This window comes from Bufo bufo, chromosome 10, assembly GCF_905171765.1.
Source record: "Bufo bufo chromosome 10, aBufBuf1.1, whole genome shotgun sequence".
Lineage (NCBI taxonomy): Eukaryota > Metazoa > Chordata > Amphibia > Anura > Bufonidae > Bufo > Bufo bufo.
The window spans coordinates 915,467-987,555 of NC_053398.1; the positions used below are offsets into that span (position 1 = coordinate 915,467).

Sequence of the window (72,089 nt, forward strand, 5' to 3'; positions counted from 1 at the left end):
AGGTTCTGCAGCGGCTGAGGTGTATTAGGAGGTTCTGCAGCAGCTGAGGTGTGTGTTATGAGGTTCTGCAGCAGCTCAGGTGTGTATTATGAGGTTCTGCAGCAGCTGAGGTGTGTATTATGAGGTTCTGCAGCAGCTGAGGTGTGTATTATGAGGTTCTGCAGCAGCTGAGGTGTGTATGAGGAGGTTCCGCAGCGGCTGAGGTGTATTAGGAGGTTCTGCAGCAGCTGAGGTGTGTATGAGGAGGTTCCGCAGCGGCTGAGGTGTATTAGGAGGTTCTGCAGCGGCTCAGGTGTGTATTATGAGGTTCTGCAGCAGCTGAGGTGTGTATTATGAGGTTCTGCAGCGGCTCAGGTGTGTATTATGAGGTTCTGCAGCGGCTCAGGTGTGTATTATGAGGTTCTGCAGCGGCTCAGGTGTGTATTATGAGGTTCTGCAGCGGCTCAGGTGTGTATTATGAGGTTCTGCAGCAGCTGATGTATGTATTATGAGGTTCTGCAGCAGCTGAGGTGTGTATGAGGAGGTTCCGCAGCGGCTGAGGTGTATTAGGAGGTTATGCAGCGGCTCAGGTGTGTATTATGAGGTTCTGCAGCGGCTCAGGTGTGTGTTATGAGGTTCTGCAGCGGCTCAGGTGTGTATTATGAGGTTCTGCAGCGGCTCAGTTGTGTATTATGAGGTTCTGCAGCAGCTGAGGTGTGTATGAGGAGGTTCCGCAGCGGCTGAGGTGTGTATTAGGAGGTTCTGCAGCGGCTCAGGTGTGTATTATGAGGTTCTGCAGCGGCTCAGGTGTGTGTTATGAGGTTCTGCAGCGGCTGAGGTGTGTATTATGAGGTTCTGCAGCGGCTGAGGTGTGTATTATGAGGTTCTGCAGCAGCTGAGGTGTGTATGAGGAGGTTCCGCAGCGGCTGAGGTGTATATTATGAGGTTCTGCAGCAGCTCAGGTGTGTGTTATGAGGTTCTGCAGCGGCTCAGGTGTGTATTATGAGGTTCTGCAGCGGCTCAGTTGTGTATTATGAGGTTCTGCAGCAGCTGAGGTGTGTATGAGGAGGTTCCGCAGCGGCTGAGGTGTATTAGGAGGTTCTGCAGCGGCTCAGGTGTGTGTTATGAGGTTCTGCAGCGGCTCAGGTGTGTATTATGAGGTTCTGCAGCAGCTGATGTATGTATTATGAGGTTCTGCAGCAGCTGAGGTGTGTATTATGAGGTTCTGCAGCGGCTCAGTTGTGTATTATGAGGTTCTGCAGCAGCTGAGGTGTGTATGAGGAGGTTCCGCAGCGGCTGAGGTGTGTATTATGAGGTTCCGCAGCGGCTCAGGTGTGTATTATGAGGTTCCGCAGCGGCTCAGGTGTGTATTATGAGGTTCTGCAGCGGCTCAGGTGTGTATTATGAGGTTCTGCAGCGGCTGAGGTGTGTGTTATGAGGTTCTGCAGCAGCTGAGGTGTGTATGAGGAGGTTCCGCAGCGGCTGAGGTGTGTATTAGGAGGTTATGCAGCGGCTCAGGTGTGTATTATGAGGTTCTGCAGCGGCTCAGGTGTGTGTTATGAGGTTCTGCAGCGGCTGAGTTGTGTATTATGAGGTTCTGCAGCGGCTGAGGTGTGTGTTATGAGGTTCTGCAGCGGCTCAGGTGTGTGTTATGAGGTTCTGCAGCGGCTCAGGTGTGTATTATGAGGTTCTGCAGCAACTGAGGTGTGTATGAGGAGGTTCCGCAGCGGCTGAGGTGTATTAGGAGGTTCTGCAGCGGCTCAGGTGTGTGTTATGAGGTTCCGCAGCGGCTCAGGTGTGTATTATGAGGTTCTGCAGCGGCTCAGGTGTGTATTATGAGGTTCTGCAGCGGCTGAGGTGTGTGTTATGAGGTTCTGCAGCAGCTGAGGTGTGTATGAGGAGGTTCCGCAGCGGCTGAGGTGTATTAGGAGGTTCTGCAGCGGCTCAGGTGTGTATTATGAGGTTCTGCAGCGGCTCAGGTGTGTGTTATGAGGTTCTGCAGCGGCTGAGTTGTGTATTATGAGGTTCTGCAGCGGCTGAGGTGTATTATGAGGTTCTGCAGCGGCTCAGGTGTGTGTTATGAGGTTCTGCAGCGGCTCAGGTGTGTATTATGAGGTTCTGCAGCAGCTGAGGTGTGTATGAGGAGGTTCCGCAGCGGCTGAGGTGTATTATGAGGTTCTGCAGCGGCTCAGGTGTGTGTTATGAGGTTCTGCAGCAGCTGATGTATGTATTATGAGGTTCTGCAGCAGCTGAGGTGTGTATGAGGAGGTTCCGCAGCGGCTGAGGTGTGTATTATGAGGTTCTGCAGCGGCTCAGGTGTGTATGAGGAGGTTCCGCAGCGGCTCAGGTGTGTATTATGAGGTTCTGCAGCGGCTGAGGTGTGTATTATGAGGTTCTGCAGCAGCTGAGGTGTGTATGAGGAGGTTCCGCAGCGGCTGAGGTGTATTAGGAGGTTCTGCAGCGGCTCAGGTGTGTATTATGAGGTTCTGCAGCGGCTCAGGTGTGTGTTATGAGGTTCTGCAGCGGCTGAGTTGTGTATTATGAGGTTCTGCAGCGGCTGAGGTGTATTATGAGGTTCTGCAGCGGTTCAGGTGTGTGTTATGAGGTTCTGCAGCGGCTCAGGTGTGTATTATGAGGTTCTGCAGCAGCTGAGGTGTGTATGAGGAGGTTCCGCAGCGGCTGAGGTGTATTATGAGGTTCTGCAGCGGCTCAGGTGTGTGTTATGAGGTTCTGCAGCAGCTGATGTATGTATTATGAGGTTCTGCAGCAGCTGAGGTGTGTATGAGGAGGTTCCGCAGCGGCTGAGGTGTGTATTATGAGGTTCTGCAGCGGCTCAGGTGTGTATGAGGAGGTTCCGCAGCGGCTCAGGTGTGTATTATGAGGTTCTGCAGCGGCTGAGGTGTGTATTATGAGGTTCTGCAGCAGCTGAGGTGTGTATGAGGAGGTTCCGCAGCGGCTGAGGTGTATTAGGAGGTTCTGCAGCGGCTCAGGTGTGTATTATGAGGTTCTGCAGCGGCTCAGGTGTGTATTATGAGGTTCTGCAGCGGCTCAGGTGTGTATTATGAGGTTCTGCAGCGGCTCAGGTGTGTATTAGGAGGTTCTGCAGCGGCTCAGGTGTGTATTATGAGGTTCCGCAGCGGCTCAGGTGTGTATGAGGAGGTTCCGCAGCGGCTGAGGTGTATTATGAGGTTCTGCAGTGGCTCAGGTGTGTATTATGAGGTTCTGCAGCGGCTCAGGTGTGTATTATGAGGTTCTGCAGCGGCTCAGGTGTGTATTAGGAGGTTCTGCAGCGGCTCAGGTGTGTATTATGAGGTTCCGCAGCGGCTCAGGTGTGTATGAGGAGGTTCCGCAGCGGCTGAGGTGTATTATGAGGTTCTGCAGTGGCTCAGGTGTGTATTATGAGGTTCTGCAGCGGCTCAGGTGTGTATTATGAGGTTCTGCAGCGGCTCAGGTGTGTATTATGAGGTTCTGCAGCGGCTGAGGTGTGTATTATGAGGTTCTGCAGCGGCTCAGGTGTGTATTATGAGGTTCTGCAGCGGCTCAGGTGTGTATTATGAGGTTCTGCAGCGGCTGAGGTGTGTATTATGAGGTTCTGCAGCGGCTCAGGTGTGTGTTATGAGGTTCTGCAGGGGCTGAGGCTGACGGATCACGTACGGAGGCAGCAGCGAGGCTCTCGGCCCCAGAGCTCACAATCCGAGTGCTGCAGCCTCAGGCGGTGGTGAGGAAGCGGCTGTGATTGGCTGCGGGGAGGTCACATGACTGGGAGGAGAGGACCCAGCAGTCGCTCGCTGGCAGCAGAGTTGAAGCAGAGACTTTCCTCTCCTCAGGAGACGCGATGGCCGCCAAGGAGGACCTGCTGAGGCCCATCTGGTTCGCCTTCACCGCCCTGGACGTGGACAAGTGCGGCAAAGTCTCCAAGTCTCAGCTGAAGGTAAGGAGGGCACTGAGGGGTTAATGGGCTGCGCGCTGTTCTACCACAACCCCCAACATCCTGATCCTGTCAACTACAACTCCTATCATTCTCTCTAATCGGCATCATTGTGCTTTCTCATCATAACCCTCATCATCCTTTGCTGCACACCCAGTATCCACCTTCAGCCTGTTGCAGAACCACAACTCCCAGCAGATGACATTAATGTTACTTTACCCTCCATCCAGAGTAAGGACTGTTACACTGTGACGCCTCTGCAGCTGTGCCCAGTGTATTCAGAGAATCTGGGGGCCACAACCCCCATCAGATGTAGGTCAGAGGATTACTACTCGCTGATATAATCCCATAACTTTCCCTGCTGGACTACAACCCCCATTGTCCTTTCTCTCCTTATACACGGGGTGCAGGGGGTCTTCCATATGGTTGGAGCTGCACCCACATAGTACGGCGCCCCCTGCAGGGACGTGGGGTGTACTGTCACTTTAAGGATGGTTGCTATGACCCCTGACATCAGGGTCCACGTGTATTGGGGGTCAGCCTGCGGCGCAAAGCCATGTTTCCCGTATCCCAGCGTTAACCCTTAATTTCCAGATTAACCCTTGAAACTTCCAAGCGGGTGACCCCCTAATATATGACTAGGTGTCGGGGGTCCCGTCTCGGGTCTGCTGTCACTCAGCCTTGTGTGGTTGAACTAGAGGTCCCAGCATGCCTGGCGAGCGCTGGGAGTTGTAGTCCATGGGATGATCTTTGATCCCTGCGCTCCAGGAAGTAAAAGCTGCAATCCTGACAGATGCGGAGGCCCTCTGCTGGGAATGCTGGGAGTTGTAGTGTCACCGGGGCTTGTCCTTCTGTCTCGTTACATTCAGATGTAGTGTGCGCCCCAGAACTGTGACCCCACTGGGGGGCGGTGTTATTGTGCAGCAGCTGGGGGGTTTCAGGTCGCGCCCCCTGCAGTCTTGCACCGGATGCAGTCACAGGATGTATATGGCGGTGCGGTGTCGCAAGATGACGAGGAATCTTCCAGGCATCTCGGTCCATGTGCAGAGGAAGTGGTGAAACCTCAAAGTGCAGGAGGCGCGCTCGTCTGTGTGCTCGCTGATCGCTATCTGTAGGTGGGAAAGCTGGGTGACGCGGCTTCTCAGGGGTAGTCACCCAGCTTTCCCAGTGTCCTGAATGTCAGGCTGATTCACCCTCCATGAGACTGGCAAAGCTGGGTGACCGCCATGGTGTGAACTGGACGGCTCTGGTGGTGTTCTCTACTGCAGGGAGGTAATGGCGCGGCGGTGTGAGGATAGCCTGAACCCAATGTACTGACAGTGGCCGCAGCTCTCGCCCCTCCCTGCACTGGACCCGCCCTCCAGTAGAGGACCCGCCCTTCCACTATCGGCCCCTCTCTCCAGTAGAGGACCCGCCCTTCCGCTATCTGCCCCTCTCTCCGCTATGGGCCCCTCTCTCCAGTATAGGACCTGCCCTTCCGCTATGGGCCCCTCTCTCCGCTATGGGCCCCTCTCTCCAGTATAGGACCTGCCCTTCCGCTATGGGCCCCTCTCTCCAGTATAGGACCTGCCCTTCCACTATGGGCCCCTCTCTCCAGTAGAGGACCCGCCCTTCCGCTATCTGCCCCTCTCTCCGCTATGGGCCCCTCTCTCCAGTATAGGACCTGCCCTTCCGCTATGGGCCCCTCTCTCCGCTATGGGCCCCTCTCTCCAGTATAGGACCTGCCCTTCCGCTATGGGCCCCTCTCTCCGCTATGGGCCCCTCTCTCCAGTATAGGACCTGCCCTTCCGCTATGGGCCCCTCTCTCCAGTATAGGACCTGTCCTTCTGCTATGGGCCCCTCTCTCCAGTATAGGACCTGCCCTTCCGCTATGGGCCCCTCTCTCCAGTATAGGACCTGCCCTTCCGCTATGGGCCCCTCTCTCCGCTATGGGCCCCTCTCTCCAGTATAGGACCTGCCCTTCTGCTATGGGCCCCTCTCTCCGCTATGGGCCCCTCTCTCCAGTATAGGACCTGCCCTTCTGCTATGGGCCCCTCTCTCCGCTATGGGCCCCTCTCTCCAGTATAGGACCTGCCCTTCCGCTATGGGCCCCTCTCTCCGCTATGGGCCCCTCTCTCCGCTATGGGCCCCTCTCTCCGCTATGGGCCCCTCTCTCCAGTATAGGACCTGCCCTTCTGCTATGGGCCCCTCTCTCCAGTATAGGACCTGCCCTTCCGCTATGGGCCCCTCTCTCCAGTATAGGACCTGCCCTTCCGCTATGGGCCCCTCTCTCCAGTATAGGACCTGCCCTTCCGCTATGGGCCCCTCTCTCCAGTATAGGACCCGCCCTTCCGCTATGGTCCCCTCTCTCCGCTATCGGCCCCTCTCTCCAGTATAGGACCTGCCCTTCCGCTATGGGCCCCTCTCTCCGCTATGGGCCCCTCTCTCCAGTATAGGACCTGCCCTTCCGCTATGGGCCCCTCTCTCCGCTATGGGCCCCTCTCTCCGCTATGGGCCCCTCTCTCCGCTATGGGCCCCTCTCTCCGCTATGGGCCCCTCTCTCCGCTATGGGCCCCTCTCTCCGCTATGGGCCCCTCTCTCCGCTATGGGCCCCTCTCTCCGCTATGGGCCCCTCTCTCCGCTATGGGCCCCTCTCTCCGCTATGGGCCCCTCTCTCCGCTATGGGCCCCTCTCTCCGCTATGGGCCCCTCTCTCCGCTATGGGCCCCTCTCTCCGCTATGGGCCCCTCTCTCCGCTATGGGCCCCTCTCTCCGCTATGGGCCCCTCTCCCCAGTATAGGAACCGCCCTTCCGCTATGGGCCCCTCTCTCCAGTATAGGAACCGCCCTTCCGCTATGGGCCCCTCTCTCCAGTATAGGAACCGCCCTTCCGCTATGGGCCCCTCTCTCCAGTATAGGAACCGCCCTTCCGCTATGGGCCCCTCTCTCCAGTATAGGAACCGCCCTTCCGCTATGGGCCCCTCTCTCCAGTATAGGAACCGCCCTTCCGCTATGGGCCCCTCTCTCCAGTATAGGAACCGCCCTTCCGCTATGGGCCCCTCTCTCCGCTATGGGCCCCTCTCTCCAGTATAGGACCTGCCCTTCCGCTATGGGCCCCTCTCTCCGCTATGGGCCCCTCTCTCCAGTATAGGACCTGCCCTTCCGCTATGGGCCCCTCTCTCCAGTATAGGACCTGCCCTTCCGCTATGGGCCCCTCTCTCCAGTATAGGACCTGCCCTTCCGCTATGGGCCCCTCTCTCCAGTATAGGAACTGCCCTTCCGCTATGGGCCCCTCTCTCCAGTATAGGACCTGCCCTTCCGCTATGGGCCCCTCTCTCCAGTATAGGAACCGCCCTTCTGCTATGGGCCCCTCTCTCCGCTATGGGCCCCTCTCTCCAGTATAGGACCTGCCCTTCCGCTATGGGCCCCTCTCTCCGCTATGGGCCCCTCTCTCCAGTATAGGAACCGCCCTTCCGCTATGGGCCCCTCTCTCCAGTATAGGAACCGCCCTTCCGCTATGGGCCCCTCTCTCCAGTATAGGAACCGCCCTTCCGCTATGGGCCCCTCTCTCCAGTATAGGAACCGCCCTTCCGCTATGGGCCCCTCTCTCCAGTATAGGAACCGCCCTTCCGCTATGGGCCCCTCTCTCCAGTATAGGAACCGCCCTTCCGCTATGGGCCCCTCTCTCCAGTATAGGAACCGCCCTTCCGCTATGGGCCCCTCTCTCCGCTATGGGCCCCTCTCTCCAGTATAGGACCTGCCCTTCCGCTATGGGCCCCTCTCTCCGCTATGGGCCCCTCTCTCCGCTATGGGCCCCTCTCTCCAGTATAGGACCTGCCCTTCCGCTATGGGCCCCTCTCTCCAGTATAGGACGTGCCCTTCCGCTATGGGCCCCTCTCTCAAGTAGAGGACCCGCCCTTCCGCTATCGGCCCCTCTCTCCAGTATAGGACCTGCCCTTCCGCTATGGGCCCCTCTCTCCGCTATGGGCCCCTCTCTCCAGTATAGGACCTGCCCTTCCGCTATGGGCCCCTCTCTCCAGTATAGGACCTGCCCTTCCGCTATGGGCCCCTCTCTCCGCTATGGGCCCCTCTCTCCAGTATAGGACCTGCCCTTCCGCTATGGGCCCCTCTCTCCAATATAGGACCTGCCCTTCCGCTATGGGCCCCTCTCTCCACTACGGGCCCCTCCCTCTATAAAAGCTCTCCTCCTGTTTGATGAGAGGTTCGGGGTGAGGACAATGCATTGCAGGGTTAGTTTCCTAGGCCCCCTGCGGGGCCCCAGGGTGTAATGGTGCCTCTTCTGTGATGATATCCTCCTTCTGTCAGTGACAATGGGGCGGTATTATTGTGACTCCCTGGGGCGCTCAGGAGGAAGCCTGCATTATGTATCCTCCTCCGTCAGTACTGGGCGCCGTTCACACAGGCAGGAGGAGAGCATAGCATTCCGGTGCAGTTACCATGACCCCTTGTCCTCTTACACCCATCCCTTCTGATGATTGCCCCAAGATGGGCCAGGAGGCCGTGCTGTGTACCCACTATATGGCGGTATTACTAACTTTTAGGGTTATGTCTCTTTTAAGATCCTCCAAATAGCTGCTCTACTGTACGGAGGCAGTGGCGGTCTTACGCTGCTGCATGGCAATCGTATTTGGCCACTGGGAAGTACTATTACAGAAGCACTGTATGGCGGTGTAATGTGGATGCCGATAGTTGAGTCCTGTCAAACACTATTTTGAAACTACCATATTGCAGTAGTATATCAGCACTGTAGACGCTGTATGGTGCTATTATGTGGGTGCTAAGAAGCACTGTATGGCAGTATTACATGGCCTCGGTATGGCAGTATTACATGGCCTCTGTATGGCAGCATTACATGGCCTCTGTATGGCAGTATTACATGGCCTCTGTATGGCAGCATTACATGGCCTCTGTATGGCAGCATTACATGGCCTCTGTATGGCAGCATTACATGGCCTCTGTATGGCAGCATTACATGGCCTCTGTATGGCAGCATTACATGGCCTCTGTATGGCAGTATTACATGGACAATGTACAATAATATTAGGCAATATACGGAATACTTAGATGCTGTATGGTGCTATTATCTGGGCGCTGAATGACTGTATTATACAGGCCTTGTGTGGCTATATTATGTACCCTCTGTATGGCAGTATTACATGGCCTCGGTATGGCAGTATTACATGGCCTCTGTATGGCAGTATTACATGGGCACTGTATGGCAGTATTACATGGCCACTGTATGGCAGTATTACATGGCCTCGGTATGGCAGTATTACATGGCCTCGGTATGGCAGTATTACATGGCCTCGGTATGGCAGTATTACATGGCCTCGGTATGGCAGTATTACATGGCCTCGGTATGGCAGTATTACATGGCCTCGGTATGGCAGTATTACATGGCCTCGGTATGGCAGTATTACATGGCCTCGGTATGGCAGTATTACATGGCCTCGGTATGGCAGTATTACATGGCCACTGTATGGCAGTATTACATGGCCTCTGTATGGCAGTATTACATGGCCTCTGTATGGCAGTATTACATGGCCTCTGTATGGCAGTATTACATGGCCTCTGTATGGCAGTATTACATGGCCTCTGTATGGCAGTATTACATGGCCTCTGTATGGCAGTATTACATGGCCTCGGTATGGCAGTATTACATGGCCTCGGTATGGCAGTATTACATGGCCTCTGTATGGCAGTATTACATGGCCTCTGTATGGCAGTATTACATGGCCACTGTATGGCAGTATTACATGGCCTCGGTATGGCAGTATTACATGGCCTCGGTATGGGATTACTATGTAGGCAGCCTCAATTTCTTCCGAACATTGGAGGTGCAGCAGGTCTGTCCCGAGGCTCCACTTGGGGTGGCTGTCTTGTCCCTGCCGCGGTGTCACATGTCCCTGCCGCGGTGTCACATGTCCCTGCCGCGGTGTCACATGTCCCTGCCGCGGTGTCACATGTCCCTGCCGCGGTGTCACATGTCCCTGCCGCGGTGTCACATGTCCCTGCCGCGGTGTCACATGTCCCTGCCGCGGTGTCACATGTCCCCGCCGCGGTGTCACATGTCCCAGGCCGAGTTCTCACTGTTTGCAGAGCGATTACTTCATGAGCATAAAACAAAGATAACAGCAGCCATGGCGCAATCACCGACAACGGAGCCACCCTGACAACACTGCAGCAGTGTTCACTGCAAGCCAAGAGTCTGTGCTGTCAGCAGAGTCCAAGGGGTTGTCAGACTGGGGAAGGCGGGAAATAAAAAGTCCAAGGGGTTGTCAGACTGAGGAAGGCGGGAAATAAAAAGTCCAAGGGGTTGTCAGACTGGGGAAGGCGGGAAATAAAAAGTCCAAGGGGTTGTCAGACTGAGGAAGGCGGGAAATAAAAAGTCCAAGGGGTTGTCAGACTGGGGAAAGCGGGAAATAAAAAGTCCAAGGGGTTGTCAGACTCTAGAAAGTGGGAAATAAAAAACAACGATCAAACCATTGGCGGTCCAGTGCGTGAGCGCCGATCTCTGGTGCCCGTTGATCAGATCTTTCATCAGTTGCCGCCTCCACATCCCCTCATCTGATCAGAAATCTGTCAGTTGAGGGGCGAACGAGCAAACGGTAACATGTTTAGCGATTTATTGTCTCCTCTAATTGCACATCTTTGAAACGCCAACAACTCGTTACTGCGTCGCGTGCTGCTCGTCTGTAAGAGATGTCGGTGCAGTCGGGAGATGAGACGCCGCCCTCACTGTGCTCAGTTCTGGGACGTTGTGCGATTTGTAATGGTCGATGATGGCGACATTGCGGATCTAGTGAACGGTCTGGAGCTCGTGTTCACTGCAGGACATGGCCGACTGGGCCGCTGGATCATTACTGGTGACTGGTCCTGTGATAAACCACAGAGGACAGGGTGGGGGCAGGGTCCCAGCAGCACAGAGGATTTTAGGAGAGGAGTGTGCTGATCTTGTGGAGGTGACAGGCTGAGAGTTACATAGTGGAAGGAGCAGGGTCCTCCCAGCAGCACAGATGATTTCAGGAGAGCAGTGTGCTGATCTTGTGGAGGTGACAGGCTGAGAGTTACATAGTGGAAGGAGCAGGGTCCTCCCAGCAGCACAGATGATTTCAGGAGAGCAGTGTGCTGATCCTGTGGAGGTGACAGGCTGAGAGTTACATAGTGGAAGGAGCAGGGTCCTCCCAGCAGCACAGAGGATTTCAGGAGAGCAGTGCGCTGATCTTGTGGAGGTGACAGGCTGAGAGTTACATAGTGGAAGGAGCAGGGTCCTCCCAGCAGCACAGATGATTTCAGGAGAGCAGTGCGCTGATCTTGTGGAGGTGACAGGCTGAGAGTTACATAGTGGAAGCAGCAGGGTCCTCCCAGCAGCACAGATGATTTCAGGAGAGCAGTGCGCTGATCTTGTGGAGGTCACAGGCTGAGAGTTACATAGTGGAAGGAGCAGGGTCCTCCCAGCAGCACAGATGATTTCAGGAGAGGAGTGTGCTGATCTTGTGGAGGTGACAGGCTGAGAGTTACATAGTGGAAGCAGCAGGGTCCTCCCAGCAGCACAGAGGATTTCAGGAGAGCAGTGTGCTGATCTTGTGGAGGTGACAGGCTGAGAGTTACATAGTGGAAGGAGCAGGGTCCTCCCAGCAGCACAGATGATTTCAGGAGAGCAGTGTGCTGATCCTGTGGAGGTGACAGGCTGAGAGTTACATAGTGGAAGGAGCAGGGTCCTCCCAGCAGCACAGATGATTTCAGGAGAGCAGTGTGCTGATCCTGTGGAGGTGACAGGCTGAGAGTTACATAGTGGAAGGAGCAGGGTCCTCCCAGCAGCACAGATGATTTCAGGAAAGCAGTGTGCTGATCCTGTGGAGGTCACAGGCTGAGAGTTACATAGTGGAAGCAGCAGGGTCCTCCCAGCAGCACAGAGGATTTTAGGGGGGAGCTCAAGCAGTAGGCTGAGGGTTGTTTCCTCAGTTCCCCGCCCTCTTGCTGGGGACAGGTGCTTATTGTCTCTGCGGTACTTGTGTCTCTGGAAGGCGCCCCACCGCCGTAGAGCGGCTCCTGCCTGGTGGTCTGCACCGGCCCCCGCTCCTCGGTATCTGCCCCTTCTCTGTGATATTTTTACTTTTTGTCGTCACGCCATTATTCTTTGTCCTTTGGCTCAGACAAGGTGGGACCCATTTCCTCCTCAGAAAATGAATGGTCGCCATCGCCCGGCCCTGTGACCCCCAGTTACTGTAAGTGAAGATTAACATCTCCAGGTGTCCAGCCTTGTCTGTGTGTCCTGGAGATTGACGGTTGTGAGGACCCCCCAATATACAGATGTGATGTAGTCATTGTTTAAACTTTCTAATAGACTTTGTGTTTCATTTTCAAGATCTCTGCTTGTGGTCAGTGAATGAGGATGCTCTAGGATCCATTCAGTGGCAGGAAACCTGTACTCAGCTGAGAAGTGGATACATTGTATCCAGTGCAGACAATAGTAAACACCCAGGACTCTACTGATACATTGTAACAATCTAGCAGACAGGTTTGTGGTATATAGCTTATAGAGCGTTGGGCTAGACTGGATTCAATTGCAACAAACCCTCAGCTGAGAGCAGCACAGCTGTGTACAGCTTTACCGCCTCTGAATGGCAGCAGCAATTCTGAAAACACAAAGGTTAAGATTTTCTAAGCTAAATGCAACAGGATTTTGGCTTCTGTCTGCCACTCATCTGATCTACGTGCTTTGCATCAAGAGTTATAGGGCACGGCCTGATAGTGCGGCCAAGCCGTGCCCATCCGCGCCAATGGTGGCATCTTTCTGCTGTAAAATTGGAGGGCAGCTATAGTGGAAGCAGGGGCCCTCCCAGGAGGAGGACTGAACGATTGGATTGTCAGGGGCCCCTCAGCAGTATTGGATCACAGAGGTGTTCTGTCCTCAGTGTGCTGTCCGTGTCCTCAGTGTGCTGTCCGTGTCCTCAGTGTGCTGTCCGTGTCCTCAGTGTGCTGTCCGTGTCCTCAGTGTGCTGTCCGTGTCCTCAGTGTGCTGTCCGTGTCCTCAGTGTGCTGTCCGTGTCCTCACAGTGTGCTGTCCGTGTCCTCTCAGTGTGCTGTCCGTGTCCTCTCAGTGTGCTGTCCGTGTCCTCTCAGTGTGCTGTCCGTGTCCTCAGTGTGCTGTCCGTGTCCTCAGTGTGCTGTCCGTGTCCTCTCAGTGTGCTGTCCGTGTCCTCTCAGTGTGCTGTCCGTGTCCTCTCAGTGTGCTGTCCGTGTCCTCTCAGTGTGCTGTCCGTGTCCTCTCAGTGTGCTGTCCGTGTCCTCTCAGTGTGCTGTCCGTGTCCTCTCAGTGTGCTGTCCGTGTCCTCTCAGTGTGCTGTCCGTGTCCTCTCAGTGTGCTGTCCGTGTCCTCTCAGTGTGCTGTCCGTGTCCTCTCAGTGTGCTGTCCGTGTCCTCTCAGTGTCCTCCGTGTGCTGCACACGTACCCGTTCATTTTCACGTCTGTATTCACACATCCGCGTCTTGACATCAGACCCATTACAGCGTTAGAAGAGCTTCCTCTAATGTAAAAGAAGATGTCGAGGATCAAGCAATTCACCGGCCGGGGGACTGAACACAGACTGGGGGTACAGTAGAGTTTGGGGCTCCCCTTTATTAGTGTTTATACATAAAGACGCAAACACTGACCAATCAGAGGTGTACGGTACAGAGCACTGACCAATCAGAGGTGTACGGTACAGAGCACTGACCAATCAGATTGTATAGAGCGCTGACCAATCGGATTGTATAGAGCGCTGACCAATCGGATTGTATAGAGCGCTGACCAATCGGATTGTATAGAGCGCTGACCAATCGGATTGTATAGAGCGCTGACCAATCGGATTGTATAGAGCGCTGACCAATCGGATTGTATAGAGCGCTGACCAATCAGATTGTATAGAGCACTGACCAATCAGATTGTACAGAGCACTGACCAATCAGATTGTACAGAGCACTGATCCATGGTAGCCTCATATCAGGACCGAGCAGGTTATGGTGGAATGTATGGACAGGAGCTGCCTGGCCTTAGCCCCTGACCACCTGCCAGGCCTTGTAGCCCACCGCCCCATCCCCCATAGCTGTGTTGGAGTCTGTTACTTTGGGCGTGTGAACAAGGCCTTATAAGATACCTAATATACAGTGACCTGACCGTATATGACAGACATGAAGGGAAGGGCCGAGCGGCCGGCTGGTCTGAGACCGCCATCTTGAGTAGCCACAGGAGTGAAGGGTGCAAGGAAAGGGGGGGTTCAAACAAAAATTCTGGGCAAGTCAGTCCTACTGACACCACTGGTCACTGCGGGTCGGATGACTTGGCTGCAGCCCCCCCCCCCCCACAACAAGGGGTGTGGCATAGTCAGAAGGGGCGTGGTTTAAGATGCACCAAAATTTACATAAAACCGGAGAACCCCTTTACATTTAACAGCACAGAGGACGGAGGAGATTTTCTGTAACAGAATTGTCTGGATGTTGAGCGGGGGGCACCTGTAGATCCGCACTTCAGGGGCAGTGAGATTGTTAGTCCCTTCCATCAGATGTCCACTGATAATGAGAACAATCTGAGCCCGAACTCAGGGAATCTCCCCGGTGGGATGATAAGGGGGTCCTAGCCTGTGACGTATTCCTAGTTATTGCCCCCTGTTATCAGCCATTTAAGACCGGGGAGAGGATGACTGTAGGACAGGAGAATACAGTCTATTGCCTCCTGTTATCAGCCATTTAAGACCGGGGAGAGGATGACTGTAGGACAGGAGAATACAGTCTATTGCCCCCTGTTATCAGCCATTTAAGACCGGGGAGAGGATAACTGTAGGACAGGAGAATACAGTCTATTGCTCCCTGTTATCAGCCATTTCAGGGGAGAGGATGACTGTAGGACAGGAGAATACAGTCTATTGCCTCCTGTTATCAGCCATTTAAGGGGAGAGGATGACTGTAGGACAGTAGAATACAGTCTATTGCCCCCTGTTATCAGCCATTTCAGGAGAGAGGATGACTGTAGGACAGGAGAATACAGTCTATTGCCCCCTGTTATCAGCCATTTCAGGGGAGAGGATGACTGTAGGACAGGAGAATACAGTCTATTGCCCCCTGTTATCAGCCATTTCAGGGGAGAGGATGACTGTAGGACAGGAGAATACAGTCTATTGCCCCCTGTTATCAGCCATTTCAGGGGAGAGGATGACTGTAGGACAGGAGAATACAGTCTATTGCCCCTGTTATCAGCCATTTCAGGGGAGAGGATGACTGTAGGACAGGAGAATACAGTCTATTGCCCCCTGTTATCAGCCATTTCAGGGGAGAGGATGACTGTAGGACAGGAGAATACAGTCTATTGCCCCTGTTATCAGCCATTTCAGGGGAGAGGATGACTGTAGGACAGGAGAATACAGTCTATTGCCCCTGTTATCAGCCATTTCAGGGGATAGGATGACTGTAGGACAGGAGAATACAGTCTATTGCCCCCTGTTATCAGCCATTTCAGGGGAGAGGATGACTGTAGGACAGGAGAATACAGTCTATTGCCGCCTGTTATCAGCCATTTCAGGGAGAGGATGACTGTAGGACAGGAGAATACAGTCTATTGCCTCCTGTTATCAGCCATTTCAGGGGAGAGGATGACTGTAGGACAGGAGAATACAGTCTATTGCTCCCTGTTATCAGCCATTTCAGGGGAGAGGATGACTGTAGGACAGGAGAATACAGTCTATTGCCCCCTGTTATCAGCCATTTCAGGGGAGAGGATGACTGTAGGACAGGAGAATACAGTCTATTGCCCCCTGTTATCAGCCATTTCAGGGGAGAGGATGACTGTAGGACAGGAGAATATAGTCTATTGCCGCCTGTTGTCAGCCATTTCAGGGGAGAGGATGACTGTGGGACAGGAGAATACAATCTATTGCCCCCTGTTATCAGCCATTTCAGGGGAGAGGATGACTGTAGGACAGGAGAATACAGTCTATTGCTCCTGTTATCAGCCATTTCAGGGGAGAGGATGACTGTAGGACAGGAGAATACAATCTATTGCCCCCTGTTATCAGCCATTTCAGGGGAGAGGATGACTGTAGGACAGGAGAATACAGTCTATTGCCCCCTGTTATCAGCCATTTCAGGGGAGAGGATGACTGTAGGACAGGAGAATACAGTCTATTTCCCCCTGTTATCAGCCATTTCAGGGGAGAGGATGACTGTAGGACAGGAGAATACAATCTATTGTCCCCTGTTATCAGCCATTTCAGGGGAGAGGATGACTGTAGGACAGGAGAATACAATCTATTGTCCCCTGTTATCAGCCATTTCAGAGGAGAGGATGACTGTAGGACAGGAGAATACAGTCTATTGCCTCCTGTTATCAGCCATTTCAGGGGAGAGGATGACTGTAGGACAGGAGAATACAATCTATTGTCCCCTGTTATCAGCCATTTCAGAGGAGAGGATGACTGTAGGACAGGAGAATACAGTCTATTGCCCCCTGTTATCAGACATTTCAGGGGAGAGGATGACTGTAGGACAGGAGAATACAGTCTATTGCCGCCTGTTATCAGCCATTACAGGGGAGGATGACTGTAGGACAGGAGAATACAGTCTATTACCCCCTGTTATCAGCCATTTCAGAGGAGAGGATGACTGTAGGACAGGAGAATACAGTCTATTGCCGCCTGTTATCAGCCATTACAGGGGAGGATGACTGTAGGACAGGAGAATACAGTCTATTGCCCCTGTCATCAGCCATTTCAGGGGAGAGGACGACTGTAGGACAGGAGAATACAATTTATTGCTCCCTGTTATCAGCCATTTCAGGGGAGAGGATGACTGTAGGACAGGAGAATACAGTCTATTGCCCCCTGTTATCAGCCATTTCAGGGGAGAGGATGACTGTAGGACAGGAGAATACAGTCTATTGCCCCCTGTTATCAGCCATTTCAGGGGAGAGGATGACTGTAGGACAGGAGAATACAGTCTATTGCCCCTGTTATCAGCCATTTCAGGGGAGAGGATGACTGTAGGACAGGAGAATACAGTGTATTGCCCCCTGTTATCAGCCATTTCAGGGGAGAGGATGACTGTAGGACAGGAGAATACAGTCTATTGCTCCCTGTTATCAGCCATTTCAGAGGAGAGGATGACTGTAGGACAGGAGAATACAGTCTATTGCTCCCTGTTATCAGCCATTTCAGGGGAGAGGATGACTGTAGGACAGGAGAATACAGTCTATTGCCCCCTGTTATCAGCCATTTCAGAGGAGAGGATGACTGTAGGACAGGAGAATACAGTCTATTGCCCCCTGTTATCAGCCATTTCAGAGGAGAGGATGACTGTAGGACAGGAGAATACAGTCTATTGCCCCCTGGTATCAGCCATTTCAGGGGAGAGGATGACTGTAGGACAGGAGAATACAGTCTATTGCTCCCTGTTATCAGCCATTTCAGGGGAGAGGATGACTGTAGGACAGGAGAATACAGTCTATTGCCTCCTGTTATCAGCCATTTCAGAGGAGAGGATGACTGTAGGACAGGAGAATACAGTCTATTGCCCCCTGTTATCAGCCATTTCAGGGGAGAGGATGACTGTAGGACAGGAGAATACAGTCTATTGCCCCCTGTTATCAGCCATTTCAGAGGAGAGGATGACTGTAGGACAGGAGAATACAGTCTATTGCTCCTGTTATCAGCCATTTCAGGGGACAGGATGACTGTAGGACAGGAGGATACAGTCTATTGCCCCCTGTTATCAGCCATTTCAGGGGAGAGGATGACTGTAGGACAGGAGAATACAGTCTATTGCTCCTGTTATCAGCCATTTCAGAAGACAGGATGACTGTAGGACAGGAGGATACAGTCTATTGCCCCCTGTTATCAGACATTTCAGGGAGAAGATGACTGTAGGACAGGAGAATACAGTTTATTGCTCCTGTTATCAGCCATTTCAGGGGAGAGGATGACTGTAGGACAGGAGAATACAATCTATTGCCCCCTGTTATCAGCCATTTCAGGGGAGAGGATGACTGTAGGACAGGAGAATACAGTCTATTGCCCCCTGTTATCAGCCATTTCAGGGGAGAGGATGACTGCAGTGGGATGAATGATGGCCGCAGTTATCTTACCTCTGGGGGGGACTGTACACCTTGCATTATTGGGGCATCTCTTGATTATATAGTTTCCATGTTGCTTTGTTCTCGGCTTCTTCTATGTTGTATTTACATGTAATATAATGGGAAACAGTAAACCTTTATTCCATGTGGGGGGTGTTATGGGGCAGCAGGATGGCTCCGTGGGTAGCACTGGGGTCCTGGGCTTCAGGATTAGCCTCTCCATGCAGTTTGTACATTTCTTCTGTGTTTCTTCCAAACACGAAGATTCACGCTGAGAGGTGACAGTGAGCAGTGACACTACGGTATATGTCGGCTCTATATAAGGAGGAGCACTGACTATGTTATTCCAGGTTTTATCATCCTCCACCTTCCTCTCTCTTGTACTTTGCTCCCTGGTGCGGCCATCACCGCCCACATACGTTGAGAGGCGTCTCGCAGGTCCGTTTCGTCTGCCCTGTCAGTCACCATGTGGCTCCAGTCTTTGTATCCATTTTTGTTGCTGTGTTTTCACCTTCTTGTGTGAAATATAAAACTTCAAGCCGCATTGATTTTCGTTAGGACTTTATAATTGTACAACAGGAGAAACTGTGTGAAACCCAAGTCATAGTGAGAACAGGAACAGGCGAAAAATCAGCGGAATCCGCACAATCCTGATTACACAACGTTAATGTCTGAACGAAACCCCAGTGACACAAGTGTAGAATAATATATGTAATCAATGTAATGATACCGGATGCAGCCGAAGCCTTCTACAGCCGGCCAGACGTCTGAGGTAATGATCGGCCACCCATGGGATCGTTCGTGGCAGTGATCGCACCGGCTAAACTGACTCCGTGGTGCTTGAGCACAATGTCAAGTGGTCGACCCTGACACCAACATGCAGATCAGGCCAATGAGCAGCTGAAGCTCTCCAGTAATGTATGTACACAGTGACTGCACCAGCAGAATAGTGAGTGCAGCTCTGGAGGATAATACAGGATGTAACTCAGGATCAGTACAGGATAAGTAATGTATGTACACAGTGACTGCACCAGCAGAATAGTGAGTGCAGCTCTGGAGTATAATACAGGATGTAACTCAGGATCAGTACAGGATAAGTCATGTATGTACACAGTGACTGCACCAGCAGAATAGTGAGTGCAGCTCTGGAGTACAATACAGGATGTAACTCAGGATCAGTACAGGATAAGTAATGTATGTACACAGTGATTGCACCAGCAGAATAGTGAGTGCAGCTCTGGAGTACAATACAGGATGTAACTCAGGATCAGTACAGGATAAGTAATGTATGTACACAGTGATTGCACCAGCAGAATAGTGAGTGCAGCTCTGGAGTATAATACAGGATGTAACTCAGGATCAGTACAGGATAAGTAATGTATGTACACAGTGACTGCACCAGCAGAATAGTGAGTGCAGCTCTGGAGTATAATACAGAATGTAACTCAGGATCAGTACAGGATAAGTAATGTATGTACACAGTGACTGCACCAGCAGAATAGTGAGTGCAGCTCTGGAGTACAATACAGGATGTAACTCAGGATCAGTACAGGATAAGTAATGTATGTACACAGTGACTGCACCAGCAGAATAGTGAGTGCAGCTCTGGAGTACAATACAGGATGTAACTCAGGATCAGTACAGGATAAGTAATGTATGTACACAGTGACTGCACCAGCAGAATAGGGAGTGCAGCTCTGGAGTATAATACAGGATGTAACTCAGGATCAGTACAGGATAAGTAATGTATGTACACAGTGACTGCACCAGCAGAATAGTGAGTGCAGCTCTGGAGTATAATACAGGATGTAACTCAGGATCAGTACAGGATAAGTAATGTATGTACACAGTGACTGCACCAGCAGAATAGTGAGTGCAGCTCTGGAGTATAATACAGGATGTAACTCAGGATCAGTACAGGATAAGTAATGTATGTACACAGTGACTGCACCAGCAGAATAGTGAGTGCAGCTCTGGAGTATAATACAGGATGTAACTCAGGATCAGTACAGGATAAGTAATGTATGTACACAGTGACTGCACCAGCAGAATAGTGAGTGCAGCTCTGGAGTATAATACAGGATGTAACTCAGGATCAGTACAGGATAAGTAATGTATGTACACAGTGACTGCACCAGCAGAATAGTGAGTGCAGCTCTGGAGTATAATACAGGATGTGACTCTGGATACGTAGATGTGAATGTATGATTAATGGTGTCTGTATTGTGGATGTTTCTTCAGCCTCTGAGCTCTCCCCTGTGTCTTCCTCAGGTCCTCTCTCACAACCTCTGCACTTTGCTGCACGTTCCACATGATCCCGTGGCTCTGGAGGAACATTTCAGAGACGATGATGAAGGTCCTGTGTCTAACCAGGGATACATGCCATACCTGAATAAATTTATCCTGGATAAGGTGAGCTGACGTCTCCTCAGCATTGTCCACTCCTATCACTTGCAGTCGCACGAAATCTAGAGAATCCCGCACTTTGGCCGGTATCTAAGGCTCTCTTCATATTGGGCCTTGTGTTGCTTTTCTGTATGCGCTGTCCTATGCCGGGTGTCCAGACTGAGCGGTCTGTGGCTAAGAAGTGACGCTCCTGCTGGACCATCCCTCGGTGTAACGGGGCCTATGGGTCCATTTGACAGAAGGACATGGACACTAAAGACACAATGTGAAGAGGCAGTCGTGGGATCAGTAGGACTACCCCCAGTGTTCCAGCAGACTTTGTTTCAGTCGCCCTCCTTTTGCAAAATCTCTGTTTGCTGTCATTCTATAAAACCTCCCTCTCAGTTTATGTGCTCCTCTTCTGGTGGGGCCCTTGCTGTGCCTCATGCCCTGTATCTTATAGGGGGAGGGGCCCCCAAGGGTGTACGGGAAGTTACTGTCCATATTGCCCCTTTAAACAAGCCTTTGTTGGAGATGGATATTCAGGATGATCTTGTTCCTCTGTCACATGTAATCTGAGCTTTATCCTGAACTCCGTCCGTGGGCGCGGAAGACCAAACAATGGAGGGAGAGGAGTGTAAAGGGAGGCCCCAATGTCTGCCGCCAGCTTTACTGTACAGACAGAGACAGAGTAACAAACAGTAACATTGTATCAGAGCACATAACGAGCGTAGTAGCCTCCATGTTGTTCCTCCTCTCGCCGTCTTATTCAGCTTTCCAAGTGAATGGGTTTTAGTAAAACAAAAAATGAGAGACTCCCGCTATCATATCAGGGAAGGAGGCTGCGCAGGGGCGGAAGGAAGGAGGCTGCGCAGGGGCGGAAGGAAGGAGGCTGCGCAGGGGGGGAAGGGAGGAGGCTGCGCAGGGGCGGAAGGAAGGAGGCTGCGCAGGGGGGGAAGGGAGGAGGCTGCGCAGGGGGGGAAGGGAGGAGGCTGCGCAGGGGGAGGGAAGGGAGGAGGCTGCGCAGGGGGAGGGAAGGGAGGAGGCTGAGCAGGGGCGGAAGGGAGGAGGCTGAGCAGGGGCGGAAGGGAGGAGGCTGCGCAGGGGGGGGAAGGGAGGAGGCTGCGCAGGGGCGGAAGGGAGGAGGCTGCGCAGGGGCGGAAGGGAGGAGGCTGCGCAGGGGCGGAAGGGAGGAGGCTGCGCAGGGGCGGAAGGGAGGAGGCTGCGCAGGGGCGGAAGGGAGGAGGCTGCGCAGGGGGGGAAGGGAGGAGACTGCGCAGGGGCGGAAGGGAGGAGGCTGCGCAGGGGCGGAAGGGAGGAGGCTGCGCAGGGGCGGAAGGGAGGAGGCTGCGCAGGGGGGGAAGGGAGGAGACTGCGCAGGGGGGGGGAGGGAGGAGGCTGCGCAGGGGGGGGGAGGGAGGAGGCTGCGCAGGGGGGGGAAGGGAGGAGGCTGCGCGGGGGGGGGAAGGGAGGAGGCTGCGCGGGGGGGGGAAGGGAGGAGGCTGCGCGGGTGGGGGAAGGGAGGAGGCTGCGCGGGGGGGGAAGGGAGGAGGCTGCGCGGGGGGGGAAGGGAGGAGGCTGCGCAGGGGGGGGGGAAGGAAGGAGGCTGCGCAGGGGGGGGGGAGGAGGCTGCGCAGGGGGGACCCACTTGCATTCAGAGGACCAGTAAGGATTCTTTATAGTTTTGATGCTTTATCAGCAGAGTCTGACGTCATGTGACTTCCCTGCACTGGTCATTGTTAATCCCGGTCTGGGGGCCGCTCACCCCGGTCATGCACTGATCATTAATCCCTGTCTGGGGGCCGCTTAAGACCCCCATCAGTCTGTCTCTGGAGTGTGGGCGGAAACGCGCACACAGGGAGAACATCCAAACTCCATGCAGATGTTGTCCTTGGTCGGATTCGAACCTTGGACCTCATCGCTGCAAGCCACCAGTGCTAACCACTGAGCCCCCACTGACCACTGAGCCCCCACTGACCACTGAGCCCCCACTGACCACTGAGCCCCCACTGACCACTGAGCCCCCACTGACCACTGAACCCCCACTAGGGTTGCCACCTGTACGGGATTGACCCGGACAGTCCAGGTTTGTAATCCTGTGCCCGGGTACAAGCCTTTCTCAGACCCGGTCTGACTTGCTCGCTCACGGTCCTGACAGCTGGCGGTGAGCGGCGGTGAGCTGTGAGCGGCTGGGGGCTGCGGGTGGGCAGGAGCAGGAAGACTCTGCAGAAGGAGAGCAGCAAACCCTCGCCCCACAGCATGGCGGCCGCGCCGAGACTGAGCCACTCTTACTGCCAGATAACAATGAAACGAGCCGCGGGCCTGGGGGCATTATTCATTCTGGGGCACACTAATGGGGGCATTATTCTCACTGGGGGTCACTAATGGGGGCATTATTCTCACTGGGGGTCACTAATGGGGGCATTATTCATTCTGGGGCACACTAATGGGGGCATTATTCTCACTGGGGGTCACTAATGGGGGCATTATTCTCACTGGGGGTCACTAATGGGGGCATTATTCTCACTGGGGGTCACTAATGGGGGCATTATTCTCACTGGGGGTCACTAATGGGGGCATTATTCATTCTGGGGCACACTAATGGGGGCATTATTCATTCTGGGGCACACTAATGGGGGCATTATTCTCACTGGGGGTCACTAATGGGGGCATTATTCATTCTGGGGCACACTAATGGGGGCATTATTCTCACTGGGGCACACTAATGGGGGCATTATTCTCACTGGGGGTCACTAATGGGGGCATTATTCATTCTGGGGCACACTAATGGGGGCATTATTCTCACTGGGGGTCACTAATGGGGGCATTATTCATTCTGGGGCACACTAATGGGGGCATTATTCTCACTGGGGCACACTAATGGGGGCATTATTCTCACTGGGGGTCACTAATGGGGGCATTATTCATTCTGGGGCACACTAATGGGGGCATTATTCTCACTGGGGCACACTAATGGGGGCATTATTCTCACTGGGGGTCACTAATGGGGGCATTATTCATTCTGGGGCACACTAATGGGGGCATTATTCTCACTGGGGGTCACTAATGGGGGCATTATTCTCACTGGGGGTCACTAATGGGGGCATTATTCTCACTGGGGGTCACTAATGGGGGCATTATTCATTCTGGGGCACACTAATGGGGGTATTATTCTCACTGGGGGTCACTAATGGGGGCATTATTCTCACTGGGGGTCACTAATGGGGGCATTATTCTCACTGGGGGGCATTAATGGGGGCATTATTCTCACTGGGTGGCATTAATGGGGGCATTATTCATTCTGGGGCACACTAATGGGGGCATTATTCATTCTGGGGCACACTAATGGGGGCATTATTCTCACTGGGGGTCACTAATGGGGGCATTATTCTCACTGGGGGTCACTAATGGGGGCATTATTCTCACTGGGGGTCACTAATGGGGGCATTATTCTCACTGGGGGGCATTAATGGGGGCATTATTCATTCTGGGGCACACTAATGGGGGCATTATTCATTCTGGGGCACACTAATGGGGGATTTCTGCTTGCTGTCAGTGAATGTAAATGTAACGGACCGTTCAGCACCCAGCTCCGTTCAGACGATATTCTCCTTTCCATGCACAGGCAGCTACTGCAAGCACCAGTCTGCCGAACTGCAAACTACACGAATCCTGGAAACCGCGGAACAGGAAAAGCATACAATCTGCTTACACTCCTGGCAATCAGCACACAATCCAATTCCCCCAAGAACGAGACGACACTTCATTTAGAGGTTAAGCAGAGCTCTTTAATGGGTTATTTTTCAGCCTTTTATGCAGGTCTCCTAGCAAGGGACACTCACCCTGGGGCCCTTGTAGAAGACTGTGACAGTTTATATTTTAGCCAATCACATGTATTTACAGTATTGAAACCTTCCCAGCAATTGTACACAAAACCCCCTTCCCTCTTCTGTAACGCAATCAACAAAATACAATGAGCATTGTCTGAGACGCAATTAACTAACACACTGGCATTGTCAGAGACGCAATCCACAAAATACAATTACCAAACGTAATGGGCTAACTTAATCACTCACAGGCAGAAAACACACATTTTTCCCAACACACAGAAAACACCTCAAAACCCCACATATCCCCATAATGTATACATCCATGGATAGCTCGGATCTGGGTGAACAACATATCCAAAAATCACCCAGATCCGAGCAGGGGTTTCCGAATTCCATGGAAGTCACATTTGGCCGGCCGCAAGCATGGCTTTCCTGCCCACAACAGTTCCACAGATTTAAGCTGTGCGGCCGGTCTGTCTTCTCCTTCAAAGTTAGTATGGGCCATAATCCTGGGGCAGGAGGCTGGTAGACAGCCCCCTCCAAGACACCTCCAAAACATACTTGTAGTTAGAGATTGAAAATGTGAAAATCCTGTTTGGCTGTCAGAGGATTGTCTGCACTGATACATTGCACAAAACCCTCAGCTTAGTGAGCAGCGGTCGGTCAGGGCGGGTTCTCAGCCCCATCATGTACTGGGTGCAGAGACAACACGCTAGTCGTTACAGGCGCCATATTGCGTTATCTGCGCGCCGTCGGTTGGCTCTTGTGTAAATCGCTGGTGATTATGTGGAACCGTTCTGCCATAAAAGCCTCAGTTGCTACAGAATGGACAGGAAATTGCACGTCCTGACGGTGATCTGACGGCTGTGTGCGGGGCAACTGCATGAATAGCAGTTACTGAAAAACTGGTGACCAGATGAGAGTGGAGCAAAGCCGCAGAGACGTCAGTCTCTTCTCCTCACCATGTTTTCTGATCGTTAGGGTTACCATAGACTGATTGCAGGCTGCGGACTGACGGGCATCAGATGACCCGATTTTCTCCTTGCTCTAACATCCGAATCCTTGGAACATGATAAAAGATTTCTATTAGGAGATTGCAGTTCCTTAAAGGGGTTGTCCACTTTGCACATTCCCTTTTTGTTTAAAAGGTTGGTCAGCAGAAATCCTGCACCAAGATCTGAATCTCCCTGCAGCGCCCCCACAGGGGAAATGAAGCATTGCACACTGCTCATTGCAGTCCTGTTTCCGTGCACTGGCTTCTTGTGAATTAGGGCTATTGTGTTTGTATCTTTCCGTGGGTCAGTACTGCTAGGGTTAACCTTCCCTGGCTCCATGTGTGCAGCTGTTTGACAGATGTTCATTTTCTGGGTTGTGCGTCCTGTCCCTGCCTGTACAACAGATTCAGTTTTGTCTGCTGTATCTGGTTCTGCAGATCGTCTGAAGTCTCTATAGATCTGCCTGTCCCTCTGTCTGCTGGTGGCTGTTCGAGCTCTAAGCCTTTTGTCTGTCTTTCTACCCAGTCTGTCTGTCTGTCGTCTGAATGGAACTGTGTCTGTGACCCTGAGCCTGTTCCTTGGTTTCACATTTACTCTGCCAGCCTGTCCTCTGCCTGGTTCTGTCTGTGTGCTTTGCCTGTTCCCTCAGTGTCCCACACCCATGTCTCTGAATCCTGTGTGTCAGCTGCCAACCATACCAGGACTATTCCAGGAGGTAGCGGCCTGGTGGTTGCCCTGGTGGTAGCGGCCTGGTGGTTGCCCTGGTGGTAGCTGCCTGGTGGTTGCCCTGGTGGTAGCGGCCTGGTGGTTGCCCTGGTGGTAGCGGCCTGGTGGTTGCCCTGGTAGTTCCCCTGGTGGTAGCGGCCTGGTGGTTGCCCTGGTAGTTCCCCTGGTGGTAGCGGCCTGGTGGTTGCCCTGGTAGTTCGCCTGGTGGTTGCCTTGGTAGTTCCCCTGGTGGTAGTGGCCTGGTGGTTGCCCTGGTAGTTCCCCTGGTGGTAGTGGCCTGGTGGTTGCCCTGGTAGTTCCCCTTGTGGTAGCGGCCTGGTGGTTCCCCTGCAGTGAAGACCAGATCCCTTTTTATAGGGGTTAAGGGTGAAAACCAGGGTAATGCCCTCAGGACTTGCCCACAGTCACGCCGGTTACTTGGCACAGTTGATTTACAACCATTGTCCGCAATGGGGTAGTCCGGCCGTCGACATGTCAAGTTGGTGCTCACCTCACCTTACCGATCCACCGCCGCTCAGCCAATCAGTGGCTGGGGTTCCCCTGGTAAACATAAGGGGGCCCAGACGGCCACAGGCCTTGGTGTTAGTGAGAGCTCTGCCGGCGTATGGCGGTGACGGCTCAGATTTCCTGCATCGTAAAGTAGTCTTCGCTGACCCAGAAATAACTAAAGGAAGTGAACGGTAAATGAGTCAGAATCACAGATCGGAAAGTCTCGTCGGAGCAGAAAAGCAGTGAGCGCTGCAGCGGAGTAATGTGTGCAGGAAGGGGGTCCACATATGTGATGGGGGGGGGGGGGGGGGGGTGGGCGGCCCGAGAAAGGACCTAAATCTTACTCTGATGAATGGGAAGTCTCATCGTTACACCAATTCTGTATAGTCGTCTGACATAACTGCCCCCAGCATTACAGGAACTGAGCTAGGCTGTAAGGGGATGTCTGTGCACAGGATTGCTGATGGTTTCCAATACCAGCCAGCAGAATAGTGAGTGCAGCTCCGGAGTATAATACAGGATGTAACTCAGGATCAGTATAGGATAGGTATTGTATGTACACAGTGACTGCACCAGCAGAATAGTGAGTGCAGCTCTGGAGTATAATACAGGATGTAACTCAGGATCAGTACAGGATAAGTAATGTATGTACACAGTGACTGCACCAGCAGAATAGTGAGTGCAGCTCTGGAGTATAATACAGGATGTAACTGAGGATCAGTACAGGATAAGTAATGTATGTACACAGTGACTGCACCAGCAGAATAGTGAGTGCAGCTCTGGGGTATAATACAGGATGTAACTCAGGATCAGTACAGGATAAGTAATGTATGTGCACAGTGACTGCACCAGCAGAATAGTGAGTGCAGCTCTGGAGTATAATACAGGATGTAACTCAGGATCAGTACAGGATAAGTAATGTATGTACACAGTGACTGCACCAGCAGAATAGTGAGTGCAGCTCTGGAGTATAATACAGGATGTAACTCAGGATCAGTACAGTATAAGTAATGTATGTACACAGTGACTGCACCAGCAGAATAGTGAGTGCAGCTCTGGAGTATAATACAGGATGGAACTGAGGATCAGTACAGGATAAGTAATGTATGTACACAGTGACTGCACCAGCAGAATAGTGAGTGCAGCTCTGGAGTATAATACAGGATGTAACTCAGGATCAGTACAGGATAAGTAATGTATGTACACAGTGACTGCACCAGCAGAATAGTGAGTGCAGCTCTGGAGTATAATACAGGATGTAACTCAGGATCAGTACAGTATAAGTAATGTATGTACACAGTGACTGCACCAGCAGAATAGTGAGTGCAGCTCTGGAGTATAATACAGGATGTAACGCAGGATCAGTACAGGATAAGTAATGTATGTACACAGTGACTGCACCAGCAGAATAGTGAGTGCAGCTCTGGAGTATAATACAGGCTGTAACTCAGGATCAGTACAGGATAAGTAATGTATGTACACAGTGACTGCACCAGCAGAATAGTGAGTGCAGCTCTGGAGTACAATACAGGATGTAACTCAGGATCAGTACAGGATAAGTAATGTATGTACACAGTGACTGCACCAGCAGAATAGTGAGTGCAGCTCTGGAGTATAATACAGGATGTAACTCAGGATCAGTACAGGATAAGTAATGTATGTACACAGTGACTGCACCAGCAGAATAGTGAGTGCAGCTCTGGAGTATAATACAGGATGTAACTCAGGATCAGTACAGGATAATCAATGTATGTACACAGTGACTGCACCAGCAGAATAGTGAGTGCAGCTCTGGAGTATAATACGGCATATACAGTAACTGTATAGTGATGTGTTTACGCGGTGACTGCGCTCTGGAGATTATGTAACTAATAATCGGAGTGGACCGTCTCTTCTCTTTAAGTTGCTCGCTCGTTCCCCTCCATAGATTTGCTGCTATGCCACTTCCAATTAGATTGCTCCATCATGTGAGGTGACACAGTGGGTGAGTCATAGCTGAGAGCTGCGTTCATGAAGTGCTGCTCCGGAGTGCTCTCGGCCGTGCAGCGGTTGGTGCAGTTCTAACCTCTGTTATCTGGAACGGAAAAAAATGCAAAACTTGATGACCGAGATAAGATGGCGGTTTCCTTACAACTAGATGGCAGAATCCCTTCTATAAAGCTGCTGACTGTCAGTGAATGCTGGGAGTAGTTGTAGTTCTACTTCAGCTGGATTGCTGCTGGCTGCAGCCACCGGAGTAGTACAGAGTGGGGATGATGGGATGCGTAGTCCTTGAAGCCCTGAGAGTGATGTTTTGTCTTTGCTTCCATATTGTTGGGGCTGGACAATAAACCGCTATATGGTAATTGTGTGATGATCACATGACCATAAACTACAACCCTCAGCAGAGCAAGCCACAGCCTTCGCATAGTTCTCATGGGTGCCATGGATCAGCGGCACGGACTGGTACGAGGCCGCCTGTGCAGCTACAATCTGAGCTGCCACAATTTCTTGCACTCTGGTTAGAAGAAACCAGCAGAATTCTGAGTTGAGCTTTAGATGTGATTGGAGAAGAGAAGAAATACAGAATCCCGAAAATGAACCAACATTTGATGCAGATTTATACATTAATGCCTCGTTTTTAAATGCAGTTTGGGGTTTCTTTCTAATAATTTTTGCTCTCAGATTTTTCCGCTTACATTTCTGCTTCTGGTTGCCGTAACCACAGGCGTCCAGATTACCATGACAAAAGCGGCGGGACCGCTGGTTCTGAGCGCCCCTCTTTTATAGGTGGACAGGGGGAGCTCGGCCAAAATTTTGAAGAAAGTTCTCGCTTTTCTCAGATGCAAATGAATTATTGATCTTGCAGAAAGGAAATGAGCGGAGTGAACAGGGGGCTCATTGTGAGCTGGGGGGCTGGCCCCGAGCCCAGGGGGCATCTCCCAGGGACACATAAAGGGACCCTCACAGCCCGGCTTCCTCCACCTCAATAGCAAATGTCATGTCTTGTGCACTGGACACTTAACCCTTCACCAAAAGATGTCATCCATGAGAATTACAAAAGATGGAGGTGTTTCTATATCGCCCAAAATGTCCCGAATCCCAGGAATCAGTGCACAGAATAATAAGAAGGACGCAGCTCGTGTCACCAGAGATGAAGGGAAAACTCAAATATAACCCCCCTCTAAATGTGCTCCCCACCTGCACTATGCTCCCCGTATCCAATATTTTCAATATGTCGTTTACATTGTAGCAAAATGTGACCCAGTTTTAAAATTTAACCTAAATTATCCATCATTCTACGCTGATTCATTTCTTAATAGAAATTTATAGCAATCAGACCTTTGCTTTTCTTGATAAAGAGCTAAAAATCCTCTTCATCGACTGAAAGTGGAATAACTGCCTCCAGCCACCACTAGAGGGAGCTCACTACATACAGATTATACAGTTACCACTAGAGGGAGCTCACTACATACAGATTATACAGCCACCACTAGAGGGAGCTCACTACATACAGATTATGCAGCCACCACTAGAGGGAGCTCACTACATACAGATTATACAGTCACCACTAGAGGGAGCTCACTACATACAGATTATACAGCCACCACTAGAGGGAGCTCACTACATACAGATTATACAGTCACCACTAGAGAGAGCTCACTACATACAGATTATACAGTCACCACTAGAGGGAGCTCACTACATACAGATTATACAGTCACCACTAGAGGGAGCTCACTACATACAGATTATACAGTCACCACTAGAGGGAGCCAACTACATACAGATTATACAGTCACCACTAGAGGGAGCTCACTACATACAGATTATACAGTCACCACTAGAGGGAGCTCACTACATACAGATTATACAGCCACCACTAGAGGGAGCTCACTACATACAGATTATACAGCCACCACTAGAGGGAGCTCACTACATACAGATTATACAGTCACCACTAGAGGGAGCTCACTACATACAGATTATACAGTCACCACTAGAGGGAGCTCAGGATATTACTACATACAGATATATACATCCACCACTAGAGGGAGCTCAGGAGATTACTGCATACAGATAGATACAGCCACCACTAGAGGGAGCTCAGGAGATTACTGCATACAGATTATACAGCCACCACTAGAGGACGCTCACTACATACAGATTATACAGCCACCACTAGAGGGAACTCACTACATACAGGTATACAACCACCACTACAGGGAGCTCACTACATACAGATTATACAGCCACCACTAGAGGGAACTCACTACATACAGGTATACAACCACCACTAGAGGGAGCTCACTATATACAGGTTATACAGCCACCACTAGAGGGAGCTCACTACATACAGATTATACAGCCACCACTAGGGGGAGCTCACTACATACAGATTATACAGCCACCACTAGAGGGAGCTCACTACATACAGATTATACAGCCACCACTAGAGGAAGCTCACTACATACAGATTATACAGCCACCACTAGAGGGAGCTCACTACATACAGATTATACAGTCACCACTAGAGGAAGCTCACTACATACAGATTATACAGCCACCACTAGAGGAAGCTCACTACATACAGATTATACAGCCACCACTAGAGGGAGCTCACTACATACAGATTATACAGTCACCACTAGAGGAAGCTCACTACATACAGATTATACAGTCACCACTAGAGGAAGCTCACTACATACAGATTATACAGCCACCACTAGGGGGAGCTCACTACATACAGATCATACAGTCACCACTAGGGGGAGCTCACTACATACAGATTATACAGCCACCACTAGAGGGAGCTCACTACATACAGATTATACAGTCACCACTAGAGGGAGCTCACTACATACAGGTTATACAACCACCACTAGAGGGAGCTCACTACATACAGATTATACAGTCACCACTAGAGGAAGCTCACTACATACAGATTATACAGCCACCACTAGGGGGAGCTCACTACATACAGATCATACAGTCACCACTAGAGGAAGCTCACTACATACAGATTATACAGTCACCACTAGAGGAAGCTCACTACATACAGATTATACAGTCACCACTAGAGGAAGCTCACTACATACAGATTATACAGCCACCACTAGGGGGAGCTCACTACATACAGATCATACAGTCACCACTAGGGGGAGCTCACTACATACAGATTATACAGCCACCACTAGAGGGAGCTCACTACATACAGATTATACAGCCACCACTAGAGGACGCTCACTACATACAGATTATACAGCCACCACTAGAGGGAACTCACTACATACAGGTATACAACCACCACTACAGGGAGCTCACTACATACAGATTATACAGCCACCACTAGAGGGAACTCACTACATACAGGTATACAACCACCACTAGAGGGAGCTCACTATATACAGGTTATACAGCCACCACTAGAGGGAGCTCACTACATACAGATTATACAGCCACCACTAGGGGGAGCTCACTACATACAGATTATACAGCCACCACTAGAGGGAGCTCACTACATACAGATTATACAGCCACCACTAGAGGAAGCTCACTACATACAGATTATACAGCCACCACTAGAGGGAGCTCACTACATACAGATTATACAGTCACCACTAGAGGAAGCTCACTACATACAGATTATACAGCCACCACTAGAGGAAGCTCACTACATACAGATTATACAGCCACCACTAGAGGGAGCTCACTACATACAGATTATACAGTCACCACTAGAGGAAGCTCACTACATACAGATTATACAGTCACCACTAGAGGAAGCTCACTACATACAGATTATACAGCCACCACTAGGGGGAGCTCACTACATACAGATCATACAGTCACCACTAGGGGGAGCTCACTACATACAGATTATACAGCCACCACTAGAGGGAGCTCACTACATACAGATTATACAGCCACCACTAGAGGACGCTCACTACATACAGATTATACAGCCACCACTAGAGGGAGTTCTCTACATACAGATCGCACAGATAGCTCTAATACATTTTTATGGTCAGGCTTCTGCTCACATGGCCATTAGGAATTCACAAACAACCTGCGGACCTGTCAGCAGAAGACTATTGCTGTTTTTAGCAGCCGGTATTGTGTCTGTAGGTGCAGGCTTTGGCAAAACTTCTCATGGTGGTCCAGGATTTGTAGAACAATCCAAATGATCTGAGATTCACTAAACCAGATCCCACAGATCTGTGAAGAAGTGATCTTATTGTATGAGCCCTTTCAGAAGCCCCTGTAGTGACACATGGTTTGGTGGGTTATCGGGCCTGGCGTATCATAATTTGGGAGGTAAATCCTTTTGATATTTTATCCTTTAGGTTCAGAAACCTTTTGACAAGGTGGAGTTCTATAGGATGTGCTGGACTCTGTGCGCCAAGAAATACCTGGTGAGGAGTCCTCTGTGCATCAGCGAGGACAGCGCCTTCAAGGTCTGGGCCATATTCAACTTCCTGTCAGATGACAAGTATCCGCTCACCATTGTCCCCGAGGAGGTAAGTCATAACTGTTCCGTAAATTTTCAATTGATGCAAATCTGAATTTGGTTTCGTCTTCCACGTCTAGAGACTTTGGCTGAGGATCAGTAAACAGAAGATCAGTAAACAGAAGTGCAATAATGTATTGTGTAATAGTGCAACAAATGTATCAACTTGAGTGACTGAAAACATGACCAGAGAAAGGGGCGTGGCCACGAAGACATGAAACGCAGCAGTAAAATGTCATGGTTTTCTTTGATTTGATTGGACAGGACTAAGGGTAATTGTGTGACCTCTGACCTGCTCATGGCGTCCATCGGCTCGCCCGTGCCTCTCGCTTTTTCCCGTTTTGCTTGCTGTTTTACGTTTCTAGAAATATTCCAAATAATTATGGACTGAAAAGACGGACGGTCTCAGAACGTGTCACAGGCCTGACTCTGCGGATTACGCCAATCTCCTCTAGTTCCTTGAGTGACATTGTGTCGTAGGCTCCAGTCACATCTAGAGCTGCGTTCACAATTCTGCTCATGTTCACCTATCACTGTGCATTGTGGGAGATCAGGCGACACTGCAGCATGGTGCATAACGAGGGTCTTAAAGCACACGCTAATAACACGGGTGGTCGTTAGCGCCTCTGGTCATGGTTATGGCGGGTGACGGTTTTCCTGACTGGATGCAGAAGGTTTTGTGAGGATCTTTTTACGGTGTTTATCGTGTCGATTGTATAATGATTTCATCTATAATGAACATTTCTGATGCTCCATTGTTTATTGGAGTCTGAAACCCTTCTCCGTCACATCACGAGTTTAGCTCCTGCTCCCCCATGCTTTGCACTGCAGTTCTTATTCTTTACACCGCAGCTTTATAAGTGACTCCAGCTCAGCTGCATTGTCTAATGGAGTCTTTGGAGGTCTGAATTCCACCTCCTGTCTTATCAGAGGCTCGGACTGATACTGTGTCTTCTACACTGCAGTTCTGATTTGTTAGGACACAGCTTTGATAAGTGACTCCACCTCCTGTCTATCTCAAGATCAGGCTGCTGCCCATCCCCCATGCTTTACCCTGCAGTTCTGATTTGTTAGGACACAGCTTTGATAAGTGACTCCACCTTCTGTCTATCTCAAGATCAGGCTGCTGCCCATCCCCCATGCTTTACCCTGCAGTTCTGATTTGTTAGGACACAGCTTTGAAAAGTGACTCCACCTCCTGTCTATCTCAAGATCAGGCTGCTGCCCATCCCCCATGCTTTACCCTGCAGTTCTGATTTGTTAGGACACAGCTTTGATAAGTGACTCCACCTTCTGTCCATCTCGAGATCAGGCTGCTGGCCTTTTCATCCCCCATGCTTTGCCCTGCAGCTCTGATTCATTAGGACACAGCTTTTATCAGTGATTTCAGCTCAGATGCATTGTCTATTGAAGTCTATGGTAGTCTGAACTCCACCTTCTGTCACATAAAAGGCTTAGGGTGCTGCTCTGTCCCCAGTGCTTTACACTGCAGCTGTTTTTGTTCAGTTTGGTTGTGGTTCAATCTTGGCAGGATGTTGTGTGTGGAGAAATGATCACATTACAGCAAGTAACCTGTGAGATTATCAGGACAAAGAACGAGGGGCGGGGCCTCTGTGAGGGGTGGGGTTGGGTTTGTATCCTCATTTGCATACTGTATATAGGGATGTTAGAGGCTGGGGGGGGGGGGGGGTGAATTCCAGTTGTTACCTTTCGCCTCCAGCTTTATTACAGGCAGGTACCAGGTGGTATATGCTCTGGAGGATATTGCTCTGTATCTCACACCTCGGACATGTGCCCACACTGAATTTATTGTACTTTGAGTATTTGGGAAGTAGATGCCAGGAAGATTTACATGAGGCTTTTTGCCTTTGGTGAAGCTGCACTAGGTCGGTGTTCACACTTGCAGTTTTCTCAGGGTTTCCGGCACTTTTGACTGCAGTAAAATTGCAGCATACAAGCATATATATGGCGTGACGAAGCTGCAGCAGAATCCGTCAGTCTCCTCTCTGACCTGTCCTGTAATGTAGGGACCTCTGAGGGGGCCCAGGCAGGCTACCACTGAGTGAAAAGGACTGCCCCCTAGGGGCCAATTAGAAGATGATCGGGTCGGGGGTGTAGCTATAGGAAAAGCGGAAGGGCCTCACCCAGGTGGAGGACTAAAGGCTTTTTATTGTCGGGGCCCCCTCCGCAGTATTCTACAGTGACATGACGTACAGTATATAGGGGTAGAGGCTGCGGGGCCCGGTCTGAGAGCCAGCTCCACTAGCCACAGGAGTGGGGGTTGCAAAGAAGTTCAATAAATTGCTGTGGGGCCCAGTCATGTCCTCTTACCACCGGATCGGGCAAAGGATCACAATAACTCCGAGAGGGCAACAACGGAGGCCGGGACGATGGACCTTGTACAAGTCACAACCAAGAGAAGAGAAAACACAAAGTATCAAAGTCTGAAACTAAGAAACAAATCAGGAAATGACGGCTGAGCGAGACGACCCCGGAGCCCCACCCCACATCTAAATGTGATACGTGTACAGCTGGTATAACCCGGGCATCTCCTGTGTATAATTCTATATGTACAGCTGGTATAACCCGGGCATCTCCTGTGTATAATTCTATATGTACAGCTGGTATAACCCGGGCATCTTCTGTATATAATTATATATGTACAGCTGGTATAACCCGGGCATCTCCTGTGTATAATTATATATGTACAGCTGGTATAACCTGGGCATCTCCTGTATATAATTATATATGTACAGCTGGTATAACCCGGGCATCTTCTGTGTATAATTCTATATGTACAGCTGGTATAACCCGGGCATCTCCTGTGTATAATTATATATGTACAGCTGGTATAACCCGGGCATCTCCTGTGTATAATTATATATGTACAGCTGGTATAACCTGGGCATCTCCTGTATATAATTATATATGTACAGCTGGTATAACCCGGGCATCTTCTGTATATAATTATATATGTACAGCTGGTATAACCCGGGCCTCTCCTGTATATAATTCTATATGTACAGCTGGTATAACCCGGGCATCTCCTGTGTATAATTCTATATGTACAGCTGGTATAACCCGGGCATCTCCTGTATATAATTATATATGTACAGCTGGTATAACCTGGGCCTCTCCTGTATATAATTATATATGTACAGCTGGTATAACCCGGGCCTCTCCTGTATATAATTATATATGTACAGCTGGTATAACCTGGGCATCTCCTGTATATAATTCTATATGTACAGCTGGTATAACCCGGGCATCTCCTGTGTATAATTCTATATGTACAGCTGGTATAACCCGGGCATCTCCTGTGTATAATTATATATGTACAGCTGGTATAACCCCGGCATCTCCTGTATATAATTATATATGTACAGCTGGTATAACCTGGGCATCTCCTGTATAATTATATATGTACAGCTGGTATAACCCGAGCATCTCCTGTGTATAATTATATATGTACAGCTGGTATAACCTGGGCATCTCCTGTGTATAATTATATATGTACAGCTGGTATAACCCCGGCATCTCCTGTATAAAATTATATATGCACAGCTGGTATAACCTGGGCATCTCCTGTATATAATTATATATGTACAGCTGGTATAACCCGGGCATCTCCTGTATATAATTATATATGTACAGCTGGTGTAACCTGGGCCTCTCCTGTATATAATTCTATATGTACAGCTGGTGTAACCTGGGCCTCTCCTGTATATAATTATATATGTACAGCTGGTATAACCCGGGCATCTCCTGTATAGAATTATATATGTACAGCTGGTATAACCTGGGCATCTCCTGTGTATAATTATATATGTACAGCTGATATATAATTATATACAGGAGATGCCCGGGTTATACCAGCTGTACATATATAATTATACACAGGAGATGCCCGGGTTATACCAGCTGTACATATATAATTATATACAGGAGATGCCCGGGTTATATGTACAGCTGGTATAACCCGAGCATCTCCTGTGTATAATTGTATATCAGCTGTACATATATAATTATACACAGGAGATACCCAGGTTATACCAGCTGTACATATATAATTATACACAGGAGATGCCCAGGTTATACCAGCTGTACATATATAATTATACACAGGAGATGCCCGGGTTATATGTACAGCTGGTATAACCCGGGCATCTCCTGTGTATAATTATATATGTACAGCTGGTATAACCCGGGCATCTCCTGTATATAATTATATATGTACAGCTGGTATAACCCATAGAAGCCTAGAATGTGTCGGCAGATAAGAACCATGTGGCCCATCTAGTCTGCCCAATATACTGAGTACTATGGATAGCCCCCGGCCCTATCTTATATGAAGGATGGCCTTATGCCTATCCCATGCATGCTTAACCTCCTTCACTGTATTTGCAGCTACCACTTCTGCAGGAAGGCTATTCCATGCATCCACTACTCTCTCAGTACAGTAATACTTCCTGATATTACTGTTAACCCTTTGCCCCTCTAATTTAACACTATGTCCTCTTGTAGCAGTTTTTCTTCCTGTAAATCTTCTCTCCTCTTTTCCCTTGTTGATTCCCTTTATGTATTTAGCAGTTTCTCTCATATCCCCTCTGTCTCGTCTTTCTTCCAAGATATACATATTAAGGTCCTTTAATCTTTCCTGGTAAGTTTTATCCTGCAATCCATGGACCAGTTTAGTAGCTCTTCTCTGAACTCTCTCCAAAGTATCGATATCCTTCTGGAGATATGGTCTCCAGTACTGAGCACAATACTCCAGATGAGGTCTCACTAGTGCTCTGTAGAGCGGCATGAGCGCCCCCTCTGTCTACTGGTAATGCCTCTCCCTATACACCCCAGCATTCTGCTGGCATCTCCTGCTGCTCTATGACATGGTCTGCCTACCTTTAAGTCTTCTGAAATAATGACCCCTAAATCCCTTTCCTCAGATACTGAGGTCAGGACTGTGTCACTGATTGTATATTCTGCTCTTGGGTTTTTACGCCCCAGGTGCATTATCTTGCACTTATCAACATTACATTTTAGTTGCCAGATTTTTGACCATTCCTCTAGCTTTCCTAAATCCTTGGATCCTTACTATATCCTTACTATAGCTTACTATCAGTCCTCACCTTCTCCTTTTTGTCTTTGGCTGCAGTCTTGCATACTTTAGGCATGGGAGATGATTGTTCCTCACCCACTGTGCTTGAGCCATCCGCCATGTTGCTCTTGCACTCTGAAAGTGCTGCAAATGAATTATGGAGAGCCACAGACTGTGGGACATGCCTTCTATCCACAACTCTCAGTCTGCCAGAACCTACAGTAACCCATCTCCCTATTCTAGGGGGCCTCTGTGGCATTGCAACGTTCTCAGCCTGAGTTTGTTTAGTGGTTAATTTAAAAATCTCATATTTCAAAAAGGTAATTCCCTGCTGCATTATGGAGAGCTGTCTACAGATCAGACAGCATCCAAACCTCCGAAGAGCGGAACCTGAAATAAAAGCACAACAATTCCTGCACAGAACCAGGTCTGCCATTGTAAAGAGGGGGGAGATTATAACAAATCTCACTTGTGTAGATTGTATCCACCTCCAGGCGTCTCCTGAACCTTTTTCGGCCAGGTTCACATTCCGGTGTTGCGCTCTGTTGGAATCTTTTCCTTATAAGGGATTGAAGTAGAAAATGCAGTTAATTGTTTCCTCTGTAGATTCATCATCTGTGACTCATTAATGAGAATTTCTGGGGATTTCCTGGTGTCGGGCGCTCAGCTCATTGTCGCTTGTGATGAGAGGACTGAAGTCTAATGTGTTTGTCTACTCCGTCCCCTCACAATCTGCTGTTAGAATGGTCATGATACTCAGGGGTGTGGTCAGAGGAGAGAAGCCCCTCCCCTGAGGTTCTGAGCACTGAGAGGTCACTCTAATATTGGTAGTGCTAAAGTGCCTCTGCACTGTTACCGATCCACCAGCAGAATAGTGAGTGCAGCTCTGGAGTATAATACAGGATGTAACTCAGGATCAGTACAGGATAAGTAATGTATGTATACAGTGACTGCACCAGCAGAATAGTGAGTGCAACTCTGGAGTATAATACAGGATGGAACTCAGGACAGTACAGGATAAGTAATGTATGTACACAGTGACTACACCAGCAGAATAGTGAGTGCAGCTCTGGAGTATAATACAGGATGTAACTTAGGATCAGTACAGGATAAGTAATGTATGTACACAGTGACTGTACCAGCAGAATAGTGAGTGCAGCTCTGGAGTATAATACAGGATGTAACTAAGGATCAGTACAGGATAAGTAATGTATGTACACAGTGACTGCACCAGCAGAATAGTGAGTGCAGCTCTGGAGTATAATACAGGATGTAACTCAGGATCAGTACAGGATAAGTAATGTATGTACACAGTGACTCCACCAGCAGAATAGTGAGTGCAGCTCTGGAGTATAATACAGGATGTAACTCAGGACAGTACAGGATAAGTAATGTATGTACACAGTGACTGCACCAGCAGAACAGTGAGTGCAGCTCTGGAGTATAATACAGGATGTAACTCGGGATCCGTACAATATAATATATTGATGCTGGGACTGGCCTTTTTACATGCCCTTGCTCTGTTGTAGATTGAGTATCTCCTGAGGAAGCTGACGGAGGCGATGGGCAGCGGTTGGCAGCAGGCCTTGTTTGAGGACTACAAGATCAGTCTCCACGACAAGCAGAAGGGACTGTCCGTGTGGGAACTCATCGAGTTGATCGGGAGCGGTCAGTTCAGTAAAGGCACGGACTCCACCACAGTGTCCATGGCCATCAACGAGGTGTTTAATGAGCTCGTCCTGGACGTCTTGAAGCAGGTGAGCGGCTCCTCTGTCTTATCAGTGTCTAATCTCAGGGTCCCCAAGGGGAATGTGCAGTCTTAAAGGGAGTGTCTTAAAGGGAACCCCCGCACACCATAGTTAATACTCCCCACTCAATTATATTGTCTGTAAAATTGTCAATATTCTATTCAGATGTCTATTAGTCATATCTTTTCCTGGGAAAGCTGGGTGACAACCAATATGACTGCCACCCAGGCTGCTGAATGTAAGTCTGCTTAGCTATTAGTGACACGTTCGCCATCAGTATTGCTGAACTAGGCGGACGAGGAGCATATATTATGTAATATCCCGTGTATCGGTCACAAGCAGGAGTGATGGACGTATCCCTGCAGAGACCTGTACTGACAGACGTGTACAAGGCGGAGGGGACATTTGCACAGTTGAAAGGTTGCTGACATTAATGAAGGTCTGGGGGTACATACATGACCCCTATGTGTGCACCTGGGAAGCGTCTCGGCCACAGGCCTGTGGTTCAGCAGAAATAGCAGCATTAAGTGGGCAGCCTGCAGGTGCTGCACTCACTGCCCTCCCAGGATGTCTGTCTGTTAGACTCTGCTGCCCTCTGCTGGTGGAATTAAATGACTGCAGCCGGACTGTAAAACCCATTTAGGAGTTTTCTCTTTGGTCTTTTTGGGAGTCAATCGATTCTTTTCTGCAATATAGAAAAAATGAATAATTCAATGCAATCACTGAATTCAATAAAAGGCTCCGTAATATCCCGAAATAACGGCTGACGTCTCATTGCAGGGTTATCTGTGGAAGAAAGGTCACAAGCGTAAAAACTGGACGGAGCGCTGGTTTGTCCTGAAACCCAACGTCGTGTCTTATTACGTCAGCGAAGATCTGAAGGACAAGAAGGGAGACATCTTTCTGGATGGGAACTGCTGTGTGGAGGTGACGCCCCGATGATCTGTTCCCAGCCACAGAGGCAGCTGCAGAAAGGCTCTATCATTTCTCTGTTTGCCATGAGAGTAGAATGCAAGAAGTACAGTAAAGACTGACACAGCAAAGGAGCAGTACATTAGGCTGTACTTCATTATATTCACTCCTTTGTTGTTTTCCAGTCGCTGCCTGACAGAGACGGGAAAAGGTGTCTGCTCCTCGTGAAATGTGTCGAGAAAAGCTACGAGATCAGCGCCTCCGACAAGAAGAAGAAGCAGGAGTGGATTCAGGGTGAGCGGCGACTGTGGGGGGTCGGGGGCCCCCTATAACGCATGTAGAAAGAAAGCACTGAGAAAGTTCCTTACTATTTTCAAGATATCTGCTTGCTGTCACTGAAGGGGAATGTATCTTCATCTTCCAGCTAGAGCACGAAACTGTCCTGACCTGATACTTCTGACAGCTGAGGGTTTGTTACAGATGCATCCAGTTGAGACAATGGCGGAGAGTTATCAAAACTGATGTAAAGTAGAACTGGCTGAGCTACAAAGAGCAACCAATCAGATTCCAAAGGAGCTGTGACACATGAAAGGTGGAATCTGATTGGTTGCCCCATTAGTGCCCCAGTAAGAATAGTGCCCCCCAGTAAGAATAATGCCCCATTAGTGCCCCCCCAGTAAGGATAATGCCCCATTAGTGCCCCCAGTAAGAATAATGCCCCATTAGTGCCCCCAGTAAGAATAATGCCCCATTAGTGCCCCCCAGTAATAGTAATAACCCATTAGTGCCCCCCAGTAAGTATAATGCCCCATTAGTGCCCCCCAGTAAGTATAATGCCCCATTAGTGCCCCCAAGTAATAGTAACGCCCCCATTAGTGCCCCCAGTAATAGTAATGCCCCATTAGTGCCCCCAGTAAGAATAATGCCCCATTAGTGCCCCCAGTAAGAATAATGCCCCATTAGTGCCCCAGTAAGAATAATGCCCCATTAGTGCCCCAGTAAGAATAATGCCCCATTAGTGCCCCCAGTAAGAATAATGCCCCATTAGTGCCCTCCAGTAAGAATAGTGCCCCCCAGTAAGAATAATGCCCCATTAGTGCCCCCAGTAAGAATAGTGCCCCCAGTAAGAATAGTGCCCCCAGTAAGAATAGTGCCCCCAGTAAGAATAGTGCCCCCAGTAAGAATAGTGCCCCCAGTAAGAATAGTGCCCCCAGTAAGAATAGTGCCCCCAGTAAGAATAGTGCCCCCAGTAAGAATAGTGCCCCCAGTAAGAATAGTGCCCCCAGTAAGAATAGTGCCCCCAGTAAGAATAGTGCCCCCAGTAAGAATAGTGCCCCCAGTAAGAATAGTGCCCCCAGTAAGAATAGTGCCCCCAGTAAGAATAGTGCCCCCAGTAAGAATAATGCCCCATTAGTGCCCCCAGTAAGAATAATGCCCCATTAGTGCCCCCAGTAAGAATAATGTCCCATTAGTGCCCCCAGTAAGAATAATGTCCCATTAGTGCCCCAGTAAGAATAATGCCCCATTAGTGCCCCCCAGTAAGAATAATGCCCCATTAGTGCCCCCCCAGTAAGAATAATGCCCCATTAGTGCCCCCAGTAAGAATAATGCCCCATTAGTGCCCCCAGTAAGAATAATGCCCCATTAGTGCCCCCCAGTAAGAAGAATGCCCCATTAGTGCCCCCCAGTAAGAAGAATTCCCCATTAGTGCCCCCCAGTAAGAATAATGCCCCCATTAGTGCCCCCAGTAAGAATGCCCCATTAGTGCCCCCAGAAATAGTAATGCCCCCAGAAATAGTAATGCCCCCATTAGTGGCCCCAGTAAGAATAATGCCCCCATTAGTGGCCCCAGTAAGAATAATGCCCCATTAGTGCCCCCCAGTAAGAATAATGCCCCATTAGTGGCCCCAGTAAGAATAATGCCCCATTAGTGCCCCCAGTAAGAATAATGCCCCATTAGTGCCCCCAGTAAGAATAATGCCCCATTAGTGCCCCCCAGTAAGAATAATTCCCCATTAGTGCCCCCAGTAAGTATAATGCCCCATTAGTGCCCCTAGTAATAGTAGTGCCCCCAGTAACAATAATGCCCCATTAGTGCCCCCCAGTAATAGTAACACCCCCATTAGTGCCCCCCAGTAATAGTAACGCCCCCATTAGTGCCCCCCAGTAATAGTAACGCCCCCGTTAGTGCCCCCCAGTAATAGTAACGCCCCCGTTAGTGCCCCCCAGTAATAGTAACGCCCCCGTTAGTGCCCCCCAGTAATAGTAACGCCCCCGTTAGTGCCCCCCAGTAATAGTAACGCCCCCGTTAGTGCCCCCCAGTAATAGTAGCGCCCCCTGCGGACTGGAGGACAGGACCCGCGCTCCAGCGTGATGACGTCTCCGAGGTCCCGTCCTCCAGTCCGCAGGGGCGTTCACCGCAGCTCCAGCAAATGGAGGAGGGGAGGGCTTTTATTAACACAAGTATGTGGGGAGGAGGGGGTTAAAGGCTGCACTACTGAGCGCCCCACAATGAAGCCAGTAACATTCCGCCAATTACCGGCGTCGCAGGGCCACTACAAACCGTCCGGGTGGTGCCCCCAACGAGGTCTGTAATATGTTTTCCCTGCAGATATTCAGACGGTCATTAACCTGCAGAAGATGGGGGTCTCCTCGCCGCACAAGGACGCTCGACAGAAGAGAAAAGCGCTGCGGCAGAAGCTCCAAGCCGAGCAAGAGGAGCTGGAGCGCAAGATGAGCGACCTGCAGGCGTCAAACGAGCTGAGGCAGCTGGAGCTGGAGCAAGTGCGCATGGTGAGCGCCGCGAGGGGCCCGTCGGGGAGTCTCTATTCTGTGTCTGGGAAAGTTGGGTGGCAGTGGATATTGCTACCTGTGCAGCACCCCTTCACATCCAGCATTGCGGCCATTCCCGCTCACCCTGGAGTGGTCGCCCGGTCGTACAGCGGCGTCTCCTGTTGTATTCAGAAGTCTGGGAGCACTGCAATGGCGGCCACAGTCACCCAGCTTTCCCCCACACAGATAGAAGTAAGAAGGGGGTCACGTTCTTTACTCACATTGGATTCGGTCTTGTTCGCGGCCGCTGCGCTTTAGGGTTGATGCCCCTTTAAGAATTTAGGCTTTTTCTGTAAAACGGGCAAAGTAGAATTTTTATATTTTTTGCAGCAACTGAGGGAGGCCGCCGAGCACGCCGCGCAGGAGGAAAAGAAGCGCCATGACACCCACATGGAGCTCCAGGACCGGTTCAAAGTGGAGCTTGAGCGGGAGCAGACGGTAACGATGTGGCGGTATTACATGTGACGCTCTGGAGACTCAGCCCAGACGTAGTGAGCACATTCTGGACCCAAGAAAGGTTCCAGATCTCATAGACTTTATTTCAATCCCATGGCCTTTTCAAGATTTCTGCTTGCTGTCAGTGAATGTAAAGGTAAAAACCTGTCCTGAGCTGACACCACTGAGGATCCTTTCTGTTACCTGCACTGATACATTGTAACAACCCCATCAGGTGGAAAGCTTAGGATGGATTTTCAGGTTCTGGATTTAAGCAAAAATTGTTCTCTTTCACTGACGGCTAGCAAAGATCTTGAAATAGTGGGCAACTGAATCACAAAGCCGATCTGAAAGAGGGTTAGGGTTCTGTAGAGCAGGCATCCTCAAACTGCAGCCCTCCAGCTGTTGCAAAACTACAACTCCCAGCATGCCTGAACAGCCTACAGGTATCAGCCTACAGCAGGGCATTGTGGGAGTTGTAGTTTTACAACATCTGGAGGGCCGCAGTTTGAGGATGCCTGCTGTAGAGGATTGCACTGGGCCTCGATAACGGGAATTATTGCTTGTTGGGAATTGGAGATTTCTATCCGTCTCCGTGTTCCGTCCCTTTTATTCTGTCCTAGGCTTTGTTATACGACCCGATTACTCTGTGTATTATATACCCCCCCAGTCCTTCATACTCCCAGGAGTAACATCCAACCCTCCAAATACTTGTATAGAAAAATGCTTTACTGGTAACATACAGGTGACAAAGCAATGGACATTACATAGAAATACCGCCACCGCCACACACAGCCGCCTCCTGTCCTGCCCTCCCTGGACACCGCCACACACAGCCGCCTCCTGTCCTGCCCTCCCTGCACACCACCACACACAGCCGCCTCCTGTCCTGCCCTCCCTGGACACCGCCACACACAGCCGCCTCCTGTCCTGCCCTCCCTGGACACCGCCACACACAGCCGCCTCCTGTCCTGCCCTCCCTGCACACCGCCACACACAGCCGCCTCCTGTCCTGCCCTCCCTGGACACCGCCACACACAGCCGCCTCCTGTCCTGCCCTCCCTGGACACCGCCACACACAGCCGCCTCCTGTCCTGCCCTCCCTGGACACCGCCACACACAGCCGCCGCCCTCCCTGGACACCGCCACACACAGCCGCCGCCCTCCCTGGACACCGCCACACACAGCCGCCTCCTGTCCTGCCCTCCCTGGACACCGCCACACACAGCCGCCTCCTGTCCTGCCCTCCCTGGACACCGCCACACACAGCCGCCTCCTGTCCTGCCCTCCCTGGACACCGCCACACACAGCCGCCTCCTGTCCTGCCCTCCCTGGACACCGCCACACACAGCCGCCGCCCTCCCTGGACACCGCCACACACAGCCGCCGCCCTCCCTGGACACCGCCACACACAGCCGCCTCCTGTCCTGCCCTCCCTGGACACCGCCGCACACAGCCGCCGCCCTCCCTGGACACCGCCACACACAGCCGCCGCCCTCCCTGGACACCGCCGCACACAGCCGCCGCCCTCCCTGGACACCGCCACACACAGCCGCCTCCTGTAGAAGCAGGGAGGGATCATGTGGACTGATTAAAAGAAAATCTAGAATATTTAAAATTACGAATATATATCATCACTATATTCTAAACATTTAGTGAATTCTCGAAGTGCTGATATTTGCGCTAAAAATTCACAACTCTAATATTTGTGATCGACACTTTTCTCTAAATCCAAAAGTCCTGACAAAAACGATAGAAGAGAAGTCCCAGATAATACTAAAGCCCCTACTGGCCGAGAAGGCAGGGGGGAGTTATTGGACCTTCTTCTCCAGGGTCCGGTCCCCATCCCTCAGCGCCGTCTGGCAACCTGGAGATTGAGCGTAACAGACAGAAGGGAAGATACTTTAATGCACAGCAGAAAACCAGTTACTTCAAAAATATATCTAAGCTCCTGGAAAGCCTTCCTGGGACCCGTTCAGGCCCCCAGACCTGGGACTAGTTCTAGATTTTCTCCAGTCAGGACTAGACCGAGGTTTTAGAATAAGCACCTTAAAGGCGACCCTTCTACTTTTCATAAACATTATAAACTGGATGTGCTGTCCAATAGAGACCTATCCTTTGGCAGGAACGTTTTATCGGCCGCGGCCCCCCCCCCGATGATGATGATTACTCTTATCGGTAATTGGATTTTTCCCTCCACAACGTCACGGGGAATTCCCACCCATTTTTTGGTTTGATTTGATATTTGGTCGCCATTGACCCTTTTTTCATTTGTATTGTTATGTTACTTAACCCTATTAAATGATGCATCTACTTGGTGAAGGGCTTTTATACCTTGGTCTTCGCGGTTCTCCGGTATCCTCCAGGACGTGCCGCTGTGCAGTATGACCGCTGTCCGATCCCGCAGCGAATAAACATATATATCACATACAAAGAAAAAAACTTTAATCCTGACTCGAAACCCTCCCCATCCAACCTCAAAGGGGGAGAAGGCGCAAAAAAAGACCTTTAACCCTTCATTAGACTATTTGAGAAAGCCAAGTATTCCAGAAACGGGTGAAGACTTTGCTCTTTCCTGTTTGTATATAGAACTTTTTCTTATCATTTTCTCAACTGATTTCTTCTCTTCAAGAAAAGGAGGTTTCATTGATTTCCAGGAATAATAACTGACACAGAAGTGATCTCGTCCGACCGCGGCAGAATCCCACCCGTAGACGGCCTCTGGATACTGAATACCACAGATCCCGGTGTTAATCTGTCTGGCTAATGTCTAAATACTTTCAGGCGTCTCCACTATAAATGTCCTGCAGTATAAAGAATAGAGAGGCAGATCTCTACATCCCCCCCATTTTACCCCTCACACGACGCCTTCCTAGAACGATCCGGAGAAGGGGACGAGTTTATTGCACTTCTAAACTGCAAATTATATAAATCCCAAAAATGTGAATCCACAAACATATTCCTTTTTGTTTCCAGTTTACATATTGTTTAATATTTAGAATTTCATAGCCGTGCTTCTCACCCCATAAAGCGAATACCCTAAATATATAAATCACAATCATATGCAACTGACAACATCCTCCATTGTTGCATTTTTGCTGGGGGTTGTCGTTAGCAACATCGGAGGGATTATTGCTCCCCAGTGATAAACGCGTCACAGTCTTTGGGGTTTTCAAGCATTTCCGACCGGAGAGCCTCCGATGCCCATGAACGCGGCTCCTTTACATGAACACATTGCGCCTCCCTCCTTCCCAGGTAATTGCAGAATTTCATTTCTCAGAACCACTTTTCCAAATGAAAGTCGGGATTTCCTGATCGTCCTTGGCAGCACATAACCAAAGGGTTAAGTCCCCTAGGTACAATCAGGACAGAGACAAGAAAGCAGTTCACTTACTGAACTGATTAGTGGCCATAGAAGGCTCCGCAGGACACCAGAGCTCTGTGGTCAGATGGACGCTTGCTTTACGTCCCTGCAGAGTACCGGGAGCTGGAGCCGCGCACGTGGGGCCTGGGGGGGGGGGGGAGGGAGCTGGAGCCGCGCACGTGGGGCCCGGGGGGGGGGGGGAGCTGGAGCTGCGCACGTGGGGCCCGGGGGGGGGGAGGGAGCTGGAGCCGCGCACGTGGGGCCCGGGGGGGGGGGGGGAGCTGGAGCCGCGCACGGGGGGCCCGGGGGGGGGGGGGGAGCTGGAGCCGCGCACGTGGGGCCCGGGGGGAGCCAGAGCCGCGCACGTGGGGCCCAGGAGGAGCCGGAGCCGCGCATGTGGGGCCCGGCTAGTTAATCTCGTGCCGGCGCGCTCAGTCAGAACGCTTCACCCGCTGCTTACTGCGTGATCCGGGGTTGTCTGCTTGGAATGGTTATTCGGGCAGTTGCAGGACGTTTTTCATGTTGTTGCCTCAGCTTGTTACCAGTCATGGGCCGACTAATGGGCGCTGGATGAGCCTTTCTTATACCAGGGGTTTGGCTGTGTAGATTTAATTCGGACTCTGTTGTGTTTTAACTAACGGATGTCTGCCTCATAAGCGGAGTATCTGCTGACGATCCTGATGATTATTATATTTTGCATAAAGACAAAATTCCTGATCTAATTAAAGCTGTAAAGCGGACATTAGAGGCGGATAGAGATCCCTCAGGGAAGTCCAAATCAGATCCGCTTTTCCAGGTCATCCGGTCCAGACTGGGATATGGGATAAGCCTGATAGAGAAACCATGACAGGATCTGGGCTGAAATCCATATATAAACTGGATGAAGATGCGCCTCGGGGCCTAAGGTTGATTTGGCGATTGCACGTCTGTCTAATATTTCCGTCAGATCAGGCATCACTTATTAAAGACCTTATGGACAGGAAGATTGAGATTATGCATCCACGTCAGCGGCCTGTGTGGCGGGGTTATCATCCGGACCTGCAGCTAGGCTGTCCCAGCTATCCCATCACCTGGAGGGGCTAGAGAAGGGATGAAAGCTGCTTCAGACTTTTTGTGTGATGCTCCCCTTGATATTACAAAATTTTAAGCAAACTCCATGGCCCTCACTAATGCTGCAAGAAGGGCGCTCTGGATAAAACAGTGGCCAGGAGATACATGGTCAAAAAATCACTTGTGCAATCTTCCCGTCCAGAAAACCTCGCTGTTTGGGCCTCAATTAGAAAAAATCCTTGAATGAGGGAAAGGCTCAGTATTTCCAGAATCTAAAAAGAGAATATCATTCAGGTCCTTTCCTTCCCAGAGAAAGATCTCCCAGATTCAGAAATAGACAGCATTTTTTCAGACAAAGATTATTTTGGGACAAGCAGGAGAAGTCTGAATACAAAAGGAAGCCGAATCAAAAACCCTCAGAGCCATGGCGCCGGCATTCAGCCAAAAGTTGGCGCAAGATTGAAGCAGTTTTCACACGTTTGGTCTCTCTGGGTCTACAGTCAAAAATGGATACGTCCGAGAGTTCGCTCTCTTTCCTCCAGATTGAATTTGTCTAAACGACCCCAAAGGTCAGGTTGTCCTCCAGCTTCTTCAGGAATTGATCCAGAAGGTGGTGTTAGAACCAGTGCCTCTGGAGGTTTAAGGGAGTAAATCCCAAAGTGTTTCCTGTACCCAAACCGGAGAACAAATGGAGACTAATAATCGATCTAACATTCCTGAACAAATTGTTAGTGAAAAAGAAATTCAAGATGGAATCCATAAAGTCGGTCTTAATGATCTTGAAGAAGGAGGATTATATGGCGTCGATGGACCATATTCCAGTTCACCCCAGTCACAGGAGGTTTCTGAGGCACCGATTTTGTGCATCTCCAGTTTACCTGCCTTCCCTTCGGCATAACGTCTGCGCCAAGGGCTTTTACGAAAGAATGGCTGGTCCTCACAGCAGCTCTGAGGCTGAAGGTATCTCATATGTGTTCCGTACCTGGATCAGCCAGCAGTTGAGCCTCCATCTACAAGCGGCTGTACAGATGCTTCAGTCTCACGGTTTCCTCATAAACAAACAGAAATCCTCTCTGACTCCATCACAACAGACAGTTTTTGGGTTACATGCTGAATTCTCATCGCATGACGATCAAATTGTCTCCGCAAAGAGTATCTTCTGTTCACAGAGGGAGATATCAACTTCTGTCCAGAACCAAGGTCTCTATTCGTCAGGCAATGAAGATATTGGGTCTTCTGACCTCTTCTATAGAAGCCGTCCCTTGGGCCAAAGCCCACATGAGAAGGTTACAGAACAATATCCTAACCAGCTGGAACAGAAATGACGGTTCATTGGACAAGAAGATAGTGATATCCTCCTCAACACACCAGGACCGGAAATGGTGGATCTCGTCAAATCACCTACTGCAAGGCATCTGAATCCCCACCGCCAGAAAATTCTCCCGTCGGATGCCTCCTCTTGGGGCTGGGGTGCCCATGTAGACCATCTATGGGTCCAGAACAAGGAGAAGCAGTGATGTCCTCCTATTGGAGAGAGCTGAGAGCAGTGAGACTGGCTCTTCTTCATCTCCAAACAAAGTAATAGTCCAGTCAGACAATTTACCAACTGTCTACTCTATCAACAAGCAGGGAGTCACAAGGAGTCACAATCCTTCCAAGGAGCATGCTATCCTGATGAGGTGGGCAAAGAGGTTCACAAGGACACCTCGGCGGTCCATATAAGGGGAGTCCTGAACCAGTCTGCGGATCTACTCAGCCGTACTCTACATCTCGGAGAACGGAGCCTAAATCCGGCAGTCTTCAACAACCTTCTGTCTCGCTGGGGAAAGCCTTGGCTGGATGCCATGTCAACAGAACAGAACAAAAAGCTCAGTCAGTCCTGCTCCGTTCATCGGTCCAGCCAGGCACTAGCAATGGACGGTCTCTCAGTCAGCTGGGAAAAAGGCCTGATTTATGCATTTCCTCCAATCCCTCTCATACCAAAAGTCCTCACAAAGATACGAGAAGATCGTGCAGAGGTGATGGCAGTTCTTCTGTTCTGGCCTCGGAGGACGTGGTTCTCTCTAGCCATATCCCTCTCCAAAGGGAGAGTCTGGAAGATTCCTCCCCGTCCAGACTTACTTCTCCAGAGGTTTACAGCGAGCGGCCTGGAGGAGGAGCGGCAGTCCTTAACAACATTGGGATTCTCCTTAGAACTAGTCAATACCATGGTAGCCGCTCGTAAACCTGCAACTATAAAAATATATAACAGAGTTTGGAAAACCTTTAAGGATTGGTGCCAAAGAACTTCTTCAGTTCCTGAAGGTTTGAAGTCTGTTCTACAATTCCCTCAAGAAGGGTTTACTGAAGGTTTGAAAACAAATACCTTAAAAGTGAAGCTTACGGCGATTAATGCCCAATTACAGGGAAAATATTCAACTAATCAAATAATACGTACCTTCTTTAAAGCCTTAAGAAACCTAAGACCTCCGGTCAGTTCTCCCGTTCCTTCCTGGGACTTGTCTGTGGTGCTCTCGGCTATGTCCAAAGAACCATTCAAACCAATTGAATCCTCCTCGCTGAAGCCGGTTTTTTTATAAAAGCTCTGTTCCCAGTTGGACATCAGCCAGACGTGTTGGTGAACTGCAAGCTCTCATGTAAAGATCCATATTTCAGAGATGTCGGTGATTGCCTCATTCTACGATCGATGCCGGGGCTTCTTCAGAAAGTATCATCAGTGGTTAACATGAACCAAGAAATCTCTCTCCCAGGTCTTCACTCAAATCCTCAGGAACAAGTTGATTGGCATCTATTAGACGTTAAGGGAGCCTTGCTGGCCTATCTTCAAGCTTCCTCCTTGAGGCGGAAGGTCTATTTTTACAAATTCAAGGGCCAAACGAGGGCAATAGAGCTGGCAAAGTAACACCAGCAAGATGGAGCCAACGATCTTTTACTGCGTCTTGATTGCCCTATTTCATTGAAAGCGCACTCTACAAGATCCACAGCTTCTTCCTGCGCAGAATTAGCACACGTTTCGCTAGATCAAATATGTAAGGCGGCCACATAGTCTACCATTTCTACGTTCATGAGGCCCTACAGACTAGACATCTGAGCAGCTGAAGGGTTGAGATTTGGCGAAAGAGTGCTCCAAGTTGCGGCCAGTGCTCCCCCCCAATGAGTACTGCGTATCCAGTCCCTTTTGGTTAAGTGCTGCCAAGTGCTGCCATTAATAAATGTTTTGCCACATCCAAATGCAGGGCTCTGGTGTCCTGTGTAGCCTTCTCTGGCCGGCTAACTCATCACTTAATTAGGTTGATTGCTTTCTAATGTGTCTCTATCCTGATTGTACCTAGGGGATTTAACCCTTTGGTTATGTGCTGCCTACGGACTCCAGGAAACAAATTTCAGTGAGTACATTTTTATTATTTTATCCAATGTCCTAAAGATGCTGTTTGGTAACCAAAAGGGAGAGTTTTGTAGCACAAATAGGATCTGTCCTATCATTGAGAGTGGAAGCCTACGCCAAACATGAATTATGTACTGGCCCTTTAACTATGTGTGCGCCCCCTACAGGGCGACGTTCCCTTTACCTCATGGCTAGGAGCTCACTATGGATCAGCGAGAGGTCTAGTATGTGACCCACATGGCCAGGTGGTAACTCGAGCGTCGCTCCCTCTGCCTCATAGATCCGGCACCAGATGGAAGAGAAGGTGGCGCAGAAATCCTCGGAGTTGGAGCAGTACTTAAAGCGCGTGCGGGAGCTGGAGAAGATGTATTACCGTCTGCAGGAGGCGCTGGACGATGAGAAACAAGCTCGCCTCGAGGAGGAGAAAGCGCGGCTGCTCCAGACACGGTGAGTGATTCACCTTCCTATAGGAAACCGGAGAAAACGCATCATGCCTACTGACAGTTTCCCATCTGATGAGGACGGGGACAGACTATGTCCTCCCTGGTCACGGAGTGGATGTGGACGGACCGGAATCTGACTCTCTGGGTGAAATCGCTGGGTTTTCTGGGGTTTAATGAAAAATGACAATATAACCGCGAGGCTCTGATTCCACCGCTCCCAGCTGAGGACAAACAGTGGCGGTCTCCTCCTGAGCCTGAACATGACCAGGGGCCCCTGTAATACTGGCTATAGGGCCAATTCTTCTTTCTGAACGCCCCTCCACTTGGGACAATCCCTGCCTGTTAGGAGTATTCCTCGCTGGGACCCCCGGCCATACTGCTTGTCACCAGTCTCTTGAAGGTGACCACCAATATGGCTGCAGAACTATGGACGTCCAACTCACAATTTACTAATTAAACCTACGGAAAATGCCAGTCCTCATGATGATCATGAAAAATACTTTATTAAGTAATTAATCAAGACAATTTGAAAAGTTTAAAAACAGCAGAGCAGGAAAAATGGCGACATGAGTGAAGATCACGTAGGCAATAACGTACATCAAGTATAAAGACGCCACAACACGAACCACGGCCGTAACGGCAGTAAGGAAATGATAAGCTGCCGTACTGTGTCTGTGGGAATTCCCTTTAAGGGACTGTAGACGGATGGAGGGGAGAAGACTCCGGGTCCCCGTCGGCTGCGAGACGCCCGGAGTCTTACACTGCTCCATGTGATCCTCACATTTGGATATTGCTGCCATTTTCAGGCTTCTGGAGGAAGAAGCTACAAAGAGGGCGACACTGGAAAGTCTGCACAAAGAGCAGGAGATGACCATCAGGATGACCGAGGCAGAGAAGAAGGAACTGGAGACCATGCAGGCCATGAAGGAGCAAGCCCTGCAGGAGGCCATGCAGCAGCTGGAGCAGCTGGAGAAGGAGCGGATTGCAGCTCTGGAGCAATACGAGGTAGGTCTCCCTCAAAGCCGACCCGAATAATATCCCCTGAAAGTAAATGGTCCAGACCTGTACTGTCGCGGAGACCCCGGGGCACAACAGTCACATGACCTATACAGCTCCGTGCCAGCATGGTGCCGTAAGGCGCCCCAACTCTGTAATGTCCTTCCTCCTTGTCTGCTCCCATCACCCAGGACTCTCCATTCAAATCTTGTCCCCTAACAGAAGACTCCATGTCTCATCTTTTATTGCAGCAAGTTAAAAGTAACCTGGAAATGGCGACCTGTAAGACACGGAGCTGGAAGGACAAGGTGGCGCAGCACGAGGGGTTAATCCGGTTAATACAACCAGGTGAGTGTCTGAGGATCCTTCCTTCTTGTCCGGGTGAGACGGTCATTGCCCAAGCTTTATGTTCCAGAGATTAGTGTCCTGACAATGAGCGGGGTCCTCCGCGATGTTCCCTTAAAGAGGCTCTGTCACCAGGATCAACCCTAATAAACCAGACATGCTGGCTGCTAGGGATGATCATGCTGATTAAAACTGCACCTTTCTTTAGTCTGTAGGATAAATGGCTGCAGAGAAATCTGTGTTTTTATTCATATGCAAATGAGAACTTTGAGCACTCAGAGGCGGGGCTGAATCGTCTGAGCACTGCTTTGTATCCCCCCATGTGCTCTGGACACGCCCCCTCCCCTCAATTGACAGGACTAGACATCAGGCTGAGGGCAGAGCTGTGTCCTAGCATCTACATATCATATACACTATGTACTATAGCTTCACCACACTGAGATCTGCTCAGAAAGATAATCTACATATCACTGCTTTATTCACAGGCACAATGTATGATTATACAGACACCAGTAATATGTGTTATCTTATAAATATAGGAAAGACATGCATAGCTATGTGGTAATGCTATATACTACATATAGTACATAGTGTATATGATATGTAGATGCTAGGACACAGCTCTGCCCTCAGCATGTCTTTCCTATACGTATAAGATAACACATATTACTGGTGTCTGTATAATCATACATTGTGCCTGTGAATAAAGCAGTGATATGTAGATGAGCTTTCTGAGCAGATCTCAGTGTGGTGAAGCTATAGTACATAGTGTATATGATATGTAGATGCTAGTACACAGCTCTGCCCTCAGCCTGATGTCTAGTCCTGTCAATTGAGGGGAGGGGGCGTGTCCAGAGCACATGGGGGGGGATACAAAGCAGTGCTCAGACAACTCAGCCCCGCCTCTGAGTGCTCAAAGTTCTCATTTGCATATGAATAAAAACACAGATATCTCTGCAGCTATTTATCATACAGACAAAAGAAAGGTGCAGTTTCAATCAGCATGATCAGCCCTAGCAGCCAGCATGTCTGGTTTATTAGGGTTGATCCTGGTGACAGAGCCTCTTAATTCATCCCACAATTGTGGCAATTAATGTGGAGGAGGATGAGCACTGGAGAAGTATTTGGGTCTAAAACATCTTGGAGCAGGGATGGCCAACCTGTGGCCCTCCGGCTGTTGTAAAACTACAATTCCCACCATGCCCTGCTGTAGGCTGATAGCTGTTGGCAGTCTGGGCATGCTGGGAGTTGTAGTTTTGCAACATCTGGAGAGCCTCAGGTTGACCATCCCTGTCTTGGAGTATTTTCTGTCTTTAGATCTCGTTCCTCTACTAATCTAACAACTTGTCCACATTAATAGCTCCAAACCTTTACCTTGTAACCTTCAGGCTGTGAGGTCCTCAGCTTCTTCTGCCTGAAACCTTTTATGTTTCTTTCAGGATCTAAAAACCCTGGAATGATCAGAAACTGGGGCCCAGCGTCCTTTACCAAAGGGGAGCTCCAGGAACGAGAGAAGAACTGGCAAGAGAAGAAGAACTCCAGCCTGGAATAGGATAGGAACAAGCTGACCACTTGGTGCTAGGAGCAGAAGACACAACGTGGTTAGGAAATAGACAACCCGAAGCTCCAGGAGAACGTCGCAGCTTTAGATTATTATCTTGTCCTTAGAGTACCAAGACTTTGTAATTATAAAAGGGACACAATGTGTAACCATAAGCATCATCTGCCCTACCGTCCTACTGGATTATTTCTCTGACCACCTGGTCACCTGCACCATCTGCCCCAAAGCACCATCTTCCCATCCACACTCCAAGAGGATCTTTGGAAAGAGTAGCCTGCTGGCGTTGAGGAGCTGCATCTGGATCCACATGAACCACGGACTGTCCCTGCTCAGTCCCAAAACTGGAACTTGTAGGACTTTCTCAAGGAAAGGACGGTGTACTTAACCCTTTCTCATTCTAGACCGGCAGACGGTCTTGTCTCCATTATATTACGTTCATCTCATTTATATTTTAATGATAAGATCCTGTTGTGGATCTCTGCTGATGATTGGAACTCGTTACGTTTGCAGAATCCGTCGTAGCCTCTTCCATAAAGTGTTAATATACAAAGAGTTGGTTCTGTTATTTAGCGGTTTCTGGTAAATCTCCCGTTCTCTGTGGCTCATATCGAATGCCGACATGTGTGATCCTTATTCTGAACCAGACGGACCCACTGGAGAACCAGCAGAACCCATGGGTCCAGGCCCTGACATAACAACAGGACAAAAAGACCAGAAGAAGACCAACCCGTCTCAACCAAAGGCCACCAGTGTCTATTTCCTGGGGGTTAATATAAGTGAACCCGGTGAATACGCCCCATTCCACCCACATATATTACGGGTGAATACGCCCCAATCACCGCCCCATTCCACCCACATATATTACGTTTAATGCATCTCTTCTGTTTCAATCTTGCTGCAAAATTTTTATTTGGGCTCTAGTGGGTTAATCAGATTTTTGTCCTTACTTTTTGTCCCCTGGTGGGTTCTGCGGGAGGACCACTTACCTCAGACTGTACAGGCACTCTGCGGGAGGACCACTTACCTCAGACTGTACAGGCACTCTGCGGGAGGACCACTTACCTCAGACCCGTCACCTCCTCAGACTGTACAAGCGTTCTGCAGGAGGGCAACTTACCTCAGACCTGTCACCTCCTCAGACTGTACAGGCGTTCTGCTGGAGGGCAACTTACCTCAGACCCGTCACCTCCTCAGACTGTACAGGCACTCTGCGGGGGGCAACTTACCTCAGACGCATTACCTCCTCAGACTGTACAGGCGTTCTGCTGGAGGGCAACTTACCTCAGACCCGTCACCTCCTCAGACTGTACAGGCGTTCTGCTGGAGGACCACTTACCTCAGACGCATTACCTCCTCAGACTGTACAGGCGTTCTGCTGGAGGGCAACTTACCTCAGACCCGTCACCTCCTCAGACTGTACAGGCGTTCTGCGGGAGGGCCACTTACCACAGACCCGTCACCTCCTCAGACTGTACAGGCATTCTGCGGGGGGGGCAACTTACCTTAGAACCGTCACCTCCTCAGACTGTACAGGCGTTCTGCGGGGGGGCAACTTACCTTAGAACCGTCACCTCCTCAGACTGTACAGGCGTTCTGCGGGGGGGCAACTTACCTCAGACCCGTCACCTCCTCAGACTGTACAGGCATTCTGCGGGGGGGGCAACTTACCTTAGAACCGTCACCTCCTCAGACTGTACAGGCATTCTGCGGGGGGGGCAACTTACCTTAGAACCGTCACCTCCTCAGACTGTACAGGCGTTCTGCGGGGGGGCAACTTACCTCAGACCCGTCACCTCCTCAGACTGTACAGGCACTCTGCGGGAGGACCACTTACCTCAGACTGTACAGGCGTTCTGCTGGAGGACCACTTACCTCAGACGCATTACCTCCTCAGACTGTACAGGCGTTCTGCGGGAGGGACACTTACCTCAGACCTGTCACCTCCTCAGACTGTACAGGCGTTCTGCGGGAGGGCCACTTACCTCAGACGCATTACCTCCTCAGACTGTACAGGCGTTCTGCTGGAGGGCAACTTACCTCAGACCTGTCACCTCCTCAGACTGTACAGGCGTTCTGCGGGAGGACCACTTACCTCAGACCCGTAACTTCCTCACACTGTACAGGCGTTCTGCTGGAGGACCACTTACCTCAGACCTGTCACCTCCACAGACTGTACAGGCATTCTGCGGGGGGGCAACTTACCTCAGACCCGTCACCTCCTCAGACTGTACAGGCGATCTGCGGGAGGGCCACTTACCTCAGACCTGTCACCTCCTCAGACTGTACAAGCGTTCTGCGGGAGGACCACTTACCTCAGACTTGTCACCTCCTCAGACTGTACAGGCGCGCTGCGGGAGGGCCACTTACCTCAGACGCATTACCTCCTCAGACTGTACAGGCACTCTGCGGGAGGGCCACTTACCTCAGACGCATTACCTCCTCAGACTGTACAGGCGTTCTGCGGGAGGGACACTTACCTCAGACCTGTCACCTCCTCAGACTGTACAGGCGCGCTGCGGGAGGGCCACTTACCTCAGACGCATTACCTCCTCAGACTGTACAGGCACTCTGCGGGAGGGCCACTTACCTCAGACGCATTACCTCCTCAGACTGTACAGGCGTTCTGCGGGAGGGACACTTACCTCAGACCTGTCACCTCCTCAGACTGTACAGGCGTTCTGCGGGAGGGCCACTTACCTCAGACGCATTACCTCCTCAGACTGTACAGGCGTTCTGCTGGAGGGCAACTTACCTCAGACCTGTCACCTCCTCAGACTGTACAGGCGTTCTGCTGGAGGGCAACTTACCTCAGACGCATTACCTCCTCAGACTGTACAGGCGTTCTGCGGGAGGACCACTTACCTCAGACCCGTCACCTCCTCAGACTGTACAGGCGTTCTGCGGGAGGACCACTTACCTCAGACGCATTACCTCCTCAGACTGTACAGGCGTTCTGCGGGAGGACCACTTACCTCAGACCCGTCACCTCCTCAGACTGTACAGGCGTTCTGCGGGAGGACCACTTACCTCAGACCTGTCACCTCCTCAGACTGTACAGGCATTCTGCGGGGGGGCAACTTACCTCAGACCCGTCACCTCCTCAGACTGTACAGGCGTTCTGCTGGAGGACCACTTACCTCAGACGCATTACCTCCTCAGACTGTACAGGCATTCTGCGGGAGGACCACTTACCTCAGACTTGTCACCTCCTCAGACTGTACAAGCGTTCTGCGGGAGGGCCACTTACCACAGACCCGTCACCTCCTCAGACTGTACAGGCGTTCTGCGGGGGGGGCAACTTACCTCAGACCCGTCACCTCCTCAGACTGTACAGGCGTTCTGCTGGAGGACCACTTACCTCAGACCTGTCACCTCCTCAGACTGTACAGGCACTCTGCGGGAGGGCCACTTATCTCAGACCCGTCACCTCCTCAGACTGTACAGGCGTTCTGCGGGAGGGCAACTTACCTCAGACCCGTCACCTCCTCAGACTGTACAGGCGTTCTGCGGGAGGGCCACTTACCTCAGACCCGTCACCTCCTCAGACTGTACAGGCGTTCTGCGGGAGGGCCACTTACCTCAGACCCGTCACCTCCTCAGACTGTGCAGGCGTTCTGCGGGAGGACCACTTACATTAGACCCGTAACTTCCTCACACTGTACAGACGTTCTGCTGGAGGGCCACTTACCTCAGACCTGTCACCTCCACAGACTGTACAGGCATTCTGCGGGGGGGGCAACTTACCTCAGACCTGTCACCTCCTCAGACTGTACAGGCGTTCTGCGGGAGGACCACTTACATTAGACCGGTAACTTCCTCACACTGTACAGGCGTTCTGCTGGAGGGCCACTTACCTCAGACCTGTCACCTCCACAGACTGTACAGGCATTCTGCGGGGGGGGCAACTTACCTCAGACCTGTCACCTCCTCAGACTGTACAGGCGTTTTGCGGGAGGAACACTTACCTCAGACCCGTCACCTCCTCAGACTGTACAGGCGTTCTGCTGGAGGGCCACTTACCTCAGACGCATTACCTCCTCATACTGTACAGGCGTTCTGCGGGAGGGCCACTTACCTCAGACCCGTCACCTCCTCAGACTGTACAGGCGTTCTGCGGGAGGGCCACTTACCTTAGACCCGTCACCTCCTCAGACTGTACAGGCGTTCTGCGGGAGGACCACTTACATTAGACCGGTAACTTCCTCACACTGTACAGGCGTTCTGCTGGAGGGCCACTTACCTCAGACGCATTACCTCCTCATACTGTACAGGCGTTCTGCGGGAGGGCCACTTACCTCAGACCTGTCACCTCCACAGACTGTACAGGCATTCTGCGGGGGGGGCAACTTACCTCAGACCTGTCACCTCCTCAGACTGTACAGGCGTTCTGCGGGAGGAACACTTACCTCAGACCCGTCACCTCCTCAGACTGTACAGGCGTTCTGCTGGAGGGCCACTTACCTCAGACGCATTACCTCCTCATACTGTACAGGCGTTCTGCGGGAGGGCCACTTACCTCAGACCCGTCACCTCCTCAGACTGTACAGGCGTTCTGCTGGAGGGCCACTTACCTCAGACCTGTCACCTCCTCAGACTGTACAGGCGTTCTGCAGGAGGGACACTTACCTCAGACCTGTCACCTCCTCAGACTGTACAGGCGTTCTGCAGGAGGGACACTTACCTCCGACCCGTCACCTCGCGGCTCTCTTAGTGGTGTTGATGCTCGCCGCTCTTCAGCAGTGATGCTGCAGATGGTGTTTGTGATGTTCTTTCAGAGCATGTGGATTGTTAGCAGACACTTTCTGGTTTATATTTCCCCACATATACATATTTTTTATTTAAATATTTTTTTCTCCATTGTATTCACTGAGAAAAATAAACTGTCAGATAAAATTCAGAATGTAAAAGTAAATTCCCCATTAAAAGAGCCCTGTCTGACCCAGGAGGAAGTACAGTGGCATCTTAAAAAGATTGAAATGGACAAATCACCGGGACCAGATGGCATACACCACTGTATCCTAAGAGAATTAAGTAATGTCATAGCCAGACCCTTATTTCTGATATTTGCGGACTCTATACTGATAGGGAATGTCCCACAGGATTGGCGCATAGCAAATGTGGTGCCAATATTTGAAAAGGATTAAAAAACAGAGCCCAGAAACTATAGGCCGGTAAGTGTAACATCTGTCGTGGGTAAACTGTTTGAAGGTTTTCTGAGATGCTATCTTTGAGGATCTCAACGGAAATAAGCAAATACCGCCATATCAGCATGGCTTCATGAGGGATCGGTCATGTCAAACTAATTAATCAGTTTCTATGAGGCGGTAAGTTCTAGACTTGACAGCGGCGAATCCATGGATGTCGTATATCTGGACTCCTCCAAAGCAGGTGGAGCGCTCGGCTATGTTCAGAAGTCACAATGAATGGGAATCTCACCGTGCACATGCGACCACCGCTCCATTCACTTCTATGAGACTTACGGATATAACCGAGCCAGTGCTCAGCTATATTTGGTGTTCCCATAGGAATGAATGGAGGACAGCTGCGCGTGCTCGGTGTGGGCTCCATGCTTAGAATGGGTGTGGGTCCCAGAGGTAGGACACGCACCTATCACACATTGGGGGCAAATCCGAGCGATATGACCCCAGTGTTCAACATGGGACAACCATGAGCTTTTACATAGATACTTATTCAGAATTGTATATCAAGACGGCGCTGCACTCCTGGTCCAATGCTGTGTGGCGACCACTTCTGGGATCATACATACATTGGACATGTGATTCTAACCTAAAAGCCACAGAGCTCTGGGGTGAGATAGTCATTCTCACACATTCTGGGTTCTAACCAGGCTGGGATGATCCCAGAAGTGGTCGCTGCATGGAGCTCGCTGACCCGGGAAGCAATTTTAAATAAGTAATTATGTAAATGTTAATACAGTAAACAAAGGAAGGGGGCGGTGTTATAATAAAAAGCTGGATAACACCTATAATGACATGTAATTTCCATGCATGACCACAAGATGTCAGCAATGTCCATATATCCTGGTGTAATGGAAATCTAGAGGCCAAGCAATGAATGTCATATACACTCGGGGTCCGGGGTCCGTGTCCACATCGAGAATAAATAAACCCCCCCTTAGACTAATGTTTGAACAGACACGGTAGATGTGAAATGCTGAAGCGTTCGCTGACTGCTCTGCGGCTCCTCTTGGTGTGCAGCATCGAACACGGGTCACACTGCCAAACGCTACCCCTGGCCCCCCTCGCTCACTCCCACCAGAGCGGTGATGGAGCCCCTGTAACCCTGGTGCAATAGCACCCCCCTCCCCCACATGGGTCTGTGCATTTTCCATGCAATTTATTATGTGACTTTTTGTTCGGCGCCTGCACTTTATGACCGTTTCCGTATTTATAAGGATGTGTGAAAAACGCGCGGCATCGTCCTGGAGAATGGAAGACACACGTTTAAATCTCATGATTAGACCTAACACATTCTGATGAGTTTAATGATTGTGACGGTCCTTTCTCTATCCCGATCCTTATAGGAGCTAAAAAAAATATTTCTCATCAACTCTATTATTTGTTATTTGGAATTGTATATTGTTTATAGGGAATATGTTATAGCATGCCACCACTAGATGGCGGTGTAGTGCTGTACTGTGGGTCATAGGCCCGTGTTATAGCATGTCACCACTAGATGGCAGTGTAGTACTGTACTGTAGGTGATAGGCCGATGTTATAGCATGTCACCACTAGATGGCAGTGTAGTATTGTACTGTAGGTCATAGGCCCATGTTATAGCATGTCACCACTAGATGGCAGTGTAGTATTGTACTATAGGCGATAGGCCCATGTTATAGCATGTCACCACTAGATGGCAGTGTAGTACTGTACTGTAGGTCATAGGCCCGTGTTATAGCATGTCACCACTAGATGGCGGTGTAGTGTTGTACTGTGGGTCATAGGCCCGTGTTATAGCATGTCACCACTAGATGGCAGTGTAATACTGTACTGTAGGTGATAGGCCCATGTTATAGGATGTCACCACTAGATGGCAGTGTAGTGCTGTACTATAGGTGATAGGCCCATGTTATAGCATGTCACCACTAGATGGCAGTGTAATACTGTACTATAGGTGATAGGCCCATGTTATAGGATGTCACCACTAGATGGCAGTGTAGTACTGTACTATAGGTGATAGGCCCATGTTATAGCATGTCACCACTAGATGGCAGTGTAGTACTGTACTATAGGTGATAGGCCCATGTTATAGCATGTCACCACTAGATGGCAGTGTAGTACTGTACTATAGGTGATAGGCCCATGTTATAGGATGTCACCACTAGATGGCAGTGTAATACTGTACTATAGGCGATAGGCCCATGTTATAGCATGTCACCACTAGATGGCAGTGTAATACTGTACTATAGGTCATAGGCCCGTGTTATAGCATGTCACCACTAGATGGCAGTGTACATTAGGTCATAGGCCCATGTTATAGCATGTCACCACTAGATGGCAGTGTAGTACTGTACTATAGGTGATAGGCCCATGTTATAGCATGTCACCACTAGATGGCAGTGTAGTACTGTACTATAGGTCATAGGCCCATGTTATAGCATGTCACCACTAGATGGCGGTGTAGTGCTGTACTATAGGTCATAGGCCCATGTTATAGGATGTCACCACTAGATGGCAGTGTAGCACTGTACTATAGGTGATAGGCCCATGTTATATCATGTCACCACTAGATGGCAGTGTAATACTGTACTATAGGTGATAGGCCCATGTTATAGGATGCCACCACTAGATGGCAGTGTAGTACTGTACTATAGGTCATAGGCCCGTGTTATAGCATGTCACCACTAGATGGCAGTGTACATTAGGTCATAGGCCCATGTTATAGCATGTCACCACTAGATGGCAGTGTAGTACTGTACTATAGGTGATAGGCCCATGTTATAGCATGTCACCACTAGATGGCAGTGTAGTACTGTACTATAGGTCATAGGCCCATGTTATAGCATGTCACCACTAGATGGCGGTGTAGTGCTGTACTATAGGTCATAGGCCCATGTTATAGGATGTCACCACTAGATGGCAGTGTAGCACTGTACTATAGGTGATAGGCCCATGTTATATCATGTCACCACTAGATGGCAGTGTAGTACTGTACTATAGGTGATAGGCCCATGTTATAGGATGTCACCACTAGATGGCAGTGTAGTACTGTACTATAGGTGATAGGCCCATGTTATAGCATGTCACCACTAGATGGCAGTGTAGTACTGTACTATAGGTGATAGGCCCATGTTATAGCATGTCACCACTAGATGGCAGTGTAGTACTGTACTGTAGGTAATAGGCCCATGTTATAGCATGTCACCACTAGATGGCAGCGTAATACTGTACATTAGGTCATAGGCGCATGTTATAGCATGTCACCACTAGATGGCAGTGTAGCACTGTACTATAGTCAGGGGCGTTGCTAGGTTAAAACATTCGAGCCCCGTGAGATTTTGTCCCAGGCCCCGAATGTCCTGCCTGCCAGCTAGATACAACTGTAAGTCCTCAGGACCGCAATACAATTGAATCCAATGCACTGGAAGAGCTGAAGGACCTGTGGTGACATCACAGGTCATGTGACCAGTAAAACAAGCAGTTGTTGAGAAGGACCTGCGATGATGTCACCATCATGTGACCAGTGCAGGAGAAGACAGCAGTGAAGAGGGGAAGAGGCTGAGGTGAGGTCTGTACATGAGGAGAGGTAAGTGTAGGGAGAGCAGAGCAATGCTGGGAGTTGTGGTTATTTAACTGGGACTGTATGTTAGGGCTAAAGGGAGGGATGTTATTTACATGGAACTGTGTGTTGGAGGGGGCTGGGGAGGGGGTGATGTTACATGGGACTGAATGTTGGAGGGGGCTGGGGAGGGAGTGATGTTATTTACATGGGACTGAATGTTGAGGGGGTGATGTTTACATGGGATTGCATGTTGGAGGCAGCTGGGGAGGGGGTGATTTTATTTACTTAGGACTGTATGTTGAAGGCGGCTGGGGAGGAGGTGATGTTATTTACATGGGACTGTATATTGGAGGGGGCTGGAGAGATGGTGTGATGTTATTTACATGGGACTAAATGTTGGAGGGGGCTGGGGAGGGAGTGATGTTATTTACATGGGACTGAAATTTGGAAGTGGCTGGGGTAGGGTGATGTTATTTACATGGGACTGTATGTTATTTATATTGGACTGCATGTTGTAGGCGGCTGTGGGAGAGAGTGATATTATTTACATGGGATTGAATGTTAAGGGGTAATGTTATTTACATGGGACTGCATATTGAAGGTGGGAATATAACAACAGGGGGCACTGCAAATCCAGGGGACATTATAGGCATTCTATCTTCTTTCTACTGGGGGCTGTGAGGACATTATTAATACTGGGGGCTCTTCTACTAATGGGGGCACTCTTGGGGAGCGTTATCACGGTTGGGTCCAGTAGGGGGCAGTATTACTGAGGAGGGCATTCTAGAAGGGAATTACTATTGGGGGGACTATGAGGAGCACTGTTACTATGGGGGCACTCATTCTTCTTCAGGATAGTATTTGGGGGCACAGATAAGTGAGGAAGCCAAGATGTCGGTGTGTCACACTCTGCAGAGACGAGGAGCGGCTGAGAGAAGATGATGAGAAGATCTACATCGGAGGAGACGTCACCAGGAGGCTCTGGATGTGAGAGGTGGGTGCTGCTGTATAGCAAGTTCAGGAACATTGGGGTTCAGTGCTGGTGTTTGGGGGGGGGGGGGGGGGGGTTGTTCAACTTAGGCTCCTCTCACACCGGCGTTCTGGTTTCCGTTTCTGAGATCCGTTCAGGGCTCAGCGTCCAAAACGGATCAGTTTTACTCTAATGTATTCTGAATGTAGAAGGATCCGCTCAGAATGCGTCAGTTTGCCTCCGATCCGTCTCCGTTCCGCTCTGGAGGCGGACGCCAAAACGCTACCTGCAGCCAAACGGATCCGTCCTGGCAGACAATGTAAGTCAATGGGGACGGATCCGTTTTCACTGACACAATCTGGCACAATATAAAACGGATCCGTCCTCCCATTGACTTTCAGTGCAGTTCAGTGACGGATCCGTCTTGGATATGTTACAGATAATATAAACGGATCCGTCCATGAAGGATCTGCAAAAAACGCGAGTGTGAAAGTAGCCTTAGAGAATTGGGCATCTGCATGAGTGCTTGGGCCCTGGATCTTTTGAGACCCTAGCAACGCCCCTGACTATAGGTCATAGGATCATGTTATAGGATGTCACCACTAGATGGCAGTGTAATACTGTACTGTAGGTAATAGGCCGATGTTATAGCATGTCACCACTAGATGGCAGTGTAGTATTGTACTGTAGGTAATAGGCCGATGTTATAGCATGTCACCACTAGATGGCAGTGTAATACTGTACTATAGGTGATAGGCCCATGTTATAGCATGTCACCACTAGATGGCAGTGTAGTACTGTACTGTAGGTAATAGGCCGATGTTATAGCATGTCACCACTAGATGGCAGTGTAATACTGTACTGTAGGTAATAGGCCGATGTTATAGCATGTCACCACTAGATGGCAGTGTAATACTGTACTGTAGGTAATAGGCCGATGTTATAGCATGTCACCACTAGATGGCAGTGTAATATTGTACTATAAGTAATAGGCCCATGTTATAGGATGTCACCACTAGATGGCAGTGTAATACTGTACTGTAGGTAATAGGCCGATGTTATAGCATGTCACCACTAGATGGCAGTGTAGTACTGTACTGTAGGTAATAGGCCGATGTTATAGCATGTCACCACTAGATGGCAGTGTAATATTGTACTGTAGGTAATAGGCCGATGTTATAGCATGTCACCACTAGATGGCAGTGTAATACTGTACTGTAGGTGATAGGCCCATGTTATAGCATGTCACCACTAGATGGCAGTGTAATACTGTACTGTAGGTAATAGGCCGATGTTATAGCATGTCACCACTAGATGGCGGTGTAGTGCTGTACTATAGATCATAGGCCCATGTTATAGCATGTCACCACTAGATGGCAGTGTAATACTGTACTGTAGGTAATAGGCCGATGTTATAGCATGTCACCACTAGATGGCGGTGTAGTGCTGTACTATAGATCATAGGCCCATGTTATAGCATGTCACCACTAGATGGCAGTGTAGTACTGTACTGTAGGTAATAGGCCCATGTTATAGGATGTCACCACTAGATGGCAGTGTAGTACTGTACTGTAGGTAATAGGCCGATGTTATAGCATGTCACCACTAGATGGCAGTGTAATATTGTACTGTAGGTAATAGGCCGATGTTATAGCATGTCACCACTAGATGGCGGTGTAGTGCTGTACTATAGATCATAGGCCCATGTTATAGCATGTCACCACTAGATGGCAGTGTAGTACTGTACTGTAGGTAATAGGCCGATGTTATAGCATGTCACCACTAGATGGCAGTGTAGTACTGTACTATAGGTGATAGGCCCATGTTATAGCATGTCACCACTAGATGGCAGTGTAGTACTGTACTGTAGGTAATAGGCCGATGTTATAGCATGTCACCACTAGATGGCAGTGTAATATTGTACTATAAGTAATAGGCCCATGTTATAGGATGTCACCACTAGATGGCAGTGTAATACTGTACTGTAGGTCATAGGCCCATGTTATAGGATGTCACCACTAGATGGCAGTGTAGTACTGTACTGTAGGTAATAGGCCCATGTTATAGCATGTCACCACTAGATGGCAGTGTAGTACTGTACTGTAGGTAATAGGCCGATGTTATAGCATGTCACCACTAGATGGCGGTGTAGTACTGTACTATAGATCATAGGCCCATGTTATAGCATGTCACCACTAGATGGCAGTGTAGTACTGTACTGTAGGTAATAGGCCCATGTTATAGGATGTCACCACTAGATGGCAGTGTAGTACTGTACTATAGGTGATAGGCCCATGTTATAGCATGTCACCACTAGATGGCAGTGTAGTACTGTACTATAGGTGATAGGCCCATGTTATAGCATGTCACCACTAGATGGCAGTGTAGTACTGTACTATAGATCATAGGCCCATGTTATAGCATGTCACCACTAGATGGCAGTGTAATACTGTACTGTAGGTAATAGGCCGATGTTATAGCATGTCACCACTAGATGGCAGTGTAGTACTGTACTATAGGTGATAGGCCCATGTTATAGCATGTCACCACTAGATGGCAGTGTAGTACTGTACTATAGGTGATAGGCCCATGTTATAGCATGTCACCACTAGATGGCAGTGTAGTACTGTACTGTAGGTAATAGGCCGATGTTATAGCATGTCACCACTAGATGGCAGTGTAATACTGTACTGTAGGTAATAGGCCGATGTTATAGCATGTCACCACTAGATGGCAGTGTAATACTGTACTGTAGGTCATAGGCCCATGTTATAGGATGTCACCACTAGATGGCAGTGTAATACTGTACTGTAGGTCATAGGCCCATGTTATAGCATGTCACCACTAGATGTCAGTGTAATACTGTACTGTAGGTAATAGGCCGATGTTATAGCATGTCACCACTAGATGGCAGTGTAATACTGTACTGTAGGTAATAGGCCGATGTTATAGCATGTCACCACTAGATGGCGGTGTAATACTGTACTGTAGGTCATAGGCCCATGTTATAGCATGTCACCACTAGATGGCAGTGTAATACTGTACTGTAGGTAATAGGCCGATGTTATAGCATGTCACCACTAGATGGCAGTGTAATACTGTACTGTAGGTCATAGGCCCATGTTATAGCATGTCACCACTAGATGGCGGTGTAGTACTGTACTATAGGTGATAGACCCATGTTATAGGATGTCACCACTAGATGGCAGTGTAGTACTGTACTATAGGTGATAGACCCATGTTATAGCATGTCACCACTAGATGGCAGTGTAGTACTGTACTATAGGTGATAGGCCCATGTTATAGCATGTCACCACTAGATGTCAGTGTAATACTGTACTGTAGGTAATAGGCCGATGTTATAGCATGTCACCACTAGATGGCAGTGTAATACTGTACTGTAGGTAATAGGCCGATGTTATAGCATGTCACCACTAGATGGCAGTGTAGTACTGTACTGTAGGTGATAGGCCCATGTTATAGCATGTCACCACTAGATGGCAGTGTAGTACTGTACTGTAGGTGATAGGCCCATGTTATAGCATGTCACCACTAGATGGCAGTGTAGTACTGTACTATAGGTGATAGGCCCATGTTATAGCATGTCACCACTAGATGGCAGTGTAGCACTGTACTGTAGGTAATAGGCCCATGTTATAGCATGTCACCACTAGATGGCAGTGTAGTACTGTACTATAGGTGATAGGCCCATGTTATAGCATGTCACCACTAGATGGCAGTGTAGTACTGTACTGTAGGTAATAGGCCCATGTTATAGCATGTCACCACTAGATGGCAGTGTAGTACTGTACTGTAGGTAATAGGCCCATGTTATAGCATGTCACCACTAGATGGCAGTGTAGTACTGTACTGTAGGTGATAGGCCCATGTTATAGCATGTCACCACTAGATGGCAGTGTAGTACTGTACTGTAGGTGATAGGCCCATGTTATAGCATGTCACCACTAGATGGCAGTGTAGTACTGTACTGTAGGTGATAGGCCCATGTTATAGCATGTCACCACTAGATGGCAGTGTAGCACTGTACTGTAGGTAATAAGCCCATGTTATAGCATGTCACCACTAGATGGCAGTGTAGTACTGTACTGTAGGTAATAAGCCCATGTTATAGCATGTCACCACTAGATGGCAGTGTAGTACTGTACTGTAGGTAATAGGCCCATGTTATAGCATGTCACCACTAGATGGCAGTGTAGTACTGTACTGTAGGTAATAGGCCCATGTTATAGCATGTCACCACTAGATGGCAGTGTAGTACTGTACTGTAGGTGATAGGCCCATGTTATAGCATGTCACCACTAGATGGCAGTGTAGTACTGTACTGTAGGTGATAGGCCCATGTTATAGCATGTCACCACTAGATGGCAGTGTAGTACTGTACTGTAGGTGATAGGCCCATGTTATAGCATGTCACCACTAGATGGCAGTGTAGCACTGTACTGTAGGTAATAGGCCGATGTTATAGCATGTCACCACTAGATGGCAGTGTAGTACTGTACTATAGGTGATAGGCCCATGTTATAGGATGTCACCACTAGATGGCAGTGTAATACTGTACTGTAGGTCATAGGCCCATGTTATAGCATGTCACCACTAGATGGCAGTGTAGTACTGTACTATAGGTCACAGACCCATGTTATTGTTTCTCACCACTAGATGGCAGTGTAGTACTGTACTGTAGGTAATAGGCCCATGTTATAGGATGTCACCACTAGATGGCAGTGTAATACTGTACTGTAGGTAATAGGCCGATGTTATAGGATGTCACCACTAGATGGCAGTGTAGTACTGTACTATAGGCGATAGGCCCATGTTATAGCATGTCACCACTAGATGGCAGTGTAGTATTGTACTGTAGGTAATAGGCCCATGTTATAGCATGTCACCACTAGATGTCGGTGTAGTACTGTACTATAGGTGATAGGCCCATGTTATAGCATGTCACCTCTAGATGGTAGTGTAATACTGTACTATAAGCGATAGGCCCATGTTATAGCATGTCACCACTAGATGTCAGTGTAGTACTGTACTATAGGTGATAGGCCCATGTTATAGGATGTCACCACTAGATGGCAGTGTAATACTGTACTATAGGTGATAGGCCCATGTTATAGCATGTCACCACTAGATGGCAGTGTAGTACTGTACTGTAGGTAATAGGCCCATGTTATAGCATGTCACCACTAGATGGCAGTGTAGTACTGTACTATAGGCGATAGGCCCATGTTATAGCATGTCACCTCTAGATGGCAGTGTAATACTGTACTGTCGGTTATAGGCCGATGTTTTAGCATGTCACCACTAGATGGCAGTGTAGTACTGTACTATAGGTGATAGGCCCATGTTATAGGATGTCACCACTAGATGGCAGTGTAGTACTGTACTATAGGCCCATGTTATAGCATGTCACCACTAGATGGCAGTGTAGTGCTGTACTATAGATCATAGGCCCATGTTATAGCATGTCACCACTAGATGGCAGTGTAGTACTGTACTGTAGGTCATAGGCCCATGTTATAGGATGTCACCACTAGATGGCAGTATAGTACTGTACTATAGGTGATAGGCCCATGTTATAGCATGTCACCACTAGATGGCAGTGTAGTATTGTACTATAGGCCCATGTTATAGCATGTCACCACTAGATGGCAGTGTAGTATTGTACTGTAGCTCATAGGCCCATGTTATAGCATGTCACCACTAGATGGCAGTGTAGCGCTGTACTGTCGGTTATAGGCCCATGTTATAGCATGTCACCACTAGATGGCAGTGTAGTACTGTACTATAGGCGATAGGCCCATGTTATAGCATGTCACCACTAGATGGCAGTGTAGTATTGTACTATAGGCGATAGGCCCATGTTATAGCATGTCACCACTAGATGGCAGTGTAGTATTGTACTGTAGCTCATAGGCCCATGTTATAGCATGTCACCACTAGATGGCAGTGTAATACTGTACTGTAGCTCATAGGCCCATGTTATAGCATGTCACCACTAGATGGCAGTGTAGTATTGTACTATAGGCGATAGGCCCATGTTATAGCATGTCACCACTAGATGGCAGTGTAGTATTGTACTGTAGCTCATAGGCCCATGTTATAGCATGTCACCACTAGATGGCAGTGTAATACTGTACTGTAGCTCATAGGCCCATGTTATAGCATGTCACCACTAGATGGCAGTGTAGTATTGTACTGTAGCTCATAGGCCCATGTTATAGCATGTCACCACTAGATGGCAGTGTAGTATTGTACTGTAGCTCATAGGCCCATGTTATAGCATGTCACCACTAGATGGCAGTGTAGTATTGTACTGTAGGTGATAGACCCATGTTATAGCATGTCACCACTAGATGGCAGTGTAGTATTGTACTGTAGCTCATAGGCCCATGTTATAGCATGTCACCACTATAGAACGATGATGTCATTTTAGATTGTTTACTTCTTTTTAGTCCCAAATATGTTAATGATGCCATATTTTATTTTTCTCCTGCAAGTCTGTGCCCAGCCCCCTCCGTTATGATATTGCTCGGGACCCCTCAGACTCCGGGTCCATCACCTGCTGTGATCCGCTTCTGATTTTAAGCCCACCCATGTGACCGCGCCTATAACTGTGCGGGGACATTACTGATTGTCCCAGTGCAGTATAACTGAGGGATCCCCCGCAGCGAAGACCAGAACCCCACGTGGATCCCCCAGAAGGTGCGGGGTTCCCCCATACTGTGAACCTAGTGGCAGTTATTAGACAAGATGGCCGAACATGGCGGACCGATCAAACACTGTCCCTGGGACACGAGCGCCGGCCACGTCTGTCCCTATGCTGAGCTTACAGGACATCTGCGCGGGATGACGGTTTTATAAGGCTGTGACATCACAGGGGCTGGCTCTCTGCTGATTGGCTGGCGGCACGGCCTTGTGGGCGATCTCTTCTTACCTTCACCTTGTCACACGTGCAACCGCCAAAACCGGATTCGTTACCGCAAAGCGCGAGGAAGCTCGGCTTCGTGGCAAATCTAGGTTTTCCCAAACTTTAGACCAAATTCCGCTTTGAAGGCTTTACATCCCCCTCATCTGAGGTCGCCATATTGTTTCTCTAAGATCAATGATACAGTCCACAAACTGATCTAAGCGATTACAGAAGAGAAGCAGCTCTGAAGCATCAACTGCTGCTCTGTTATATAAAAGACTGTGAATGCGGAAATTCAGGTGAATCCAAAGGTGAACACATTAAATGAAAACCTTCCACAGAGTCACATGTCAGCTACTAGG

At 49.7% G+C, this 72,089-nt stretch overlaps 1 protein-coding gene across 1 annotated transcript; it reads left to right on the forward strand.

Annotated features, from left to right (window-relative positions):
* The first annotated feature begins 3,751 nt into the window (after positions 1-3,751).
* Positions 3,752-55,652, forward strand: SWAP70 (switching B cell complex subunit SWAP70). The gene is made up of 12 exons (XM_040409367.1): positions 3,752-3,910; positions 20,278-20,418; positions 32,758-32,931; positions 39,546-39,773; positions 40,545-40,691; positions 40,862-40,970; positions 43,288-43,469; positions 43,839-43,946; positions 52,023-52,189; positions 52,992-53,190; positions 53,433-53,529; positions 54,966-55,652. Exons 1-12 carry the CDS (start codon positions 3,815-3,817, stop codon positions 55,076-55,078), a joined length of 1,761 nt encoding a protein of 586 aa, XP_040265301.1. The 5' UTR covers positions 3,752-3,814; the 3' UTR covers positions 55,079-55,652.
* The last annotated feature ends 16,437 nt before the right edge of the window (positions 55,653-72,089 follow it).

Excerpts from the sequence above, each read along its gene's own strand:
- SWAP70 (XM_040409367.1), top strand. The coding sequence starts at position 3,815 with ATGGCCGCCAAGGAGGACCTGCTGAGGCCCATCTGGTTCGCCTTCACC. Across the intron at positions 20,419-32,757 it reads ATAAATTTATCCTGGATAAG|GTTCAGAAACCTTTTGACAA; the intron begins GTGAGCTGACGT and ends TTTATCCTTTAG. Across the intron at positions 53,191-53,432 it reads CAGCTCTGGAGCAATACGAG|CAAGTTAAAAGTAACCTGGA; the intron begins GTAGGTCTCCCT and ends CTTTTATTGCAG.